Genomic DNA, 72,089 nt, shown 5'->3' with positions numbered 1-72,089 from the left:
CCCAAAATAGAAAAGACTCAGAGATTATGACTATGCTTCAGATTTACAAATGGATGCAGATATAACCAAGATGTCGGAAATGGAATTCAGGCTAGCAATTGTGAAGACAATGGCTAGAATGGAGAAATCAATTAATGGCAACATAGAGTCTCTAAGGGCAGAAATAAAAGGTGAATTGGCAGAACTTAAAAATGCTATCAATGAGATCCAATCCAATCTAGATAATCTAACAGCTAGGGTAACTGAGGCAGAAGAGAGAATAAGCGACCTGGAAGACAATATATTAGATAAAAAGGGAAAAGAGGAGGCCAGGGAAAAACAACTCAGAATCCAAGAAAATAGAATCAGAGAAATAAGTGACACCATGAAGCGTTCCAATGTCAGAATAATTGGAATCCCGGAGGCAGTGGAGAGAGAGAGAGGACTAGAAGATGTATTTGAGCAAATCGTAGCTGAGAACTTCCCTAATCTGGGAAATGAAACAACATTCGAGTCCTAGAGGCAGAGAGGACCCCTCCCAAGATCAAGGAAAACAGGCCAACACCCCGGCATATAATAGTAAAACTTGCAAATCTTAGAACCAAGGAAACCATCTTAAGGGCAGTTAGGGGGAAGAGATTCCTTACGTACAGAGGGAGGAACATCAGAATAACGTCAGACCTATCCACAGAGACCTGGCAAGCCAGAAAGGCCTGGCAAGACATATTCAGGGTACTAAATGAGAAGAACATGCAGCCAAGAATACTTTATCCGGCAAGGCGTCATTTAGAATGGATGGAGAGATGCAGAGCTTCCACAACTGGCAGAAGTTGAAAGAATATGTGACCACTAAGCTGGCCCTGCAAGAAATATTAAGGGGGGTTCTATAAAGGGAGAAAGATCCCAAGAGTGATATACAACAGAAATTTACAGGGACAATCTATAAAAACAACATCTTCACAGGCAACATGATGACAATTAATTCATATCTTTCAATAATCACTCTCAACGTGAATGGCCTAAACGCTCCCATAAAACAGCACAGGGTTGCAGATTGGATAAAAAGACAGGACCCATGCATATGCTGTCTAAACAGACTCATTTTGAACCTAAAGATACATCCAGACTGAAAGTGAAGGGATGGAGATCCATCTTCCATGCCAGCAGACCTCAAAAGAAAGCTGGGGTAGCAATTCTTAGACAAATTAGATTTTAAACTAAAGTCTGTAATAAGAGACACAGAAGGACACTATATCATTCTTAAAGGGTCTATCCAACAAGAAGATCTAACAATTGTAAATATCTATGCCCCCAACATGGGAGCAGCCATCTACATAAGCCAACTGTTAAACAAAATAAAGAGTCATATTGATAACAATACGTTAATTGTAGGAGACCTCAATACTCCACTCTCAGCAATGGACAGATCATCTAAGCAGAAAATCAACAAGGAAACAAGAGCTTTGAATGATACATTGGACCAGATGGACCTCATAGATATTTACAGAACATTCCACCCTAAAACAACAGAATACTCATTCTTCTCGAGTGCACATGGAACTTTCTCCAGAATAGACCATATACTGGGTCACAAATCAGGTCTCAACCGATACCAAAAGATTGAGATTATTCCCTGCATATTCTCAGACCACAATGCTCTAAAACTGGAACTCAATCACAAGAAAAAATTGGGCAGAAATTCAAACACTGGGAAGCTAAAGACCACTCTGCTCAAGAATGTTTGGGTCAACCAGGAAATCAAAGAAGAACTTAAACAATTCATGGAAATCAATGAGAATGAAAACACATCGGTCCAAAACCTATGGGATACTGCAAAGGCGGTCCTAAGGGGGAAACACATAGCCATCCAAGACTCACTCAAAAAAATAGAAAAATCCCAAATTCACCAACTAACTCTACACCTTAAAGAACTAGAGAAAAAGCAACAAACTACGAAGCCATGCACTAAAAGAGAAATAATTAAAATTAGAGCAGAAATCAATGAATTAGAAACCAGAAACACAGTAGATCAGATCAACAAAACTAGAAGCTGGTTCTTTGAAAGAATTAATTAGATTGATAAACCACTGGCAGACTTATCCAAAAAAAAGAGAAAGGACCCAAATTAATAAAATTATGAATGAAAGGGGAGAGATCACGACTAACACCAAGGAAATAGAAACAATTATTAGAAATTATTATCAACAACTATATGCCAATAAACTGAGCAATCTGGATGAAATGGAGGCCTTCCTGGAAACCTATAAGCTGCCAAGACTGAAACAGGAAGAAATTGGCAACCTGAATAGGCCAATAACCAGTAACGATATTGAAGCAGTGATCAAAACTTCCCAAAAAACAAGAGTCCAGGGCCTGATGGATTCCCTGGGGAATTCTACCAAACATTCTAAGAAGAAATAATACCTATTCTACTGAGGCTGTTTCAAAAAATAGAAACAGAAGGAAAACTTCCAAACTCATTCTATGAGGCCAGCATTACCTTAATCCCCAAACCAGGCAAAGACCCCATCTAAAAGGAGAATTTCAGACCGATATCCCTGATGAATATGGATTCCAAAATCCTCAACAAAATCCTAGCTAATAGGATCCAACAATACATTAAAAGGATCACCCACCACGACCATTGTGATTTATCCCCGGGATCCAAGGGTGGTTCAACATTCGCAAATCAGTCAGTGTGATAGAACACATTAATAGGAGGGAGAAGAACCATATGGTCCTCTCAATTGATGCAGAAAGAGCATTTGACAAAATACAACGTCCTTCCCTGATTAAAACTCTCCAGAGTATAGGGATAGAGGGAACATTCCTCAAGTTCATAAAATCCATCTATGAAAAACCCACAGCGAATATCATCCTCAATGGGGAAAAGCTGAGCGCCTTTCCCTTAAGATCAGGAACACGTCAAGGATGCCCACTCTCGCCACTATTGTTCAACATAGTACTAGAAGTCCTAGCAACAGCAATCAGACAACAAAAAGAAATAAAAGGTATTCAAATTGGCAAAGAAGAAGTCAAACTCTCTCTTTTCCCAGATGACATGATACTTTATGTGGAAAACCCAAAAGACTCCACCCCCAAATTACTAGAACTCATCCAGCAATTCAGTAATGTGGTAGGATACAAAATCAATGCACAGAAATCAGTTGCTTTCTTATACACTAACAACGCAACTGTAGAAAGAGAAATTAGAGAAACGATTCCATTTACAATAGCACCAAAAACCGTAAGATACCTCGGAATAAACCTAACCAAAGAGGTAAAGGATCTATACTCTAGGAACTACAAAACACTCATGAAAGAAATTGAAGAAGACACAAAAAGATGGAAAAATATTCCATGCTCATGGATCAGAAGAATAAACATTGTTAAAATGTCTATGCTACCCAGAGCAATCTATACCTTCAATGCCATCCCAATCAAAATTCCAATGACATTTTTCAAAGTGCTGGAACAAACAATCCTAAAATTTGTATAGAATCAGAAAAAACCCCGAATTGCCAAGGAAATGTTGAAAAAGAAAAACAAAGCTGGGGGCATCACGTTGCCCGATGTCAAGCTATATTGCAATGCTGTGATCACCAAGACAGCATGGTACTGGCACAAAAACAGACATATAGACCAATGGAACCGAATAGAGAACCCAGGTATGGACCCTCAACTCTATGGTCAAATAATCTTTGACAAAGCAGGAAAAAACATGCAATGGAAAAAAGACAGTCTCTTCAATAAATGCTGCTGGGAAAATTGGACAGCCACATGCAGAAGAATGAAACTCGACCATTCTCTAACACCATTCACAAAGATAAACTCAAAGTGGATGAAAGACCTCAATGTGAGACAGGAATCCATCCAAATCCTAGAGGAGAACATAGGCAGTAACCGCTTTGACATCGGCCACAGCAACTTCTTTCAAGATACATCTCCAAAAGCTAGTGAAACAAAAGCAAAAATGAACTTTTGGAACTTCATCAAGATAAAAAGCTTCTGCACAGCAAAGGAAACAGTCAACAAAACAAAGAGGCAACCCACAGAATGGGAGAAGATATTTGCAAATGACACTACAGATAAAGGGCTGGGATCCAAGATCTATAAAGAACTTCTCAAACTCAACACCCAAAAAACAAATAATCAAGTCAAAAAGTGGGCAGAAGATATGAAAAGACACTTCTCTGAAGAAGACATACAAATGGCTAACAGACACATGAAAAAATGTTCATCATTAGCCATCAGGGAAATCCAAATCAAAACCACATTGAGATACCACCTTACACCAGTTAGAATGGCAAAAATGGACAGGGAAAGAAACAACAAATGTTGGAGAGGTTGTGGAGAAAGGGGAACCCTCTTACACTGTTGGTGGGAATGCAAGTTGGTACAGCCACTTTGGAAAACACTGTGGAGGTGCCTCAAAAATTTAAAAATAGAGCTACCCTCTGATCCAGCAAATGCACTGCTGGGTATTTACCCCAAAGACACAGATGTAGTAAAAAGAAGGTCCATATGCACCCCAATGTTCATAGCAGCAATGTCTGCAATAGCCAAACTGTGGAAAGAGCAGAGATGCCCTTCAACAGATGAATGGATAAAGAAGATGTGGTCCATATACACAATGGAATATTACTCAGCCATCAGAAAAGATGAATACCCAACTTTTACATCAACATGGATGGGACTGGAGGAGATTATGCTAAGTGAAATAAGTCAAGCAGAGAAAGTCAATTATCATATGGTTTCACTTATTTGTGGAACATAAGGAATAACATGGAGGACATTAGGAGAAGGAAGGGAAAAATGGGGAGGGGGAATTGGAGGGAGAGATGAACCATGAGAGACTATGGACTCTGAGAAACAAACAGGGTTTTAGAGGGGAGGGGGGAGGGAGGATTGGTTAGCCCGGTGATGGGTATTAAGGAGGGCACGTACTGCATGGAGCACTGGGTGTTACACGAAAACAATGGATCGTGGATCACCACATCAAAAACCAATGATGTATTGTATGGCGACTAACATAACATAATAAAATTAAAAAAAAAAAAAAGAAAGAAAACAGCTTAAATCCAATACGTCTAATGTTTTATATTAGTGTATTACATATTAATTTTACTATTTTCACTTTTGTAGACACATTAACAGATAGTAAGTGCTTGCACTGTTGGTTGTAGAGTTCCACACCACCATGCAAGGCAAGGGCTGCCTATATCTCCCTCATGTATTCATTCTCTCTTTCTTCTCTGTCTCTGTTTCATATCAGTACATATACTGTAACAAAAATGGTACCATAACGAAAATGTTTGGAATCCTACTTTTTTGTGTCACATATATTATTTCCATGTCAACACATAGAAATATATACCATTTCGCATTTAGTGAATGCAAAATATTCCACTGCCTGGCTGTTTCACCATTCATACAATGATTCTCCTATTAAAAAACATATAAATTGTTGCTTTTGCTTTAGGATTATGAGGAGTCTACAATGTGCTTTCTGAAAGTAGAATTGCTAAATCAAAGTAAGGGTGGTGTTTGTATTTTTTAATTTGGTAACATTACTGAACTGAGTTTCTGAAAGTTACACCAATTTATCCTTCCTCTTAGAGTGACAGACAACCCATACTCAGACTCCACATCACAAGTGGGTATTTTTAATCTTTCTAATCTTTGCTAATCCAGTAAGTAAAATACTCTTTTGCTTTTTTTTTTTTTTTTTTTACTGAATTGTTGAACTAAATTAAATTTGTACTGGAGCAAAATAAGAGATCATGGCAAATTTCTATTTTACATTAGGAAGTATAAATTTTTATACTTAATTTATGCTAAATAACTTTTTAGGTCAGATAATTTAAAGATAGCCATATTCAAAGAGGCTTTTTTATAGTTCTTTAAAGACTTTAACTGTTGCATAACAATCAATGTTACCTCAGTCTTCAAAGACTAGAAAACAGATTGCAAGACAGAATACAAGTTTTAGAGTCTGTCTATTGCTCTTTTCACTGGTGTTTGGCTACAGGTGTTTAGATGTTTACAGTGGTCTTTGTATGGACATCTTTGCATGCTAGAGATGCTTCTAACATTGGAACCCCCAGAAAACAGAGCAGGGATTAACAAATATTGGTTAAAGGATGGGTTTTATATCAGGAATATAAACATAACACTGAGAGTGAACAGACATGAGAAAAAATCAGCATAAGTTAAAACGAAGCAAGAAATCAAACTTTTTTTTTTTTTAAGATTTTATTTTTAAGTAATCTCCACACCCAATGTGGGCCTTGAACCCACAACCCCAAGATCAAGAGTCACAGGCTCCACCAACTGAGCCAGTCAGGTGCCCCTCAAACTTATTTCCATATCAAAACATTAAATTATAAACTTTAATATAATAACAACTGCAAAGTTAAGCAGTAAGTTCATAGTTTATTCTGTTGTGAAAGGATGTCCTTGCTATCCATGAGGCTTGGTATGAGCATAGTAATTTTTAATAATTGACAAAACTTTAATACTGGAAGTATTCAAATTTCCGATTTTTTTCTGAATCCCCAGAAGGCCTGATAACATGAGACCTCTCATTCCCACACAGCAACTATAGAAAGGGCTGAAAAGTAGCTGGTTCCTTTACAAAGGGGCAAATTTCCTAAGTCTCTAGCTCACCTTCTTTATTCATTTATATTGCCTGCCTACCTTTTGATCAAGAAAGTAAATCAATCTTGAATTTCCTTATAAATTTACATTACTAGAGGAAAGAAATGAAAACTTATTATGGATTCTGATTAGCATATCCATTATACTTGAAAGGGACAGCAAATAACTTTATCACTCTTTTCAGACATTTTATTTCAGGGAATGATTTTTTTCTTTAATATTGTTCTGTTAAGTTCTTTTGGACTACCTGGCCATATAGATAACCTAATGCTGAAACACTGTGAGTTAATGCACCATTTAGGGGTTACACAGATTTCCACTGAATTTTCCACGGTCCTAATGGAAGCACTTATCAGACTTGGTGCTGGTGTGATCTGCTTTGTAGCTGAGAAACCCAGTCCTTTCATTTATCATCTCCACTAATTCCAGTCCACTCTTCTCTAAGAAAAGTGTATAATCTGTCTGAAGTCACTCTCAATATTTTGTGGGCAAATTTCAATGTCCTCTGAGAAGGGTTATATTCTTCTACTCTAACTATAAATGATTTGCTTCATAATTGACTTGGCTAACAATAAAATTCTCAAAATATGTGTTTTAGGTAAGTAAGTAAACTTACTTACATCTCCTTCAAAACAACCATCCCCTAGCAAAGATGGGCACTATGCTGGCTCAGCTGCTTCTGTCAAGATTCTAGAAGAACTGTACTTTTGAGTCTAATTCATTTTCAAACATTAGAAAGAGAGAATGAAAGGCATTTAGCTGGTTTTCCATTAAAGCAATAGAATCTATTATGGCAAAGAATAGAGACATGAACAATTCAAGCTTAGAATGATACTTACCAGCTCCCTAAAAGAAAAGCTGACTAATCAGGGTCATTCATCCCTATCTTGAGGGTATCATAGTACATTGACTGATCCTTGATAAAAGCTTTTTTTTTTTTTTATTCTGTGACTTACTACAGCTACTTGCTCACTAACTGTCAGAGGTCTGTATCTTCCTCATCTTTATAGATGTACCACAGTGACTAGTTCCTTCATCTGTCCAAAGTTAGTGCTCAGTAAATGTCAATCTACTGACTTACTCACACAGAGCCTGACTGAATACTCTTCATGCTCCTACTGTGGGTGGGTATATCCCTTTCATCCATCAAGTCAATCACAATATCCCATTAGCATTAGTGACCTTCTGTCATAACGATCCTTCTCTCTTTATCCTTCCCTCTATGGCCCAGGATCAGGAAATGGTCATCTCTCACTTGGACCCCGATAGTCCTCCCTGCCACTGTGGTCTTTCTAATATTAAATTCTGAACATACTACCCCCCTTTAAATTCTTCAGTGCCCTCCCCTCCCTACAAAATGATAATCCTTGGGATAATATAAAAGGCCCTTCAGGAATGCTCTAACACTTGCCTACCTGTCTAACTTCATTTCCCATTCCACCTATGATCCGATTGTAAATTCCAGTATTACTGGACAATGTCCAAACATGCTATCTCTTCAGACCCTTTTTTTACATAAGCTGTTTCTTTGGCCTGGAATGTGTACTTCTGCCTGTGGGCCTGAGTAACTCCCACTCATTCCTCTCAGCTCCAAAGAGCCTTCTCTGAAACCGACCCTCACTTCTCTAAAAGGACTTCACTTCGCCACGCATACCTCCAATAGAGTATTCCTCACATTGTAATAAAACTTGTTTGGAAGTGTTTCTCACTCCTAGACTGTGAATTCCTCCAAGGGAGGCAGCTGTCTCTATTCTTTGCATCCCTGGCACTTGTTACTGACAAGTTAAGGGAGGTGTGCACAGGGAAGGCACTCAATTCATTTTGACTGAATGGAAGAACAGACAAGGCTGACTAGTCATTTCCTTGAAAACTTCATTCGTTCATTCATATATTTATCCATTCATTGGGTGCTTCCTAAAAATGAGTAGACTATTGTAATGGAAGCCCCTGGGAGACTTAATAAAAATGAGGCCACTTCATATGTCAGGGCCAGAGGCACGGAAAGCCAAGTTAACCCACTTCAGAATTCTGCTTAGGGCCAACATATGCCAATTATTAGGGCCACTATGTAAATATAATAAAGAGAATAATGTACACAATAATTATGGCATCTCACACGTATACATCACTGAATAGTTTATGAAGCACTCAGGTGTTTGCAAACTATTTATCACATTTTAAATCATTAGAAATATTTAAGAGGAGGGTTGGGTTCTGGATTATGATCATCTCCAATTGACAACAGAACTGAGGCTTGGAAAGATTAAGTGACTTGTCTAAGTATACTTTGTGTGATAGACTGCAAACACAGCTCAGTTCCTCACTCTTTCCTGTACCCACGTGTTCAGCTACCAAACTTTGCAGTACCTTCCACATGGACTCTGGCTCTAGCCACGTGACTTGCTTTGGCCAATGGGATGTCAGCAAGCATAACTTGGGCTTGAAAAGTCCATGCACAATTGGGCTTTCTTGCTCTTGCTCTCTGCTCCATGGAAAGCACCTGCCCAGGCTAGCCTCTTGGTCCCAGAGGAAGGAGGAAAAACACTTGGAGCAGAGAACAGTCACTTCAGTCATCTAAAACATGGCTACATATTCAGCTAACAATTTAGGCACATGAGTGAACCCAGTCAAGGCTAAACTGCCCAGCTCAGCCCACACCAAATTACAACCCTCAGACTCATGAACTAACTATATGCTTATTGTTTTAAGCCACTGTATTTGGAAGTGGTTTTGTATAAAGCATTATTGTGATAATTCACCCAGTTAATAAAATAAAAACTAGCACTAGATAAGATAATAAACAAAATATTGTTATTGTAGTCACTCTTTACAGATATTGGCAACCCTATAAGATATTAGGGGCCTAGGTATTGAAGGTTGAACATATCCAACTTAAAGAGTCCAGAATTCTCTTCATTTCCTAGGTGTTATCCACCCTGAGTAATTCTGTGACTTATCGGTGAGAATTTAGAGATACTTCTTTATGTCATGAATGGCTCATGATTTTCTGACTTCCAAAGTATCCTTCTTAGGAGAAAAAATTATTTTTTAATGAGAAAAATATTTTTGTAAGATTTATTTATTTTAGAGAGGGAGAAAGAACACGAGTGGGAGGGGCAGAGGGAGAGGGAGAGAGAATCTCAAGCAGACTCTGCACTGAATGTGGAGCCCGATGTGGGGTTCAATCTCACAACCCTGACATCACGACCTGAGTTGAAACCAAGAGTAGGACACTTAACCAACCATGCCACCCAGGTGCCCTGAGAGAAAATATTTTTATAGCATATTATCTCAAGCTAAGCTAAACTATGAAGACCAGTTGTGACTGGTGAACTGTTACGTGAGGGCACCCACTCATGGGAGGCAGGGGTATGTTAGATAGAAATGGTATATGTAAGTTTCTGGGTCAGAAATGGGAGGGATGAAGGGATCACTAGAGGTCAGTGGGGGATGTTTTTTCCAAGCTCTCTCTGGCAATCAAGTATAATGACCCCAGACAGAGAGAGAGGAAGGTCATGAGACATGAGCAGGAATGTGGGATTTGGATGGGATTTGGCCAGTTGGATCAAGGCAAAGGGATGGAAGTAGAGGCAGAGACAATGCTTTGAAGCCCAGGTAACAAAGACTTTTATAGTGGAACACAGAATAGGACTCTCGTGTAGGGAAAACAGAATGCAACATACCATATGCTCTTCAGTTGCCCTGGATTTTGGTAGCATCTGAAGTACTGGGCAAAATCCATCTTGGTAGAGACACAGTACTTACTTAAAGGACATGGTACTGATTAAACCACCTGCCACACACCTCGTGGGCACCAAACACTAATGAATGGTCAGAGACAAAATCTAGAAGAAAGTCCCTCTGAGCTAAATGGACAATTGGAAATAATTACATGGCTCTGAAGAGGGTATTAAGGCCCCGCATTTATGTAGTTGGAGACAAGGGACAACAAAGCAAATTTCAGTGTTAAAACCAGTGTTTAACCTACAGGCTAGTGATACCAAGAGGTTTAGTTCCAACTATTAGTATCTCCATGATATGAACCAGCACCTAAAAGAATGACTATCATGAAAAAGACAGATAATGTGATGTTTTGGCAAGATTAAGAAATAACAAGAACTCTCAAATGATGCTGGTGGGAGTATAAATTTGTAGAACCACTGTTGCGTGATATGTCCTAGAGCTGAGTATATGCAAGTCCTCTGACCCAGCAATCCTATATGTAGGTGTAAGTTCAACAGAAATATGTACCTATGTTCATCAAAAGACATGCATAGGAAATTCATAGCACCACAACTTATAATAGGAGAAAACCAGAAATGACGAAATGACCATCAATGATCATATGAATGATTAAACTTTGAAATATTCACACACAGGATACGATACAATGATGAGGATGAACAACCTACAACCATACTTCATAATCTGGATGGAGCTCAAAAACTTGATATTGAGCAAAAAGAGACACAAAAGATACATACCATATGATTCTGTTTATATAAAGTTCAAAACAAATAAATGAATGCTATCAGAACAAAAGACAGTGTTATCCTGGGGGAAATGGGCAGTACTGTCCGTAAGATGTATGAAGTAAGCTTTTGGGATGAGGGTTTGAGTGATGGTTACATGGATATTTTTAAGTTGGGAAAATTCACTGAGTTTCATACTAATGATTTGTATGCTTTTTTACATGTATTAGTTTGATAAAAAATTTTAAATCTTGATATTAAACATCAAGTCAAAGTAATATGATGTGATAAAAATTTAGTGGTTTTGTTTTTTGTTTTGTTCTTTTTTTTTTTTACAAATAGTGGATACTCTGTCTCCATAGCTGAATCAGTAAATTACCATCTCTGAGTTTTAGCTTCCTCATTTTAAAAATGGGGAAAATGGTATCTGTTCTGTTCAGAAGGTTGATTTGAAAATCAAGTGAGTTAGCAGGCATGAAAAGAAACTTTGTAAACTGTGAAAATGTGTACACATGGAAGATATTCTTGTTGGAACAAGGCAAAAGGGGGTTTTAATTCTAATTTTTAAATGATTTTACACTGTTAAAGAATAACTCCCTTTGACAAATGATAGTAATTTTAAGTGTTTTGGATCAAGTTTTAAAAAGCAGGTTTGTCAATTATATAATGGTCTTTAATGTACCCAGATTGTTGCTTTTGTTTCAGAAAACAGAAAATTACATGATAGCTTGTAAATGGCACATTCAATTTCACACACTTGAGAATGTTTGAAAAGGGAAAGGTCCACATATAATGCAGGAACTCAAATTTAATGACATCAAATGATACATAATTTGATTCGTTCAACCACATTTCCAGAAATTAATCACTGAGTGTCAGTATCTTTCCGTCCTTCATGACTTGGTTTGTCAAAAGAAAACTGCCCTTTTTGCCATAGCACTACTAATCAGTAATAGTTGGTTCTCTGGATTTAGCATTTCAATCCTGCACTCAGCATCTGGAAACATTTTAAAAGGTCAGATTGCTACTCCCTTATTCAATTTAGTATAAGTTTCACAAAACAAAATGAGCTTCCTTTCTGTGCCTCCCAACATGCTTAGCAACACCTTTAGAAATCACTGGAAACTTTGTCAGAGTAAAACTTGGGAGTAAAGATTAGAAGAGGCAATTGGAAGGCATGATCTATAGCTTCTTTCTTACCCCCACTGAGGTTTCTCTAGATCAGAGTGTCTGTACAGGGTCACAGCTGAATTTTTAGGATGGCTAATTCTTTGTGGGGTGGAGGGTATTGTTCTGTGTGTTGTAAGATGTTCAGCAGCATCCCTGACCTCTAACACTTGATGCCAACACTTCCCTCCCTCCCCCACATTGGTGACAAAAATGTCTCCAGCCACTGCCAAATACCTCCAAGGAGGGAAGGGGGGGGGGTAAATTTTCCTCCAATGTGCTTCTGATGGATATCTGCTAACACTTTAGTTTTTAGGTCTTCTCCGAGATGCCTACATCTTTGTACGAGTTCTTCCAAACTTTCTAGAAACAATCCGGATGTAAAGTGGCCGCACCAGGGTGTGTAAGTAGCCTGGTGGTTTGGCAAGCCCAAATTGTCCTGTGGGCATAGTGGGTTACTGTCTGGTATGTAGATATTTTTTTTTTAAGATTTATTTATTTACTTAAGAGGAAGAGGGAGAGATTGTCCAGCAGACTCCCTGCTGAGTGCAGAGCCGGGTGGCTCACGACCTTGAGATCATGACCTGAGCCGAAACCAAGAGTCAGATGCTCAACCAACTGAGCCACCCAGGCGCCCCTAGTATGTGTATCTTTAGAGCATACCTTTATTGAGAGTGTTGAATTCTGAGAGCATCAGAGAGGACAATAGAAAACATGGGAAAAGAGGCATTAAAGGAAATAAAGATAATATCCAGGTCAGCCTGGGAAGGGACTGCAATGATGCCACTTTGTGTCCCTCTGTACCTGCTGCATACTGGTGCTACACTGCTCTTATTTCCTTACACCTACTGGTGCAAGATGCCTGGCTTACAATTGGCCAGCAATTGATATTCTTTGACTTTTTTTCTGGCCACAGAAACACCTTCAGTTTATGAGCAAGGGCTAAATCAAAGTGCAGGGAAGAGTTTCCCTTGGAGCAGCCCTTCATCTCTGATAGACTAGATGGGTGGGTAATGATTCCATCTCTCTTGTCCCTTGATGAATGGTAGTTAGTGGATAATGATCCCAGCTCCCTGGGCCCTTGACTGGAATATCCCTGAGGCATGTGCTCTGTACTGGCTCCCAGAGTTTTCCTTGCATGATTGAACTCCAGCCTGTAACTTGGCTGCTTCCCCTTTATTGTTTTACTTTCCCACTTTACCACCAGTGTTTCCTTGGAGCACCTCCAAATAAACTACTTGCACTTGAATCCTGTTTGGAGGTCTGGTTCTAAGGAAAAAGCAGAGCGGGGGGGGGGGGGGCGCTGGTGTCATATTAGGTTCCAGAATATTCCAAATCGACAAAGCTAACCTTGGGAGAATTAGAATCTATAGGGCTTCCCCTGGTCCAAGTTACTTTATCAGAAAGAATATGTTCTCCAGCTTTATGAGGAGTTACACAGTAATAACCGTTTTTAAAAGGGCAAACAGCATAACATAAGTATGGGGTGTTTTTTTGTCTATTTTATGTCATTTACTCATGTAGGCACAAAATGTTGCGTAGTAATTCAAAGCTCTGTGAACTGTAATTTACTCTTATAAGGTTATAATCTAGTAACAAACAATTTATAATGCCTGTTTACAGGGAAAAAGAAAAAAGGTTTCCATAGGACTTTGAATCTCCACCAAATAAGTAACCCCAGAGATGGAAATGTACTTGTTCTAGTTCTTAAAACATAGCTTAGTCATATACCCAACTAATGAAATACGATGGCTTTTATTTAATGTCTGGGCTTATGAATCTCTCCATATATAACCCTTCAGCATATTTTCCTCAAAATTCAACCAGAAATGGCTTTATATGATGAACTGGGGAATGGTTTTACATGATAAATCGAGCCATCCATTGTAAAGAAATGCAGTGAAAAATGCACGTGTGAACTACAAATGTTAAGTAGACATTGGACAAGCAGGAAGTATTTATCAATATTATATGCATATGAACATTTATTTACTTATTTAATCTTTCCAAAATCTGGTTTAGAATTTTGACAAAATATATAGCATTTAACACCTTTTTTGAATTCAAGATAATATATAAGGTCTTTTAAACACATTGTATCTGTTTACTATTTAGCTGATCAAAAATCATATTTATTTTCATTTATCCATACAATCAAATTTAAAAAGAGACTTTAAAAGTATAAAAATGAGGGGCGCCTGTGTGGGTCAGTCGGTTAAGCGACTGCCTTCGGCTCAGGTCATGATCCCAGAATCGAGCCCCGCATCAGGCTCCCTGCTCAGCAGAGAGCTTACTTCTCCCTTTCCCTCTGCCCGCTGCTCTGCCTACTTGTGCTATCTCTCTGTCAAATAAAGAAATTAAAAAAAAAAAGTGTAAAAATGACTAAACCACAAAGAAGTTCGAAAAGACAGATACTAATAAAACTTAGAGAAAGATTTCATTTACAACAGGTAGAAATATTCAACCCTGCGGCTAAGATAAATTAAAAAATCATTGCAGAGTAAGAACAACTGGAAATGAACAGAATAGAACATGATAGGACTAATCAAATAAAACACTAAACATGGCAGATTGAATGCCCGAATGTCCGTATCCACACCTTTGGGAGTGCCCTCCTGCCCGGACTCTGGGCTTGCCCACGTGGCTTGCTCTGGCCAGTAAAACAGTGTCAACTTGATACAATCAGGGGCTTGAAAATCTGTTCGTGTATTTTTACACCATCTCTGCAGGGCCACGGCTGCTCTGAGAACAAACCTGCACTAGCCTGCTAGCTAAGATAAGGGACCACACAAAGCAGAGCTGAGTTGTTCTAGTTGAGACCATCCTAGACCAACCAGCCTTCAGGCACCCCATCAGCTAAATGTGGATGCTTGAGAGAGCTCGGACAAGATAAGCCAAGCCTGGCCCAGACACAGAACAGCATAGCAGACCCGTAGACTTGATGAAAGAAACAAAGGTTGTTGTTTTAAAGCCACTAAGTCTTAGAGTGTTTTGCCACTGAGAAATATTAGCTATACCCAATACATAGGTACAGATGGTCAATAATTGCCAGAAAAGAAAACAAGATGGGAAATATTTGTCATGAATGTAGGTTAGCTCTTCTACTTGCAATAGGATATTGGACACAAGAGTTAAAACATATCAAATAAATGTAGGCATCATAGAAAGGTTTTATGATCCCATTGTCAGAGATGACTGCTCTATTAGGACATTTGCTAAATAAACACAAAGTAAAAAATCCAGAGAACATATACAGCAGTGCCACTGAGACCTAGGCTGTCCCACTAAAGTAGAAAATAAGGTATAGAAATAATTATTTTAATATTCACATGACTTTACAAAACCTTGCTTAATGTATGTGTTTCCATTCTACAAAACTGGATATAATGCTCTGTAGGAGGTTCATTTTTAAAGGAAAAAACCCTCTGTAACCCAATACTGGATTTGTTGTACTGTTTTTACCATTGCTTATACAAAACAATTTATATGCATTTAATTTTTACGATTATACTTAATTTAATATTTTAAATGTCATCCTGATGTAAAGTTTAATATTCAAAAATAAAGGTATAATTAAAATGTGCAAAAGTCAGCTAATTGGAAAGTTGTGTCAATCACATTTTGTCAGTGGAATAAAATATTAGAAGGAGGTAAAGCCTGCAAAGAATAACCAATATTGTGTCATGTTATTAAATTTTGATTTTTCATGATCAAATATACTTACAGGAAGAAACATTTATATTGCCATTCTCTCTACTGGGTGATCAACATTCTACTTTTGATACTGAGCAAATTGAATTCATTTGAATAGCATTACTAAAAAAAATCATGGAGAGTGCTACGTATGAATAGTGTAGAGCTAATTGTGTTTTAAGTCTAATTTTAAACCATTTAATGCTAGCACACTGGTTAAATTTTGAAGGCAACATTCCAGGGTTTGTAATTTAAAAAAAAAAATCTGGCCCAGGATGTATTTTAACTTATTTCACATCTCCTATTATCATCATTATTATTCATCAGATGATAATTAACATCCATGGCTGGAGGCCATTCCTTTTGATTTTTATTAAAACTCTTCCTTTTCTAGTATAGGGTTTTCTTTAATCCCAGATTAATTTATTTCCCATTCACCATGGCAAAGCTTCTGAAATGAATATATTCACAAATTCTCAAAATAAAATATCCTGAGTATTTAACAGTTACTAAAATGCTAGGTATTTTCCCCAAATCACTTGCTTCTGTAAATCCTGGAGTTGGTTCACTGTCATCTATGGTGGAATATTTTGTTCTCAGCCAAAACGAAAAAGGAGGTCACATTATGACAGCACTGGTTACAGGACAAACATAATGGTCATCTTTGTCCACCTGTGTAATGGTTTCCAACTCAATCATTCCTTGTCTTTTTATAAACGCAAACCCCCACCTTTTGTTATTTTCATTTTAGTTTTTATGTATTTTCCTCATAAATCTCCATTAGGTCAGGGAAAATTTATCTCGTTTTTTTTTTTTTTTTCTAACTCTAAAGTTACATTCACCTTTACACAAAACAACAGCCATGACAATAAAGAGAAAACAGGAGCTTTTACATCTGAATGAATAGTAAATGTCTCTCCTACCCTGCCATCTCTGACTTCATCCTATAAGCTGAGAAGTGAGTCAATGGAATGTTATTTTATTTAATATTTATCAACTTTGCTCAAAACAGTTTTAAAAGATGCTTGCGGCTCTACCCCTTTGGTTCACACCATACCAAACTGTGCAAAGCTGGGGGCCACAATGCAGACAGGTTTAGGAGAGTGAGCCCCCAGCATCAAGTTCCTGAACAAAATGTAATTGGCCCAATCATTCACATCCCTCCAAAGGAACTTGCCACACCCTACCTTAAATTATAGGTATGATTATTCATTTTTTTTCTAGGCTCTTTGATAAATTCCCTGAGGGTATGGATATTGCCTAGTACATAGTAAGTGGCAATATTTGTAGATTTAATGGAATATTTTATCCATTTTTGCATGCTCCCAATAGCTATGGGCCTGCCCCAGAAGGAATTCAATAAACACACTGAATTCTGTATCATGTACCTACTCTGAGGCTGGGAATTATTTCAAAAGTAACCTCTTCTTAAGTTTCTCCTTCCAAGTAGCAAGCAGAGAGAATTGAACTGATTCTTAAATTGGAATAAGATGTTCAGATGTGAATTCGTATCTCTGCTTTCCATGTTTGGTGTTTTAGAAGTACAGCTAAGGGGTACCTGGGTGGCTCAGTCAGTGAAGCATCTGACTCTTGATTTCGGCTCAGGTCATTATCTCAGGGTCCCGAGATTGAGCCTGGGTTGGGCTCTGAGCTGGGCATGGAGCCTGCTTAAGATTTTCTCTTTTCCGCTTCCCCTCCCCTTCCTACTTGCACATGTGTGTGTGCATGTGCATGCAGATGTGCGGGCGCTCTCCCTCTCTCAAATAAAGTAAAAGTACACCTAAAGTCTATCTTTACTCAATAGCTCATTTGGCATTTATTTGCAAATAATTAAAATGTTCATATGTATCACCTTTTAGCATGTCTGAGTTAGGAAGACCAGAATTTTCTGTTACCTCTTAAATTTGTTTATTAAATTTAATATTATTACCCAGTGAACTGAGAAAATGCTTTTCAGTGCCAATATCCACCTTTTCTCCTCTTTTGCTTTTGCCGCTGCTATTCATTCACAAGTAATAGTAGTTGCCACTTATTCAGACCCTAATACATGCTGCCTGTTTACGTACTTTCACTTAATTTTTCATAACCTCACAAGTTAAAGATTAGAATCTCCGTTTTTCAGATTCAGATGGTAATTAACTTATGTAATTTTCATAACCTTGCAAGGTATATTAGTCAGGGTCCTCCAGAAAAACAGAACCAATGTCTATCTACCTACCTACCTATCAAAAGAGAGAGAAAGTGAGAGACTTATTTAAGGAATTGACTCACATTATTGTGGACGCTGGCAAGTCCAAAATCTGGAGAGTAGGCCGGCTCGCTGGAGACCCAAAGGAAGAATTGCAGTCTGCTGGCAGAATTCCTTCTTACTCAGCAGATGTCAGTATTTTTCTATTAGGGCCTTCAACTGATTGTATGAGGCCTACCCACATTATGGAGGGCAATCTGCTTCAATCAAAGTCCACTGATTTATAAGTTAATCTTACCTTGAGAAAATACCTTCATGGAAATATCTAGGATATGTTTGATGAAATATCTTAGTGCTATAGCATAGCCAAATTGACACATTAAAATTAACCATCATGATTCCATTTTACAGATGAGCACAGTAAGACTCAGAGATATTAGTCATTTGCACAATATTGGACAGTTTGTGATGGAACACTTGGGCTTTATAAAAGGGTTTTTTTGTTTCCCAAAACCCATGTGTCTATACACACACACACACACACACACACAGTCTCTCAAATTTAAGTTTTTCAATTGAGTAGAAGTGACTTCTACCAGGGTCCGATTCTAGTTAGATGAAACATTTAGTGACTCTAGTTATATATTTTAGAGGTCTAATTTATCCACTAATAAATACTTCCTAAAGATGATGATCTAATCTAATTAAGTTGGTATCTGTCATTATAAACAACTCTGTGCACCCCAAAAGGCAGTGACAAAAGCTAAGGAATTCTCCTGTCCTTCACAATCTTTGAAAACTATTCCATGCTTTCGATTCCTGGTGCCAACACTGGAATTTAGGACCCTACCACTTCTTACCAGGATATATACGTTGTATGTCTCTAGTCTTTATATTCCTAAATTTTGCATTTAATCAGACCTTACCTCCCGTCTCCCCCCATCTTTAACATTTTTCAATTACCCACTGAAAAAAGGTAAAACTTTGAGGTTAAGCATTAAAAATAATTTCCAGATGAGCTTCAACTACCCTTTCAGCCACCGTTTTTGTCCTTCACTATGAACAATACACTCAGGTTAAACTTGCCCCAGTAGGGTTCGTGCGTGTGTGTGTGTGTGTGTGTACTTTTTTTTTTTTTTGGCAACTTATTCCTTTGTGTTCACCTTTCTCTCCAGGTGAACTTCTGACGCCAGTTCTTATTCTTCCAGGCTTCTCAATGAAGTTTCCGGCATCACCCTAATCCAGCAGCAACTCTCCTTCCCCAAACCGCTTAAGAGCGTAGTGCAATCCCCTTATCTGTTCAAAGAGAAGGACGCAATCAGTGCGGGAAAACGAATCTCAAGCCAATGGTTCCCATTATTGGAGAACTCCCTGTATCCTGAACAAAAGTTCTGCCAAAGTAGGTGCTCAATAAATGTTGAACACATAAGTTGAAGGAACCAGAGAAAAAAACCTGCAGTTTGTGGGACAAGGGTGAACTTGCCTCTCAGGGAGGAGGAATCCTAGCCCTCTTCCACTTTGCTCCCATTCACTGGTCCAGGGTCACCGCCCTCCCCGCAACCGGACCCTAGGAAGGGACAGGCAGTGCGCATGCCCCTTATCCAAGGCTGCCTCCGGGCGCGCGGCCTGCTTGGCCCCGCCCCCTCCCGGCGCCCGGGAGCGCGCGCCCTGTCCCGCGGAGCGTGCCCTGCGTGCGGGTGCCCGCCAAGCCCGCCGGGCGCCGGATCCCCGAGTGCCCGGGCCGGGGCCTGAGGAGTGGGCACCGGGCCGGGGCGTCCAGCGGCGAGCAACGCAGGCGGCGGCTACGCCGGAGGTGACGAAGAGCGCGGACGGTGAGTGAGGGCGCCGTGGGCGAGCTGGCGGGCGCCTCCGCGCGTGCGCAGCACCGGACCGCCCGGCCAGGGGCGCGCTCCCGACCCCGGGCCGAAGGTGCCGAGCGCTGTTGGGCCAGGAGGGGGCCGCGGGCAGGCGCCCGGGCCGGGGGATGCGGGGGCGCCCGGATCCCCCGCCTTGGCTGGAGAGACGCTTGGCTGCACCGGCGGGCTTCCCGAGGGGTTCCAGGCGGGACGGTGCCGGGCCAGCGCGCGGGGGTCCCGGCGCCGTGGCCCGAGGGGCAGGGCCAGCTGCAGCCAAGGGGTGCCGGGGAGGGGCGAAGCGAGCCCACCCGGGGTCTAGCCGGCCACACGGCTGCCCGCAGAGTGCGCGACTATAGGAGGTGGCGGAGGTCCAGGGAGGGGGCGCGGCCGGGGAGCGTTGGCGCCGAGCAGGTGGCGGGGGCCGCGCCCCTGGGCCAAGGAGGCGCATGGTTGGAAGCGGGAGCAAACTTCCCTGAGTAACTTTATTGAGGCGCTGCCCACGGGGCCCGCATTGGGGGCTCCAGGAACCTACACCCCGGGCTTTCCCAGTCCTGGTCGCTTCACAGCCCCGTCGAATGATGGTGGGTCTACCGGGGTTCTATTTCCCTCTGGTCTTGGAGCTCGTCCTTCTAAGTTCTGAGAGGCATTCGTGGCGCATTCGCTCTTAAAATAGGTGTATAAGTTTGGTGTTTGGGTAGGAAGGACGTTTGCTATCTTGGGAAGAAAAAGGTTATACTGCCTAGTCTTTTTATCTCAAAGAAAGTACTGTTACAGCATGCTGGGGATTCCTATTTGTCAAGAAACCTATTGTCCTGTGTGTGCTTGGAGAAAGCCAGCTAATTCTATTACTAGCCTTAAAAAGACAAAGGGAGATATTTGTGCCTTCTTTTCTTTTTCTTTTTTAAACACTTTACCACTTCGCCAAATCACGGACTACAGTAGTACCCAAATTGGCCGCAGAAGAGAACCACTGGAGAGTTTTAAAACTCTTAAGCTTAAACAACACCCCAGACCAATTAAAACAATGTATATTTTAAAGATCCCTAGGCGTTTCCAATTTGCAGCAAAGTTTGGGAACCGCTGATTTAATAAAAGAAAGTCAAGATTTCAATTTTACGAAATAACATTTCAGTTTGTAATTGGGATAAAAGTCTAGCTTTATTTTCCATAGACAGGAACTGACAAAGGGTAGTTTGTTTCCCACCCGGGAGGGAAGTGTCTAATGGTTCAAACTTCAACCTAACTATAATGTGACTCTAGCGTCCAGGTCATTGTTTTCACTGATGTTCTGAGTTTCCTTTGGGGTTACTCAGCCCTCCTTCTCTGACCCCTGCCACAGCCAAGGAGTTTCATTGTCTTTTAACCTCTCAACCCCCCCTTTCTTTACCCTCTCCGCCTTCCCTTCTTTTAACCATCCCCCAACCTCTGGAAGAATCTCCCTCCCCCAGACTGTGCTGGCTCTGAAGGGTTACTGCGGGTTCCTATAGCAACGAGTCCTCCAGGGGAAGTGGGCGGGTCCTCCTACCTTTGCGTTTCAGAATAGGACTCTTCCTTTTCCGAATAATTTGAATCACCCTTTTCAGTTCTTGGCCTCAGCTCAGGTAAGGGTGAGCTCATACAGTTCCAGGTTTTCTAAGTAATTACAGAATTATTAATGTTGTTGTATGAGGTGCTACTGCTCGCAGCTATGAGGAATATTCATTCTTCCCAGTCTTTGCACTGAGAACTTGTTTAATAAAGTTCCAAAATGTGGTGGAAACGATGTTTTTTTAAGTAGTTTTCCTTTGGGGACACAGAAGCCTAAGAATTGTATATATCATTTTTCTAAGGTCCTAATACCTCTTATATTTCAGAAATTTTAAAAGTGAAATATAATCCTACAACCATGCAAAAATCTTCTGGTAATTTGTGCCCCCCCCAAAAAGAAAAAATCATTATCAGCCTTTAACTTTTGTTCCTAGAAAGTGCTTTACCTTGATTCTTTACAAAAAGCCAAACCACTTGTAGTACTATACTTTAACAAAGGAAAGACATAGTTTCTCTACAAATTCGCCCACTCCTTCCCTTCCCCAACATACACACATCCAAAGATAATTTTTGAAAATTTTCACCCTGTTATGTTCAAAACAGGTATTCTATAGCCATCTAATGCCAGTTTGCCTTGCAAACTGAACAAAGTAGTAGAGAAATATGTCATTTACATGTCTTAGGCTTTTTGCTTTTTGAAACCTTTCAAACATTACTATGTAAATCAGATTCAATTCATCAATTCCAAAATGTTTTTAGTAGGCCAGTGATTCTGAGCATGCATTGGGAGTTGAAGCGGTTTTCTCTTGCAACTATCTCCTGTCTTATGTGCTAATTAAATATCCATTAACTGGACTGTCAAGCAAATTCTGAAAGGATGATTTTTTTCCCATTTTACTCAGAGAAAATGATGATGGAAATCCCTCTCATTTGACGTACCTTGTAGTTCAACAGTAATGCCTGTCGCTGATACAGTAACCTCTCACCTAATCCTTCCCTTTTTCATCACGTTTCAAAATAGAGGTCTTCAAAGCCCCTACATTTGAGCGGATCTGTTGTTTCTATGGCTTCTAAACATTTTAAAATAAAAAGAAATTGTCCCTGTTGTGGACATTTAGGGAATTACCCCCCCAAAATTAAAATTAAAACCACAATCACATCATCAGAAATAAACAACTGTTCATGAGATGGTATGCTTCCACTTGTCCCTTGTTATTTTGTCTGAATATTTTAAAATTGGCAATTTTAATTTCATCTGCAGTTTCACATACTGCCCTTTTACCTAATTTACCGTACACATTTTCCATGCCTTCAAATTTCTAACGTAAGATTTTTAATGATGGGTATGTCAAAGTTTATTTAAGTAGTTTTCTGTTGTCTGACATATTTCCATTTTTTAGTGGTTGAAAAATTAGTATTAAATGCTGGTTGCAAATCCTCCCTTGGCCACTTCAGATCTAAGTGGCCTTTATTAATTACCCAATTCTTTGATTGCATTTCTTTATCCGTGGAATCAGAGTAATAAGGGTGCCTGCAACATAGAGTTTTGGAGAGATGGAATGAACCAAATAGATGAAGGCCTTCAACAGAATCTGGCAAAGGAGGTAGTAGGCTCACAAAGTAAGAGCAGACTCACAGGCAGAGCTGGGATAAATACCTATGCCTAAAAGTCTTGGTATCTTAGACTTGCTTGGGCTAGATTTATAGCAGAATTCCTGGGGCAGAGGTGAACTCTTTATGACTCTTGAGGCCCATTGCCAAACTGCGTATGCCAAGACACATTGATTTCCTTATGCACCTAATGGTTTCCCCACTCTGTCAGCATTCGTGTTTAATCTTTCCTAATTTTCTATAAAAATGTAATCTTGTTAAAAGTTATATTCTTTGGTAACTAGTGAAATTAGTGATTTGCTTCTTGTTTTACCTTATGAAAGGTGTTTGTTCAGGTACTTTGCCCCCTTTTCTCTTAATTGATGATTTTTAAAAAATGATTTTAAATACCTCTTTCATATAAAGAGTATTATGCCTTTATCATATTTGCAGTGAATTTTTTCCCCCACAGCTCATTATTTGTCTTGTAACTTACGGTGTTTTCCAAAGAGCAAAATAGTTTTATGCAGTCAAGCTCTATCTTGTCCTTTATGATTTTTCCTTGTAAACATTTGTTTGAAAAGTGTAGAGGTAAATGTAACAGAAGTTTTGGAAATATATTAGATTTTTACATTAAATTCTGTATTAATTTATGGATATGAATTGTCTTATACCATCTCCTCACCAGCTAGTCAGTTCTACCAATACCATTTGTTAAATAGTCCATCCTTTCCTCATTGGTTGTGGTCTTTCCTTTATTACATGTTAAGATCTTGACTAGCTGTGGGTTTGCTTCTGTTTTAGGTCTTACTCATCTGTGTGTTGATCTCTAAACTTAATGCCAAGTCTTTTAAATTGTAGATTTAGAATATGTAGAAATACCTGGTAGAGCAAGTCACGATATTCCTTAGAAAATCAGAATTACATTCATCTGTCCTTTCAGGTAAAGATTATCTTACTATCTTTAAACTAATACACGCACATAGTTTAAGTCGTAGAGGACTAAAAGGGTTATTGTAAAATAAGTGGTCCCTTGCCCCTCTTTCCCCTACCACTCCCATTCCCCTGAGTCTCCCCTCCCCAGTGGCAGCCTTTTGGCTGTTTACAGTTTCTTCCGAGTTGTTCACTAGGGCCTTTTGTAGATAGAGTCTGTCCTCTTGGGCTGGTCAGAGAGTGTGGTCTTCCAGCATCCTGAGCTGTGGAAAGGATCTAGCTGCCAGTGTTCCCGGAGGCATCTGGCAGGAGTCTCAGCATCCTCTTTGTATAGAGTCACTTTGGGGAAGGTTCCTGTGCTCTCACAGCCCAGAGACTTAACTGTTTTATCTACTGTCTTATGAATCAGTCTCCAGTCTTGCTGAGCTCTGGGGCTGTAGGCCAGACCTTTGCAGCAAGTTGGAAGGGCATCCTGGGATGTAGGACTTCGTAAACAGCCTTTACTTACCTTATTTTAGCCTGCCATCCTTTCTCCAGTTTGTGAGTAAACTGGAGTATTTCTCAATCTTCCTCACTCAAGGTGTAGCATTTCACTCTTTTAGGTGGACTCAGTTGCTACTTGTCTGTCTGCTTTCCCCTTTCCTGATTTTGTTGCAGTTTTGCACTAGTTATGTGCATTTTTGTTCTTTGGCAAAGACTGTCATCTACATGTAGTCACTGTCTGTCTTAAAGAACATGAAAGGTTATCCAGACCTTTTGCTCTCCTAGAAGAGGTTTTGTTTGTTTTGTTTTGTTTCATTTACATTCTAATATGTCTTGTTAGAGTAGTTCTTCCTTCTTCTTCCTTCTTCCTCCTCCTTCCTTCTTCTTCTTTCTTTTCTTCTTTCTTTCCTTCTTCTTTCTTTTCTTCTTCTCTTTCTTCTTTCTTCTTCTTCTTCTTCATTTATGTTTTTGTTGCTGTTGTGATGGGTTCTTCAAATTGGCTACTGCTAGTATAAGACAGTCCTTGATTTTTGTATATTTATTTTATAGCTGGCTTTTACTCTGCTTTTACTGTAAGAGCAGTTTATTCTCTTGGGTTTCCTAGTTATATAATCAGTTGCCGGATAATGACACTTATTTCTACCTCTTTCTAATAATTACACCTTTTATTTTGGTTTTATGGCATGCTGCACTAATGTTAACATTCTAGAACATAATAAAATGATTCTGGAACATTATCATATAGTAAATGGTGGTAATGTGCAAACTTGTGTTCTTTATTTTACTAGGAAAAACAGTGCGATATTGGCTTTTGGTTTGTCATAATTCCTCATTAGGACAAAATCTATATTTTATTTCCGATTTACCTAGAGGTTGTTTTGTTTTGTTAAGGGATAGGAATTGAATATTAACAAATTACTGTTAGCATTTATAGTTTATCACTTTCTTAACGGTATTTCTTAACAGATCAACTGATTTGAGTCCCAAATACTAAATTGGAGTAAATCCTTCCTTTTGGATAATTCTTTAGAAAAACATTCAATTCATATGCAAATTGAATGATAACCTCCAATTCGATCCATAATTGTGTTCTGGGGTGAGGTGGGCTATAGTCACTAGGACTTTTTCTAAAGAAGATATTCCAAGTGCTAAATCCAAGTCATTTCTCATCTTTACCTATTGGCAGCATTGATATAATTGGTCATTCCCTTTTTTGACATATGTCACTTGATTTCTAGGACACCACATGCTGCTGCTTTTCCTCCTATGCTACTAGACCACTGGTTTCACTTTTTCAGTCATTTTTTAAAATTTGCACTGGTTTTTTCCTCACCAACCTATTAATTTGGAATGCTTCAGGGCTCAGTTCCTGTAGGACTCTTATCACAAACAGTTAAAAGATTTTAATAAAATACCATGTAGCTGCATAAGACTCCCAAATGTAGATTTCCAGCTGGGGTGGTGCACTGAAACTTCTGAAGCACATGTCAACTACTTTTTTGACTTCTGAACTTGAATACGTAAAAGATACCTTAATTTTAACAGGATTAAAACCAAATTTTTTATTTTTCTCTACAAACCTGCTCTCCCTGCAGCCTGCACATTTTGGTGGGTGGTAGGTCCATTTCTCAGGTTTTTCACGCTAAACCTTTGGAATCATCCTTACTCTTTTCTCTCCCCATCAAGGCTATCAGCACATCCTGCTCCCGTACCTTCAAAATGTATCCCAGAATCCTGTTACCCACATAAGTCCAGGAGCTCAGCCCCTTTCCCCACCTCTGTCTACTCCTCACACCTTTGTCCAAGTTTCCAGCACCTCTTGACTAGATTATTACAGTGGGGCCCCTCTTTTCTCCTTCCTTGGCTTCCTTTTAATATGTTATCAGCATAACAACCGGAGTGATCTTTTTAAAACAGAAGTCAGGTTACATTAAAACTGTCCCATGGCTTTCCATCTTACTTAGAATAAAAGTCCGATTCCTCATGGTGATTCACAAAGCCCAATACAAATCTGCCTACACTAACTGCCCTTTCCCCACTTCTCTCCCTCTCCTGCCCTCCATTCCAATCATCTTTATCTCCTTGTTGATCCAGAAATACATTAGGCACATTCCCACTTTCAGGTCTTTGTGTTGGGTTTTCCCTCTGCCTGTAATATTTTCTCCCTAGGTGTATTCATGGCCAGTTTCCTCACCTCCTTCCAGACTTCACTAAAATACCTACCTTGTCAGGGAGGTCTGCTCTATTTGTAACTGCAGGTTAAACTCTGTATCCCTCTTGCAGAGCTCTGCATTTTCTGTAGCATCTATTACCTTCTAAAGTGCTCCCTGACTGATTGGTTAATTGATTGATGGTGAATTGTCTCCTGCTAGGCTGTAAGTTCTGTGTGGGCAAATATTTTATGCCTGTTCATTAATGTGTCCCACGTGTCTGGCACGTAGAAGGTGTTCAGTAAATATTTTTTGAATGAATGAATGCAGTCTGCCTTCTCTCTATTGTTCTTTTTGTTCTTTTTCAATGAATTTCTTACAAAGTAGCATAGACCTTGGCATCAGTGGGTCCAACATTAATGATTTAACATCCCACCATCAAGGGAGAAGTTCCAGAACATGTATGATTTACAGTGGATATAATAATACACAGACTGGTTATGAGGATTAAGTCAGAGACTGTAAAGTGCTGAATTGTGCCGTTGTGTAGGGACAAGTTGCTTAACTGTCAGAAAAGCCTAAAAAAAAGAAAAAAAGAAAAGCCTAGCCAACTGCCTTGATTCACATTTGAATGATGTGAATTATGTTCTAGAACCTGCTCTCTGGATTTCAGCTTTTAACCAAGGGGGGACAGTGGCCTTACTTTGGGAACTTTTCAAAATACATGTCTGAGCTCCCTGGTAAATATCAGTGATACACTGTTACTATATTTGTTTTTTAACCACTCCCTTAAAGTGGAATATAACCATTTGTTTTCTCCTTTTGTGCTTTCTTGCTGTTAAGGATATCTCTCCATCTCTTATGTCCCCTTTAAACTTTTTTCCTCTGAGGTTGAAATAAGTTCTTTTATAAAGTGATTTAGAAACCACTCAGAGCCACAGAGAAGCACATAATTGAACATGGTACAAAATCCACAAAATCCAAGCATCTCAGTCCTTTACCTTCAGCTTCCCAGACTGCAGTCTGCTGCAGTCATTCCTACAGCAATCATTACAGCAGTCATTTTAGAGTTTTGCTTACAGTGTTTCTAGAGTCTCCTCTTGTGTCCTTCAAATCCAGAGTATCTCAAAAACATCAGACTCCCTTCCCTTCTCTTTTGGTAGAGTAAGAGCTATTTGTATGGTTTGTCCTGTTGTAGTTGCTGTGCAAGTAAGTGATGCCATGTGCAAGAAAAAGATGATTTGTTAGAGATCATACAAGCAACAGAATAGACAATAAACCAAAATGTATGTAATTCTAGAAATGCATAAACCCAATAGCTGTTACCCAAACACAAAATCTGTGAAATTTTTCTTCAGTTTCTACTTTCCTTTCCTCTAAGCATGTCTAGTTCCTTATTTTTTACCTCCTGAATTTTTCTGTAGTAGTATATGAGCAAGAGTGATCCCCATATAGTTAGAGGGTGTGAATATTTTAGATGTGATTACCGTACACATCAGAAGTAGAATTTCTGAAGCACCACTGTTCTGAATGCACCTGCCTGATAAAGTTGCTTTGCCTTTGAAACTCAGGTTAGCATTATATCTGGGTTTTGTTATTGTGAAGATTCATTCTTTTGCAAATACCACTGTTATAATTTATTTTATTTTGAACCCCACACAGTCTAATTGGCCAAGTCTGAATGGAAAGCATTGACCTGTCTTTCTGCTGCTAAATCACAAAATAAGGCTAGTTTAGGCTATTTATTAATTGATAGCCCAGTTGGAAAATATACCTTGTTTCTATAGTTCTATACTTGGTTTAGGGACATATGTAGTATTTTTCTTTGTAAAGATTTTTTTTTTTTTTTTATTGCCACCTCATTTTATATTCATCCAGTGTTTTTGGAAGTGGTGATCTTGCCTACCCAGCACCAGCAAACATACCTACACTATAGTGAGGCACTAATTTTGGCCTTCAGGCATTATTATACTTTAGGTCTCTGGACAGACAAGGGATTACCAAGGTCCCACCTATTTTCATATCTCTGTTCATGAAAAATGTAGTAAAAAGTCAAGTGTAGTAGTCAAACTACATTTAGATGTGTTACTAGGGGGCTTATTGGAGAATGATCTACATTCCTAGAAAGTTGAGAAAATGGCAAAATTTTTAATTAGTGTTACAGCAGGCTTCTCTTCCTAAAGTAATATCATTGTCGCCATTAAAAATGGTGGGAAGCTACCCAGAAGCATTTCCTGCTCAAGATGTAAGTTCAGGCTCCAAACAGCTGTTGCTAGCTGTTGCTTTCTCTTGTATAGCCTGTCCCTCAAGCCCCGTCCCCTCTCCCCCCATGTCGGACACCCATTCTGGCAAGGGTGCATCCCAGAGCGCCCCCTCCCTTCCCATGGTTTCTTGTCTCTCCCTTTTCTGGGGCCTTTGGAGATACAATAAGTAAGTGCTAGAAGCTGGCACCGTTTCTTGGAGAGTGGGTGGTCAGTGTAGGTAAGTGTGCGGTGCAGTCACTTCTGGTCCCTGCTGGTCATTCTCTCAGCAGACTCCCACCCCTCCCCGAGATGGTTTCAGCACACCTTTCAGTAAATGTTGTAGAATTTTCTTTTGTGAATTAGTGGATTTTCTAGTTAATTTAATACTACTCAACAGTATTTCTGTGGGACCTCCAGGGTCAGCCCATGCTTACCTGAAATTCTGCGTTACTTTATTATCTACTTTCTCTGTCAGTGTCATGAAAGTCTCCTTAAAATTGCCAAATTTGATCCTGAACTCTTGCTAGCATACAGCTGCTGACAAGTAATCAAAATCATCACGAGGCAGTGATATACTCTACGAAGTGGGTGTTGGTTGGGGATGTCAGTATATAATGGTGTCTGGCTGGAGTTATAGGAAAATCAGATGCTCAGGTTTGGGACAACCTGTATTTTGATTTTACTGTCTTTCTGTAATATATCATTATTGGGTATAAAGTAGTTATGAGGATTACAGTTCTACCAACATAACACGACTCCTAAAATCCTTTTATGAGTGAAGCTAAGAAAGTGTTTGAACACCAGGTCTTTAGTAAAAGGCTTTTTTTTTTTTTTTTTAAGATTTTATTTTTAAGTAATCTCCACACCCAACGTAAGGGCTCAAACTCACAACCCTGACATTAGGAGTTGCATGCTCCACCAACTGAGCCAGCCAGGTGCCCCAGTAAAGGCTCTTTTTAAATGAAAAATTACTGCTGGTAGATGAGTATTTCCTTTGGACTTCAGCAAAGTCCTAACCTGAACTTTATTTCCAACAAACTATTTCTTACTACTTAATGTGTTACAAAGATTTTGGTATTCTATAAAACCAAATACTGTACTATATATACATAATACATGGGTGTTAAATTAGTGTGAGAGAGGCAGGTTTTAACCAAATGTGTCTGTCTTTAAATGAAGGGAGAACGTGAACAGAGAAATTCTCTTCACGTTGGCAGCCATGCTTACCTTGCAGAGGACAGCAGAGGTTGCTACTTCTAATTCTCCTAAGGAAATGTGGTATAGGAGAAAGATGATCAGGGAGACACATCTGCATCTTTTTTACTGCTAAAATTTATGTGAAGCTTCTAAGGACAGTTGTCTACTCAAAATCCATTTAAATTTTTCTCTTATTTGAAGTCTTCCAGGGGCGCCTGGGTGGCTCAGTCGTTAAGCATCTGCCTTCGGCTCAGGTCATGATCCCAGGGTCCTGGGATCGAGCCCCATATCGGGCTCCCTGCTCCGCGGGAAGCCTGCTTCTCCCTCTCCCACTCCCCCTGCTTGTGTTCCCTCTCTCGCTGTGTCTCTCTCTGTCAAATAAATAAATAAAAATCTTAAAAATAAATAAATAAAGTCTTCCAAGAAGGTATCGATTGATAAATCTTTACCTCATGCTCTGTGAATTTTGTGAGGTTGGGGCAAAGCTAATAGGATGCCAAACAGGGTCATAGAACAAATAGAATATTAGTTTTTTGCTGTTAATTTTTGTGGCAGATACTGCTTTGTTTCTCTTGTGTTCTCTATTCTATCTACCTAATGTGCAAAAAAAAATTTTTGGAATGAGTAGTTGAGAATTATGCTCTGAGAATTATTGTTTTCTAGAAGAATAAAACCAAAAGGCTGCTATGTTAAAAGAACCTTTGTTAAAAACTTCTAAGGGCTGACCACCAATCATGCTTACAATAAAATCCAAACTCCTTATGATGCTAGGCGGGTGCCAGTGGTTCTCATACTCTTTGGTCTCAGGATTTTTATACTCTTATTTAGAGAAACCCAGAGAAATTTTGTTTATAGGGGTTATATCTCGTGTTATTTATTGGAGTAGAAATGGAAGCAAAGAAAAATGTTATGTATTTACTTACGTGTTTAAAAATAAATAAATGTGGGGCACCTGGGTGGCTCAGTCAATTAAGCATCTGCCTTCAGCTCAGGTCATGATCCTAGGGTCCTGGGATCGAGTCCCACATTGGGCTCTTTGCTCAGCGGGGAGCCTGTTTTTACCCTGGCTTGTGCTCTCTCTCTCTCTCTGACAAATAAATTAAATCTTTAAAAAATAAATAAATGAATGAGTATATGTATGTATGTATGTATGTTTTGGGTTGAATCATATGACAAAAATCTCTTCTCCCAGATAGGTAGCTGGGAAAGGAAGGAGATTTTAATAGCCTTTTCAGATTATTGTGAATATTCTTTGATACCTTGTCAAAATTTGAATGGTAGTTTTTTTAAAGGTTAATTGCCATGTGAAATCTAAAACCATCAGTGAACTTGTACTCCTGTTACACTGAACTCCATTGGTCTGTCTTGTACTTCAAATGGACTATTTTTTCCCCTGTGCGTGATTTTGTAATGTAATTGCATTGTTATTAGAAAACATTAGTTGAGTTACGCAAATCTTTCAAATGTTATGTTTCATTATACAGTATTTTAAAATTACATTCATTTAATATCATCACCAATCTCATCAGAAACAGTCTTTAAGTAAAGTGTTGGGAGCTATCAAACTCAAACTCATGGTGGTATAATCAAGATTTCTGAAATTTTAATTTTTGCTTGAACGTTTGAATTTTATCATTGGTAATACTTTTGTTTTTTGTTTTGTTTGAAGTGACACTCTCACTTCATTCATTTGGAGAAGATATGTCAGCTATTTAAGTGTTATAAAGCATATTTGGCAAATTTTGTCAAGTACAGTGGTATTCCGTGAAAAAAGTGGCTCGTTCAGCTCTAACACAATTGCATGAGGATTTTTTTTTCAAGGCAACCATTCTGTCTCTTTCACTAGAAATTCTTTAGGGGTACTTCCCATTTCATCACAGAATATTAAAAAGATATGTGGTCAAGGGTCAGGGTTTAATGAAATCAACAGTTTTTACTGCTGCATCTCCCAGAGATTCCCCCATGAAACAGTACATTGATTATGGCAAAGGAAGGCACAGTAGCTAATCTACATTCATGGAAGCTGTTTTACCACTGTTCCTAAATCCTCCCATTCCCCAGGTGTGGGCGGGGAGGAATGGGGAAAGAAAGGCGATTTGACTGGTCTTTCAGTGCGTGTTCCCTTCGGCTGTTGAGGGTCCAGTGGAGTGATCTTCACTTCAGGTGGCTTGGGAACCAGCAGCATCAATAGTGAAAAGAGTCACAGAGCCAGGCTATGGACCAGTTCTTTTGGAGCTTCTGGAGCGAACCCTCCCTTTTCTATTTGAGGAGATGGCTCCTCTCACGAGGGCTTTGGTTATGCATCACCACTACCAGATATTACTAGGAGGTTTCTGAAGGCTGCAGTTACTTCTACCTACTTCAGATACTTTTTAACTGGTGCATTTTAAAACTGCTTAAATGCTTCATACCTTAAAGTCATGCATTCCAAATAAAATACATTTTATTTGGAAATCCAAGTTATTATTTTTTTGCCAACACACAATTCAAACCATTGCTTTATAAGTTTGTTAACATTATCAACCCTACTAATGATTTTTAAAATCATTGCTGGTGGTAAAAGTTTCCTTTATTAACATGCAAGAGACTTTGCAAGCCATGGAGAAGATATTCAGCTATTGCACTATTGATATTACCATCTTCATTTATTCTTACTCCAATGTTGTAAGAGAATATATAGACAGAAGTTGAGAATTCTTTATTTTTGGGAAAAAATCAAACACGTTTTTGGTTCTTAGTAAGGGATAACATGGAAATGGACACATGTAAAAAGTGCACTTTTCCACTTGTGCTCATGCTCTGTAGTGACATTGCCCATCCCTGGCACTGTGGTTTGTTTGCCATGTAGGCGTGAGTTTCCAGACTGTTCATATACTGTGCCCTGTACACACAAGCCTGTTTTATTACTTTGTTTGAAGATTGGGTGTGTCTAATGTAGTGGAAATTTATCCTTTCAGTGTTAAGTACAGACAAAACGCATTTCAAAGCAAAAGTCTCTTTAATTATCTATTTTTTTAGATTATTCATATGACTGCTTTCTTACTTTCATGTGAATTGCTGAGAATTTATTATCCTTTCCAGTTCATTAAATCACTAAAATTCTCTGCTGGTGCTATAATAAATATGCCAGACCATGAATTGAGACTAGTTGATAAAGGCAGCTTTGTCCTAGTAACTGGGTCTTGCTTGTGGTTAACCCACACTTCGAATATGTGAATGTCTGTACTACAGTAAGTTTTAGACTTCTGGTGAAGCAAAGCCTTGCTTTAAACACATGTGGGGACTTGTTTTAAGTGGAGCTTTAGCATTGTCAGTTGGCCTAGCTGCAAGATGAATGCAATATTACAAAACCACATTTGTGCTTAGACATGTTCAGGAGAGCCTCGGGACACATTTAATAGATGTGTAGGTTCTTTACCACTGTACCTCACATAAACCTGCAGCTCAGGCAGCTAGAAACATCATAGACCTCAGTTTCAGACCATTTTAAACCCAGGAACAGTTGCACTCCATAAATGCACTCTAGGGTTCTAGATGGACTTGGACGTGTTGGACTCGATTCTTCCTGTTACACAAGGATTGAAAGCCAGGTGTGGGTGTGGTGCTGTTAGCTCTTACTGGGAGATGTGAAGATGCAGCCCTCAGAGAACTCAGTCTCATCAGACCACGTAAGGCAGGAGGAAATGTGAGAAGGTGCTGCATGGAGAGTCTTCTAAGCACAGGACATCTTCCCTTGTTGAGAGGTGTCTTTGGTCTGCATTATGAAGGATGGATAGGCTTCTGGTAGGTAGATTTGTAGGGAATAAAGAGCAGTGAGGATGGCAAGGGGCAACAGGCTCATTTGCAGTATGGGAAGAGTCTTGTTTGCTAGGTGAGCACATGAAGAGGCCAAGATAGAGAGCTCACAGCCAGGTCATGCCAATTCAAAATGCATTGCAAACCATGTGACTCCTCTCTCTGAGAAAGGTGAGACAGAATTTCTTCATTTCTCCCTGGATAGACCCTTGGTTTGCAGTCCTGAAATACTGGTGGAGCAGGAGAGACTGACCCATCCTTGTTTCATATGGTACCTCATTAGGAAGAGCAGCACAGAGTAGTTGGTTAAAACTTGGCCACACACCACCTAATAAATATTCCTTTTTGTTTCCTTATCGGTGCTTTATTTTAAATTTTATGAGAGAGTGTTACCTTAAATACTGACATCAAGTCTCCTTTACTGAACTCTTAGTGGATCATGGCATCCCTATAGCTGTCTAGTAAAATGCTTATGCAGAGATCTAACTCCTGTAAATTTTGATCACCATCTTCAGAGACTGTCTGCTTTTCCTTTGTCTGGTTCGTCATCATCATTACCATAGACCTTGTATGGGTCCATGTAGCTCTGAACTGTGGTGAAATGCTGTTCTGTTATTTAAAAAAAAAAAAAAAAAAAAGTAACAGTTGAATTGCCACACGTTGAGGATGTATTTGGATTTGAATGTTCATTAATCTTTAATCTGCTCTTTATAGTTAAGATACACATGTAAATACTGTCTGCATGTTGTTTTGTGATGCAGAGTAGGGAAACCCGAATTTAAAAACTTTATGAATACTTTTGACTTTATAAGTGAGACTCATTTGAGCATTATTTTATGAGCAATTAAATTATTTTATTCTATACCTCTGGGCAGTTCAAGTACTGACCTACTTATATAGTAGCTCTTAATTAAAAAGAGAAATGCTTGCTGAATATATATTAGAATTGAATTTTTGTTTGAAATACCTTATTTTCTTAGTTCTGGCACATGCAGTGAAACTAAGTAACAGAACCTTCTCAACTTTTATTCCAATGACAACAGCATGAGGGATGGAAACAACAAGGGAGTACTTCATCAGTGCCAAATAATTATTTTCAGCAGCAAATGGAAGCCGTCTTTGAATGTTACTTGGTGTTGATATAGTTAAGGTTTTGCCAACCTTTATAAGACAATGTGCCTTTATATTGTGTCCTTCACAACAGTCATGGGGAATTGTATACTTTAAAGTTAATTAAAAGTAGCATAAAACCTAATTTTTTAAATTTGGATTTAGAACAGATTTTACTTTGAGTTTTTGCCAGAAGTTGGTTTCTGTAATAATCCTCTGTCACACAGGCTTCTAATTCTACTTGCATTTTTTTGTTAGGAAACATTTTGTGACTTAGTTTAGAAATACAGGTGCCTTTTTCATTTTCATTTGGTGGTCTCTACTCCAGAAAAGATAGGTTAGAAATTGGGTGTGCAGATGCCTTGTATAATTTCACATGAATTTGTATTTTCCCGTAGCACAGTTTCTCTCAGTGGAGCAGATTTCTTATTTTTAGATCTTGTACTGTTTGCTTAATACAACTATTTTATTCTAGTCACATACATTGTAAAAGTGAAAGAAGGCATTTCATTATTTGAGCCCTTGTGGATGTGTTTATTATGATGACCAAATCGTACAATTGGTAACTGGTTTTTTTTCTATGTGATTTTGTTAAAATAAATAAAAGCCCCTCCCACCTTCCCCAGCCTTGCCTTTACCAAACCTATCCTGTTCACTTTACAGTGATAAAAATTTTAAATCTAAGATAATGCATATCATTACTTCAAGTGTTTCAGGAGGTAGTTGGTGCATTGATAGGAAAGCAGTATTCATTTCTAAGCACTCTATAGTGACGAAGGGCACAACACATATTTAGATGACTTGTATTTGGTTATCTTATTATTTTTTTAATCTTGTAGAGCTTTTTTGACTAAGAGTTGTGGATGTTGGGAAAATTGGTCTGTGACATTTATGTCGCTAATGACCAGTATTGATATACAGTATCTCGTGGTTTGAGCATTGTCCCATTCCATGTGCTTATTGGAAAAGTATGACTTTCCCAATAGAGCAAGGAATTCTTTAGTTAAGTTTAGTTAACCCTTAATGAAGAAGAGCTTTGGGTTTTTTCTTAATGATCTGATTGTGGAAATGTTTTTGGTTATTCCTAATATTGGGAAAAAATAGCACCCGCTAAAGTAAAAAAAAAAAAATCTGTGAAAAAATGTTTTTCTTTGACTAGCACACAGTTTTCTTCTGTCAGCTGAAGCCAACAACCAACCTGGAGAAGGCAACAGCAAAGTTAATTCCGTTCTGGCATTTCCAGTAGGATTAATGTCCCCTGTTGGATCAGTACAGTCTGCCTTCTGGCCTGCTCAGAAGAGACTTTCTGAAGCCTGATTTTACTTTTCTTTGGATAAATTGTTTTTAAGTACCTAGGTGAAAGTCATACATATAAATGGGATCATTGTATTATGGTAATGATATTTCTACCTTTTAAACTAACATTTTAATATAGATTCTATTTGTTTGAAAATAATTTCTAAGGAGTCCTTTAGCTCCAGGTTTAATCTGTATATAGTGTTGTTATTAGTTAATCTTTGATTGACTGATAAAATATCAGTATAAAATAGTACCCAGAGAATTAATAGGCTTCTGTTAGTTGTGCATCATGAGAAAATGTTAGAAATGCGTTGTATTAAAAAAAAAAAGAAGAAATGCATTGTATTAATGCTGGACACTTACCAATGGAGATTCTCATTTTGGAATTTCCATCTAGACTTTCTGCCATATCATCGGTTGTCGTAGTAGCAGTCTCAGTTGAGAATTGTGATTATATACTTTATCAAATGAGTATTTAATGAAAACTCAGTTATTCTGATGTAGTTGAGCCAGAATTCTGAGCTGCCATCTTGCCTGGTTAGGGGAATAATTAACCTAAAGAAGAGAGACCTTTCTGTTGAATTATATATCTTTTACCTTATTTCACTGACTGTAAGGTGCCATCAGTTGTAAGATATGCTATTATTTTATGTACCAAGAAGAAAGGGAAGAAAAAGTCCTAGTACTTGTACTCATGAGATGCCATCAATTATAAGATAAACCTAATTTCAGAGATGTTAAAATGGGGGAGAGGTTAGTAATAAATAAAATATGGCACATATGTATGTACATAGTTTTTGTTGGGTATTGGTTATAATCCTAATATTAAAATATAAAGAAAACCATATTAAATAAGTCAGTATTCCTGTCAAACATACAGATTTCTTAATCCTAGAAAACTATAGAATTGGAAAAAAATAAGAGATTATGTAATCACTTTTACACAAGAGGAAATTTACTAGGGAGATCATCTAGAGTATACAAAAATTAGCAATTGATTACCTTGTTTACCAAAGTATCTTAAACTTTACAAAAGAATTCGTAGTAGTCCTTTAAATAGCTATCTTTAGAGTATCTCATGGTAAATTTTATATACTGTTCCTTCTCAAGATCACCTCATTTAACATATGATAGAGAATGACTTGGGATTTAGATGAGGTGTTTAGTATCCCAAACAAGTGCCTCCAACACAGCTTATAAGCATCAAATATCATGTTAAATACCATACAGAATATTTAAAAGACTCCTTGCTCCTGCCTTCAAGGAATAGTCACATTCTACCTTTGGGCATATTTTCCCATTTTAAAGTACAATTTAAGGTTAACGGGAGCTCTGTGTGATGAAAAGGAAATGACTTAGTGAAACTGTCCATGAGCCTCATCCTTCCAGCCAGCAGTTAGGTATGCCAGGCCCAAATACTTGTCTTAGTTATCACCCTTGGTGCCACAGTTAAAACTAGGTCATTGTTGAGAGAAGCCAATTTGAGTTGCTAGTCTAGACATTACTATGTGCTCCACAGATGGACGGCTTGCAGCTTTGGGCTCTCCGAAAGTGGGTACAACAGAGCATCTGCCGGGAGGTGCTCTCACAGGTTCGAAGTCAAGCGGACAGCCAGCCTAGAGTAGGGGTTTCAGGTGCAGATTTGCACATCAGGTGGGGACCTGATCACAGTGTATAACACACATCTTAATGACTGAACCTCACCTGCAAAATACCAGCAAGATCCTCAGCAACCTAGGCCCTTCTTGGCCCGTGAGTGAGGCCAGAGCAAGCCTGCAGATGGGGTGAAATGTCAGTAGTTGTGAAGCCTGGAAGATTATAAAGGCAGGGAGTGCCAGATTAATCTTTGGGTTTTTGTTGTTTTGGAAGATTACATCACAAATGTTTCCTGCTTTGGGTACAATTGTTACTAATAGTGAAAGCTTATCTTTGCAAAGTGTTTTCAACTTTTATCAAAATGCTTTCACAAACATGTTATCTTGCCTTCACAGTGAACCTGAGAGGGTTGAATGGGTATAATTATCCCATTTGGCAGATGAAAAAAACAAGGCTCATGGATATTAAATAACCTTAAGGTCACTTTTTGTTGGCTCTTGCTTTTTTTCACTATACCGTGCTGTCAATGCTTGACTCCATGTTTATTTCTAAATTTAGAAAGCATATAGCCTGTTTTCCAGCAGCTCTTGCTATCTTAAGGACTGCCAACATTTTGTTGCTTATCTTTTTTACCTCCTAAATCACAAGTGTAACTTTTGTTCAATACTGAAAAGTAAGCAAAAACAAAACACTATTCCATCGTGACTTATCAGGTTAAATTAAAATGCTCTCCTCTGTGATGGTCTGTCAGTAATTTTTGGAAGTGATACTCATTTCCACAGTCTACCCTACCTTGTTTAAACCTCAGTTAACCTCGCTCTGCAACTGTTTAGGTATCTTGTGGTAAACCATATACAAGTCCAGACAAGAAGTTCAGAATTAGAGCAAGTTAAACAAGACTTGCCAGCATCGTTAGTTGTTGACATAGGATTTGTTGGTATAAATCATGAGTGCCTGGTTTTTCCAACTTTCATTTTACCTGGCAAGCCTCTTCTGTTTTTGAGCAGCTTCCTCATGGCTGCTAGGCATCTATGTTCCTTCCTGTTACAGTTCCTCTCCATGTCTCTCCAGAAAGTGTCCTAGAGTTCTTCCTGCAGGGTGAGGAGCATATATGTTCATGGTTTTCATATCTGTAAGTTTTGCATATATCTTTTTTTCTTTTAAAGTAGATCAGAAGTATGAAGATAAAGCATTGTGTAAAAATGTGGGGTAATTAACTGTGGATGGAAATTAGAATGAGTGGAACAGCCAAAATTAGGCAACCAGTCTGGAAATCTGCATTCTAGTCCAGACACTGCCCCACTGCTTAACCATTCACAAAGCCTTTCTGGACACCTAGTCACCTTATCTGTGGACAGAGTTGTATTAAATAATTTCTAGAGTCCCTTTCAGTTCCAAACCTCATTCAGGTCCCCACACTGAATGTACAGGATTCTGCTAAATAGGGATGTCTGGCAGACCTTCCAGTGGTGAAGAAGATGATTGAAGTGAGCTTAAATTCTGCTGATAATCTTGTTATTATTGGAAATTGAATGAAAAGAGATAAAGATGGTTGAAATTTCTGACAATTGTAAAAATCATCTGAAACCCACTGTGACTAGCTAACCTCTTAAGGTTGGTTCCTAATCTTGCTCACTATTGTATGCCAATCACCTAACACGCTGCAAGATCAGCATGTTGAATTTTAAGTACAGGTTTCCCCTACTATCCAAAAGTATAGTGTACCTGTGCAATCTTTTGTAAGCCAAAATGGCATAAAGAAGCAATTACCATTACTTTATTCAGAAAAAGTTTTGAGTGTTCCCAGACCCAAAAAATAACCTCTTTTTGGCTTTTCTGATATTCTGGGACACATCTTGCTAATGGATGCACAAAATAAATCAAGATAAAGCATAGATGCTGTGGCAAAGCTATGGCAGCCTGATGCTGAGTGTAGTTCCTGGGGAAGGAGCTCGGTGGCGCCACTTTTCTCGGGATGTGTGTGGCCTCTAACTACTCACTGCAAAATAGGCTGAATGCTGTTTTTGCTTTTCCTTTGAAAAAAGCAAAAATTCTTTGGATTTCCTTTAGCTGGTGAAAACAGTATTAATGTAGGTCTTTCATAAAAGCAAAGTGCATAACATGAACTTTCAAAAAGTGAGGGATACATACGTGCTTTCATAAAAGATTAATGGGCTTCTTGACCGATTTACTTTATTAGGGCAGATTAACATGTCTCATAACAGCTTTAAAGTTCAGGAGGTGTAAGAACAAATGATACAGTGCCAGTTGAAAAGAAGTTTTAGAGGGAAATGTGAAAATACATTTTGGGCTGGTATCCTTTATTTATCCACCCTTCAGCCTAGTGGGGAATGTTTTGGGGTTGCAGATTCAATAGATGGAGTTTCAACTCTTTATGTTTAATTTCAGGGGGGGAATGAAATAGACTATAGATAAGAAAGCAGAGGGGAAAAGTGATAGAAATATTTTGTATATTCAAATCAATCTTAAATTTTCATAATATTTATTGTGCTCTGGGTCATGGATTACCCTGAAAGACAGATGATAACTGTGGCCCCTCTTCCCAGGGAAGTAAATGCACACTCCGGTTGTGTAAGCCCTTTGTTGGTGCGGCCGTTGCCTTCCTGCCCTTAGTCCAAGTTCTTGATAGAAAACTACCCTGGACGTTAAACCGTGGAAGCTATTAGAAACCATCTAACCAGTATTACTTAAACTGTGCTTATGAAATCAGCGGAATTGATCAAGACCAACATTAAAAAGAAAAGAGAAAAATAAGATAGAAAATATCTGTACTGTCATAACATGCTAAGAGTTTTTGTTTTGTGAACCATCTTTGTATTTGTGGGTGCGTGTGTGCGTGAGTGCCAGTACTGAGTCCGAATACAAAATGCATTTCTTACTGAGGATTGAAGGTAAAGACTGAGAAACACTCCTCTATTCTAGAGAACCTCTTCATATTGTAGCTGAGGAACTTGATGCCCTTAAAGGCTAAATGATTTGTCAGACTCCCCTCCCCTTCAACACACACACACACACAATCAATTTTTTGTGGCTGAGCCAGGACTGAACCACATTACTTGATTGCTAGTTTTGCTGTGCCACAATAATTTTTTTTAAATAGAATTGTGAAGTAGATTATTTCAAAATATTAAGTGGTTCATCTGTTTCACACTTGGCATTCTTTAATCCTTTATTTTTCCCACTAAAATGATCTCTGTTGTTTTCCTATGAAGTAATCTGAGCTTGGGGTGCCTGGGTGGCTCAGTCATTAAGCCTCTGCCTTCTGCTCAGGTCATGATCCCAGGGTCCTGGGATCGAGCCCCGTGTCGGGCTCCCTGCTCTGGGGGAAGCCTGCTTCTCCCTCTCCCTCTGCTTCTCCCCCTGCTCATATTCTCTCTCTCTCTGTATCTCTGTGTCTCGAATGAATAAATAAAAAAATCTTTAAAAAAAAAAAAAAAATCTGAGCTTGAGCTTTTTCAAAAAATATTTTGAGGCCTCTTGGTTGGCTGTCCATACACCTGAATCCTAGAATTTTGACATTTAGGGCCTAATCAGAAGAATTTCAGAGTAACACATCAAGGTTAAGTTTTATGACCAAACCAAATTAATCATTTTGAATTATTTCTTCACTCACTTGATAACTGAATGCAAAACGTGGCTCCAGATGTTGATACTGGATAACTGGGAAACCGGGTAACCTTCTTTATTTTAATCTTACATGAGGCTTTCTCAAACTTGAATGTCATACAGATTGCCTAGAGGGTCTTGTTAAGATGCACTTCTGATCCAGACTCTGGGTGAATTTCTGGACTTCTAGCAGGCTCCCGGGCGGTGCCGCCGCTGCTGCTGCTGGGCCATGGGCCACACTCTCAGCTGCAGGGGCTTTATGTTACCTGTCTTTTAAACCATGGTAGGAAAACGAAGCTGGGAAGTTTTCCATGTCTTAGTTTTATTAACATTTTCATGCTTTTCAGATTGGCTACAAAAATTGAAATTCAAATGTCATTTAAATTTTTTTAATTGGATTACTTTTTGTATTTTAGAACGTATCTTTAAAACAGCCATACTCCTCAGTCCCCACATTTCCTGAGTGACAGTGCCCCTCTTTGCAGCGTTGTTCTAGGGGATTCAGAATGAGCAGTGCTTCGTGTAACTAGTATATTCAAGCTTTTCCACAGAACTTAATTTTCCAAATACCTAAAACCTTTAATTTCAGAAAGAACATGTTCTAAAACATTATATAATTTTCTTTCTTAAGCTGTTGCGTGCACTTGTTATTTTAGTGGTATAGGAGTAGTGTTTGTTCGAGGTTTTCTTGGTAAAAGGTGTTGAACTGCATGTGAAATGAATAAAAGCCACAAAGCCTTCTAAGTTCTTGTGTCTACTTTTGTGCTTTTAGTATTTTGTCTGTCCGGTTGACAATTATTAGTATGTCTGTCTCAAAGCAGTCATTTCCCTTTCCAGTGTAATTGATCGCTGTCTGACCTGAAATGTATGGGACTAATCCTGGTCAGAAGGACCTCCCTGTCATGGGGGTTTTCCTAGGAGGTTGGTGTCAGGAAGTTCAGTAGCACACATGTGTTCCTCCTTCATAGTTTTCACCACATACTCTTAAAAACTATTCTAGATCTCTCTCTCTCTCTCTCTAACGTGTGATTCGAAAGCGTGTGTGTGTGTGTGTGTGGTAGCCCTGTGATTGGGAACACACAATAATTGTAACCAATAAGCAGCACTTCAGGGTCCATCTAAAACGGGCATGAATAGCCTTGTGGTAAAGACCGTTGGTTCTCTTCTATGTATATAGCCTGTCTTGTACTGGCTTTGCAGTTTTAAGAGTAATAATGATGACAATAAAGAGGATATTCCTTGGCTGTCTTGTGATTTAGGGTCCCAGGGATTCAAAGTTTGATTTCAGTGTGTTCTCCTCAGCAGATTATTAGTTTACAATAACCAGCATAGTGCATTTGTTGAGTCCTCGCTCTGTCGGGCGCTCATTATTCAGATGAATGCTGTGCCACAAGCAGGCTGTGGCCGTGAAGGCTGCGTTAGGTCTGGGGGACGGGGGGGAGCAAATGGCTGCTGCACTTGGAACCAATGAGAGCAATCCAGATAGACAGATAGGGGTAAGATTAAATCTCATTAGTCCCTCTTTAGAAATAAGCAAGCATGTGTGGAGCCTGTAGCAGGTGTTTTGTGTTTTCTTGCTCAACAAAGCTAGAAATTGTTGGGAGATTCACATCCATGAAAACCACATACATAGTAGTGGATAGTCTTCTGATTCAAAGCAGAGAGAACCTGTTTGCATTTTAACTAAGCAGCATCAGAACGTTTATCATTTTGAATAGCCTTATTACTGGTTTTGTGTTAGAAGTTGTGGATTATATTCTTTAAAATTATGACAAGTTAAATGTAGCCATAACATTTAGGCTGGATTTTGAGATCCTGAGCAGGGCCCATCTGACATATTTTTAGTGAATTATAACTTTTAAATACAGATTTGTCTAATTTGAATCTTACTTTTTATATCTAAAATTTGCTTCAGTGCAGCTAAACCTACTGGTATAATCTTAGTCTGATTGAAAGTATTTTCTGATCTGGGACTCCTGTCAAAGATGATCATAGGAACTAGAAAATGTTGGGAGGTAAAATGAACACATGACCTCATCTCTTTTCTTTTGCACTAGACTATAACGTGCATTCAAAGAGACTGGAAAAAGAAAAACAGCATTCCTTTCCATTAAGCTGTAATAAGTGTGTTGTTTAGTATGGTTTTGCTATTAATAATCCCTTTTAGCGGGAAGAAAGGAGGATTTTGTTTGAAGTATTTGAAACTAAATGCTGCCGGGATAAAGATTTTACTAGAAATACAGAGTAGATATCAGTCCCTACCCTTTGTTAATTGATCCTGCTTGTTTAACTGGGGAAATAAAAATGTACATCTACTGAAGAGAAATTTGTGAGCACAAACTGTTCCTTTCCTGTTTGCAGATCTATTTCATAGGTTGTTTATCTTATTTTAATATGCAGTAATACAGGAGACAACAGAATGCCACTGCTGTTCCTTTAATATCAGAGCTCTGCATGTTACAATAGGTGTCACTGTTTTGCTTGGTCCAATCATGATTGGTGACTTCAGCTATTGGCTCCGAGCACTGGCTGTCTGACTCCATCTGCAGGGCTGTAATACCTACTCTCCTCCCATCCATTCACCACACAACTTCAGCCGGCTGAACAGACTCGCACGGCTCCAGCACATCTTGCTAACCTAATTCTGAAAACAAGTGCTACAGCTCGCTGCCTGTCATCTTCGCTCAGTGTAGCATTTTCAGGTGATCTAGGAAACTGGGTTATTTTTATGAGCAAATAAGAGAAATAGGAATCATGATGGAGATGTATTTAGCAGACCCAGTACTGGATAAAACTTAAAGCCAGTTTCTATTCAACATAGTGAAAAGGTCACCTTGTCCGGCCGAGAAAAGAAGCAAAATAGCAGCTTGTTGGTTTCTGTTAACATCTTGGCTCGTGCCAGCCTCTTTTCCTTGATGTTTGCACCAATTTGGGCTATCTAGCTATAAAGAGAGACATACTGTACTCATGGTAGATGACAAGGAAAAGAACATGAAATGTCTCACCTTCTTCTTGATGCTTCCAGAGACGGTAAAGAATAGGTCCAAGAAAAGCTCGAAGAAGACAAATACCAGCAGCAGCAGCGGCGGCAGCAAGTTGCCCCCAGTTTGTTATGAAATAATCACCTTGAAGACTAAAAAGAAGAAGAAGATGGCTGCTGATATATTCCCGCGTAAAAAACCAGCCAACTCCAGCAGCACCACTGTCCAGCAGTACCACCAGCAGAATCTCAGTAACAACAACCTTATTCCGGCCCCAAACTGGCAGGGTCTCTACCCCACCATTCGAGAAAGGTAAGTGCCTGGCCGGCATATTTACTTTAAAAGTTTTCCTGGGTTGAAGTTTCTGCTTTTGCACAACCTATAATGTATTTTAACATAAGTCTGTGTTTCCTCTTTTCCCAGAAGCTTTATCGGTAATGGAAAACTGCCTTGTATCTTTTCCAAAATAGTACAGCTGTTTTCCTCTTAGATAAAAATGTTTTTGCAAGCTGTGACATTTAAGTGGCAGGCTTGTGTCTACTGACCATGGAAGGTTTGGAGATAGAAACCTTCTATTTGTCCTTTAATCTAGTGAAAAGTTTGGATAATTTTTGGTTGGTTTTTTTTTTGACTTAGTTACTTCCCATGTGTTTGCAATGATCACAAACAGTTGTTTAGTTGGAATCTTGATTTGTAGTTTTACCCTGAAGTTACTAAACTGTTGCTTAGCTTGTGAATCTTTTGTGGGTTTTGTATGTTGGGGAGGGGGTGTTAAAACTGCTGGCTGCTGTGCATTAATGAATTGCCTCTGTTTATAGAAATGCAGTGATGTTCAATAATGATTTGATGGCAGATGTACATTTTGTGGTTGGGCCACCAGGTGGGACTCAGCGGTTGCCAGGACACAAAGTAAGCAACAGCTGCATTACCGGTTTAGTGCTGAGATTTACAAAGAGGGACCCTCTCCATAAGCCTGAAAGTTGGTTGGGGTGGGCAGCTTGCCGATGGCAGGCAGTGCGCATTTCACCCATCACAGAGAAGGCACAGCCTCTCCAAAGAGTCTTGGCCACGCTTATTTTTTTTTCCTTTGTTTCTTTCTATCCTGCTTTACATCCCACACAAAAACATGCCCTCCTAACTCTCCAGTCATGGGAAGTTGTTGTGACAGGTTAGGAAAGTCATGTTTACCCTTCCCCTAGAAATTGGTTAGATAAGCTTTTATTTTATTTATTTATTTTGTAATGAGAGAACTTAAGACATTAATCTCTTAAAGCTTTGAGGTAGTTAGCAGCATAAAGACTGGCTTGCATGAACATCTATCTTCTGCTTTCACGGCAAGATAAACACTGTCCCTTGACTTTGAAGAAAGCGCAGGTGTAGGTGCTCCCTGTCCACTAAACCCTGATTGCTTAGAGTTGTTTTTCTGGACTGATTTACTGAAAATGCTTTCAGTTTAGTGCATGAAATAAGATTTCCCTTTCTCCACAGTATGTTTTAGCTGTTGGGAGCTCTGTGTTCCATGCAATGTTTTACGGAGAACTTGCTGAGGACAAAGATGAAATCCGTATACCAGATGTCGAACCTGCTGCTTTTCTCGCTATGCTGAAGTAAGCATCGTTCGTTTGTTTAGAAAGAGTTTGTTTATGCTGTGTTTGTACTCTGCTGGTTTCTCAGTTAAATATAAGAAAGGGAGACTGATGAAGAAAGAGGGTGCTGCTTACCTTGTAAATGGTTTTTGGAGAAAACTACTGTGCATCTTTCGGGGGAAAGCATGTGGAATGGGGCAGGCATTTATCATACACCTTGGCATGGGATTTGGGAGCAAGTGGCATGGATAGTGATTTGATTTTTAACGACTCACAATCAAAGAAAAACAACTTTCTCGTGCAGGATTATTTAATAGCGCATGTTCTCTCTGACAGCATTGTGTATGAAGAAGTCTCTAAAGACATCAATTATATTTTTGTTTCACAATTCCAGAAATAATATACCTTGTTTAAGTACCACTAGTTAAGAGATTTCTCAGTTTTCTAGGAGTTACTGTTTCCTGTCAGCAAATATAAAACTTGCTGTGTTAAAATAATCTGATCTTTGCCCATAAGTACATGTGCATACTCTTACATAAAATCAGATACCATTTCTCAAAGATAAAGAAGCATTTGCATTTGATAGTAGAGGAGACATTTTTGAGAGAGATGAATAGTTTTCTATAGTTTTATATGTATTTTTATAGGAAAACTTTAATTGGCAGTATAAAAATGCAAAGCTGTAAGACATATACTTATTTAAAAAATAGTTTTTTGTCTCATAGGTCTTTTTCAGAATCCAGTATGTGTTGACCAGCTAAATAGAATCCGCTTCTCTGATGTGCACTGCTGCCGGACAGTGTCATAGTCTACCCTGTGATTAACATGCAGTGATTATTTCAAATAAAGTTTTATGGTTTTTGTTCAATCCTTCTTCTAGCACACCAAGTATATCCAGTGTCCAAGGTTATCTACTGCTGTAGGGATTTTGGTTCCCTAGAATAAATATGTTTGTTAAAAAAATTACTGTGTGTCAACAAGTTGGATGATAATCCCACAAATGGTTAAAAGGTTGCGAGATATTTATTGACTGCTCCTACTGAAAAATAAGTACTGCAGTTAATTGTAGAACTTAAAAGTATTCTTTATTTATGTTGTAGTTTTGAAATCTAATTGCATCTGACTGAAACTTTCACAGTGGGAAATAGGGAAATTAAAGATAAGTGAGCATGTGAAGTACCAAAAGGTAAACTAATTCACCACTTTGAAACAACCAACACTTAGTGACCTTTCTAATCTTTTAGAGATACATGTACAGAAACCAGTTTTACCTGGGAAGGTTTTTGTTTTGTTTTGTTTTCCAGTCAAGTGAGCTTTGTATGTTTGACATTGTCTTTCGCAGAGGAGAACGCTAACACTGGTTCAGCATTTTGACTGCACTGCAGTCCAGCATAGTGTTGTGTTGTTTCAGCCAGAGAGAGACATAATTAGGGAACACGAGTAAGAATTACAGAACTACATTTCACCCAAGTCATTCCATTTGCATCTTTTCTTACAAATGTATTACCTAGAATATATCTCAATACAGCTTTTTAAAATTATACATGCAGTCCACCAAAAGTGGTAAGAATCAGAAATGTAGTAAGGTGCTGTTTGCTGTTGGGCCATAGTTGATCAGGACTGCACTGTCGCCACAGATAGTGGAGGCCAGTTTTTCCAGACAACTTCGTTGTATGGCTGAGTAGCCAGTATTCCTAGAAAGGGAACCATCAAGAAAAAGGGAAGACTGCTCACTTGACAGTTCCAGGGTAAGAGCCACAAAGTGCTGACCTTGTTCCAGATTCTTCGCCATCGTCCTGGTTCTCAGGTCAGAGCATCACCGAGCTGCTGGTATTATGTGAGTCAGTCTTGGCCAGTGGTATATGGCTTAGCCTATCAGAAGAGAAAGCTTCCTGGGAGTAAAAATGGAGGTTCATTTGTGATTGTAGACATTTTTCTTATCATCATCACTGTGGGGTTTTTTCCTTTTTTGCAGAAGCCATTACTGATCTTTTCTTTTTTTTTTTTTTTTTTTTTTTAAAGATTTTATTTATTTATTTGACAGAGAGAGCGAGAGAGCACAAGCAGGGAGAACAGTAGAGGGAGAGGGAGAAGCAGGCTCCCCGCCAAGCAGGGAGCCCGATGTGGGGCTCGATCCCAGGACCCTGAGATCATGACCTGAGCCGAAGGCAGACGCTCAACCATCTGAGCCACCCAGGCGCCCCACTGATCTTTTCTTATATGTGTTTCACTGAGTTAAAATACAGTAACTAAAGGAAAACTTCACAGCAAGTAGCTAAACACCTTAGCTTTAACTGGAAAAAATTAAAAGTTAAGTGTTATCAGAATGTACTTTTCACCCATATGTAGTTCTCACTGACTCTTTCTTGTACTCATCCATGGCAATCTAAAAGAAGCAGATGATTTTTGCTTTTACATACTGTATTGGGAGACTGCCACCATCCCCCCAAATCACCAAGAAGTGTTTTATCTCCTGACATAGGGATACTTTATAGAATCATAAAAATGGTGCATATTTGGGCTTTCTTGCTTTTGTCTTTTAATTAAATACATCCAGAAATAATACATTCTTTAATTCTGAAGGTAGAAGAAATGTGGGGAGGAGAGAAGAACGAATTTAGAGTTTAAAAAGAAAAAAAAAGCCAGTTACAAAGCCTGTGTTGGATTCTATGTAAAGGCAACTGGAAGATAATTTTGAAATCCATAGATTATAATCTATTGAACTTAGAACTACTTGAAAAATGTCTTTCTTAATCTCAGGTTTTATTTTGTGTTTAGGGAAAATTCAAGTCATACTTAGTTAAAAGAATTAAGGTGTAATCATTGCCAACATAGTATTAAAGGCATTTGTTTCTATCTGAATGTACAGAAAATTTTAAAATAAAACTATGTATATATATATAGAGAGAGAGAGAGAGCACTTCTGAAACATAAGGAGATTATTCCTTTTTTTTAAGAATTTATTTATTTATTTGAATGAGAGAGAGAGCACACAAGGGATGTGGAGAGGGACAGGATCCCCACAGAGCAGGGAGCCCAACAGGACACGGGGCTCTCTGGACTCGATTCCAGAACCCCTGGATCATGACCTGAGCCAAAGGCAGATGTTAACCGACTGAGCCACGCAGGCACTCCAGAGATGATTATTTGATTAAATATAATATGGTGTATTTAACAGCAATTTTTCCCTTTTTTTTTTGTTAATACTATGATATACAGTTTTTTTTTCAAACAGTTCTAGTATCTTCTGTTTTTTTGAGAAGACATTGAATGCAGGTTATAAAATAGAGGCTAGAATGGTAACACAAAGTTAATGTCTTTAATTAATACAGACTTACTGCTGAGTTGAAATATTAATAATTTATGAACATATTTCAGATGTTTCTTTACTCCCTAATCATTTTTGTAATAACTGTCACATAAGATGATTTTCTTGGAACTAACTTGAAAGTAGTTGCATCTTTTCTTGCTGGACACACTCGTTTTGTGAAAATTCCATTTATATGCTGTGTGCTGTCTTTCAGATATATCTATTGTGATGAAATTGACTTGGCTGCTGACACAGTGCTGGCCACTCTTTATGCTGCCAAAAAGTACATCGTCCCTCACCTCGCCCGCGCCTGCGTTAATTTCCTGGAGACCAGCCTGAGCGCCAAGAATGCCTGTGTGCTTCTCTCCCAGAGCTGCCTGTTTGAGGAGCCGGACCTGACCCAGCGTTGCTGGGAGGTGATCGATGCCCAGGCTGAGTTAGCTCTCAAGTCTGAGGGATTCTGCGATATCGACTTCCAGACTCTAGAAAGTATCCTCCGCAGGGAAACTCTGAATGCCAAAGAAATTGTGGTTTTTGAGGCAGCTCTCAACTGGGCCGAAGTGGAATGCCAGCGGCAGGATCTAGCTTTGAGCATTGAAAATAAACGCAAGGTCCTCGGAAAGGCACTTTACCTGATTCGCATCCCCACGATGGCCCTGGATGATTTTGCAAACGGTGCTGCCCAGTCTGGAGTTTTAACTCTCAATGAGACCAATGACATTTTCCTCTGGTACACTGCAGCCAAGAAACCCGAGTTGCAGTTTGTGAGTAAAGCCCGCAAGGGCCTCGTCCCCCAGCGCTGTCACCGCTTCCAGTCATGTGCCTACCGGAGCAACCAGTGGCGCTACCGGGGCCGCTGTGACAGCATCCAGTTTGCGGTTGACAAGAGAGTGTTCATCGCTGGCTTTGGGCTGTACGGCTCCAGCTGTGGCTCTGCAGAGTACAGCGCCAAGATCGAACTCAAGCGGCAGGGCGTTGTCCTAGGGCAGAACTTGAGCAAGTACTTCTCAGACGGCTCCAGCAATACCTTCCCCGTGTGGTTTGAGTACCCGGTGCAGATTGAGCCAGACACCTTCTACACAGCCAGCGTGGTACTGGATGGCAATGAACTCAGCTACTTCGGACAGGAAGGCATGACGGAAGTTCAGTGTGGCAAGGTGACTGTGCAGTTCCAGTGCTCCTCGGATAGCACCAATGGCACTGGGGTGCAGGGTGGGCAGATCCCGGAACTCATATTCTATGCTTGAAAACCCCTCCCAAAGCGGTGTGAGCTCTGAGGTGCACATGTGGTTCCCACTCGCTTGATGCTTAGCTCATCTGCAGATACATGATCAGCGCAGGTAATTTGTAATGAACGAAGCTGTAGGCAGTTTCTGATTTCTTTCAACCTTTTAATTATGTACAGGCAAAAATGCAGCATTCAGCTTTTAACTATATGCTTAAAAGAGCCAAGTTCTTATTAAGGCTTTGTGGTTTTTAGAGTTGCGTCTATACACCTGGGGAGAATTTGTGCTCTTTTCCAACTGCCCCACTGACCTCCCAGTTTTGTCCCTCTTAAAATTTTCAGGATCACCCTGAATTTCCTTTAGGGCTTTATTTTGACAAATAGAAATAAATACTCTAAAATAATAATGATAAGAGTTATTTTTAAAGAGAACCCCACCCCAAATTACAGGTAAACCTCAGTGTACAATTTTGAAAGAAGTTTTGCTTCATAAGTAATAATTTAGAAAGTAGGCAGTAGTTATGTTTAGCTCCTATTTCATTTTAAATATTTTACTCTGGGCATTCTTTTTTCTTAAATCCTAAATTCATAAGATTGTTAAATGTTAAACACTGCAAAGTGTCCCTGTAAAATAGGAAAACAGGAAATGGGATGTTTGCTTAGGCCATGACCTACTACAAGCAGGTTTTTATTCTTTTAGTTTAGAAGACAAACTATTGCAGTACAGATGCTTCTTTTAGAACTAACTAAATTACACATTTTTATTGTCAATAGGGAAAAATCACAGGCCTATTAATTTAAACTAAAACAGCTTATAAAGGAGACCTTAAAAAGTCCCATTCTACAAATAGTTTATTTCATGGCATAATAGAATATACCATTTGAAAAAGCCAGTCTTCTCCCCACTTGCTTCTGATCCCCACTGTTTGCTTGTGTTTGTAAGTTATACTGTATAGAATTCTTACTCCCTTTTTCCCATGAAAAGAGGACCAAACAGTTCTTCAGATATATGGAGTAACAATTAGTTTTGTAGCACTACATGTTAATGTAATAAGATACTTTTATTCATTGATTTTTCTTTTTTTTTAATCCAAAATACACTTTACCTGATCTACTTTGACCACATACTATCTTCTTTGTTAATTATAATTATGTCCTGTTCCTAGACTGCTAGAATTTGGCCTTTGGCCATCCTTAAAGTGCCAATAAATGCCTGCAGGGTTTTAAAAAAAAAAAAAGGTCTGGAGCGATACACTTGATTGTACCTAATATTCACTGCATCAGCATCACATCCAGCCCTCTTATTTGTACATGGTTAATGTAAACAAAGGAGGGAAAAGCTCATCCCAAAATTCTCCTTCAGTGATGGCTTGTGATGGTTTTGTGCCTGTGACCCTGGTAGTGTCCAGTGTGTTCACTTCCATTTGAAGTATCCATGTGTTTCTGGGCAGCTTTTCTGCTCAGCGTGATCCTGAGATGGCTTCCCCCACCACCCAGAGTGTGGTCCCTGGCCGCCTCCTTCTCCTGCTCTGCGAGTCCCAAGCTGGCTTGTTTGGAGCCAGGGGTTAGTCCTGGGGTGGGCGGGTGCGTGCGCGTTGTGGGCGTCCGTGCACGTCCATGTGCATGCAAGTGTGTTTGCCGACTCAGGAATCGTCTCCTCCCTGCCTGGCCAGTAAGAGGTGGGACAGAAATGGTCCCCCTGCTGGCCCCAGCAAGGCCCCAGGAAGTGACTACCCTTACCTTATTCACTGTGCTTCTGGGCCACCTTTTCCCCCCGTAGATGTGGGCTTGTTGCTTTTGGCCGGCTTCCCTGGTGGAGGAGAACACTGGATTATGGGAAATGTTTTAATCATGTTTGCCATTACCTATGTCTGTTAGCATAGATAATCAAAAGCTGTTACTGGTGATTATAGATGAGTACTCCCAGGACAACTTTCCAAAATTATCTAACAATTATTTCTTATTAGGAAGATGACAGTAGTTTTGGCAAAGTATCTATGAAATAAAGGTATGTTTTCAACTTAAAAAATAGTTCTATAAAGGATTTTGCTTTTAAATTATGATGAAACATTTCGGTAACTCATAGCTACCATGCAAATTGGTAGGCTGTATACCTGATTAGAAGGCACTCAGTTTTAAGCCAGAGGAGAAGAAACTCGATTTAGCACTAATGTCATCATCTCAGATTGTTGAGGTGGGTGTGATAACCTTAGAGTGAAGATTGTTCATTCAGTAACGCTCACTGTCAGTGCTCCTGTTAGCAAGATGCCCTCCACATGGGTAGGGAACTGCTGGGGGAAAGCCGAGGGAGATCCTGTACACTGGGGGTATGAGAGCTTGGTTTTATGCCAATCACCGTTAGCTAAAAAAGAGAAGACACGTCCACCACCCGATTGGCTGGTGTCGAGAGCCGTGGGTTAAATTTGAAAATTGTATTTAGAATAAGAAATTTTGTATTTTAAATCCTATTCTCCCTTTTGCATTTTCAACAACATGGAATGAAAGCTAACGTGCTTGCTTTATTTTCTTTGGTAATCTCGAATTTTGTAGCTTTTAAAACTAGAAACCATTGTTCTCAAGGCAGGCAACTCTAGTGTATAAACACAACTTTATTAAACAATACTCTGTAGATGCTTTTCCCAATATATCTGGCAGTCTTTGTCGTTGTTCATACTGGGGATAAAGGGGAACTAGGCTAGCGGTTCTAATGTAACATTCTTTAAGCATATCTTAATATAGTATTTAAGTAAATGGTCTAATTTCTACATAATTATTGCACTGAACTGTCTTTTTGTTTTTTAAGGTGTTTAAATAAGCTCAGCTAATTCAAGACACTAGCACTTGTGCATCAGAGTGCTTGAATTTAGTAGCTTACAGCATTATTTATGAAGGAAAAATATATAAATATGAAGTACCTCATGTTGAATGTTATTGTACTGTATTTTTAATGTAACAGTGCAGATCTTGTTAGACACATGAATGTGTATAATCATGTTAAATGCAAATAAAAGTAAAATTGGTTCATAGATTTGTTTTCCTTAGCATTTTTGTAGGTCCCTTGAAACAATAAAAAATCCATTCTGGCACTTTTGGTGCCACTGCATTTTACAGAGATGGTTTTGCAGGAGCATTTGTTTGCTTAAGTTATTCAGATATCTTTGATCCCTAAAGATGTAAAAATTTGAGGCAAAAGCATCGAGAACAATGAATATGTTAATCAATCGCATTGTTCAAAGCCTGACTGTGAAGTTAATGAGAGGAAGTGAATGGGTGCATTTATATTCCCTATATGGAACTCATGCTTTGCTGTTATTCTGATGCTATAGTCGCTCACATATCTGTGGATCTGGCTGTACTAAGGGGGTGTGGATACTGAATCACATCTAGCTTTAGATGTAACCAGTGCTGCTTGTTCCTGCTTTGTTATAATAGCTTAAGTCTCTGAATGAAAAAAATAAATGTCATATGAGAATTTTGAATATAATTTTTATGTGCTCAGCTAGTTTTCCATTATATTTGCCCATATCAAGTAATACATATACACACACGCACACACATTCATACATAATTACATATACACGGGCATGTATTTGTTTAATCACTTCATCTGCTTAGCCTCTGTAGCGTACCTGCTCAGAGGAATTTTGGAATTATTCCAGAGAATAAAGAAACTGGAAATATTCATTCTAATCAGCTTAATTACAGATACAACCTAAATTGCAAAGGTCTTTAATTCAGGAAAGTCAGCTGTTTTCTCAGTTGCTATTTAAACTTAGTCCACATATGGTTGTTTTCAATATCCCAAAACAATTGGAAATATTCCTTCTTTGTTGGCACCCAGGATCAACATGTCACGGAGATTATCTCTTCTCCCTGTGGACCCGATGGCTTGCCTACAAAAGCCATGAACTTAAACTTGGGAGAAAATAGAAAGGAGGAAAGTACTCTTGAGGAACTAAATCATATGAAACGTAGAGGCCGAAACAAGCAAGTGGCCCTGAAAACCTGTGGTTACCCTAAGTGTTCATTAGAGTGGGACTCTGGGTGCCTTTGAGATGTGTCGATGGAAGTTGACTACACTTTCGATTTCAAATTAGTACATTTCAACATTTCTGAGCCATTTACATTTATTGACCAACTACTGCCTTTGCTCAACATTTCATGTTATCCTCCACTTTTTAAAATATATCATCTAGCAAAACAAAAAACTGGGGAAATTTTTCAAAAATAGAATTCCCTCAGTTATTTCATAATATAACCACCCTAAGCACTGGTGAAAAGACCTCAATCAAGATACTGCCCTGTGGGTGAGATGGAAGTATTGGTGAGGCGGAGCTGAAGACGTGGTTGACCCGGTCCCACACCGAGCAGCATAGGCCACTAGCAGCATAGATCAGTTGCTGAAGAACCTTTGGATGCGTTTCTCACTTGGGCATCTCCCCTCTCTGCTGCCTCTTTTAAGCCTTTTTAGAGGGAGCGTAGCAGGGGAGGTGTAATTCCCATCAATGCCAACCCTAACTATCTTTACGACCCTTGTTTTCTATTTGCCCGTTCATATTGATGTCCATTGGACAGCAGTTTTACTAGCAGATGCAATTTTATACTCTGCCATCTATAAAGTCCTTAACCTCAAGATAAATAACCAAAACACCTGCTCTTTACTTTGTCTAACGTGTACTTTAATTCTGTGTACTGGACGTGATTCAAGTGATCTATTCAACTATCAGCACTTTGGTGTTAGTTTGCCCCAACTGATTTCTCTTTAAGCTGGTTTTGGTAGTAACCAGTCTAACTGCTACGAAGGCAGGAGGGGCTTTGTGTCAGACCTCAAGAATGGTGTCCTTTTTCCCTTTGTGGAACAACAGTACCAAAAATTATTTCAAAATTCAGGCACTTTATTTGTTGTTGTTGTTGTTTACAACGTTGGTGAGCAGTTTATATTTAACAGACTATGTCTTTATCAGTTTGTTTGAGAGGAGTGAAATTATACCTGAAAAAAGTTGAAAAACAAGTCCTACTAGTAGCTTTCTTAATTTTAGCGTAAAGTGCTGCAAGAAAGCTTTCCAAGCAGCAGATAGCATAAAGATTGTTGTGAGAAACCAGAGAATCTGAGATATTTTGATATGGAGCAGTCTTTACTGTGGCTGTACAATTTGCATTTTCCTTCCTAAACTATATTCAAAAAATAGTCAAAAGAAAGAGGACAATTTAAGGAAAGCTGCAAATAATCTTTCAGAACTTGAAGCAGAGGGTACCACCTTCTGTACAGTAGAATACATAAAAACGTACTTTTGAGAGACAACTCTGTGCATTTTTGTGCTTTTCTTGATCAGCCCTAAACTTTAAATTATTTCAGTGCCCCTAAGAATAGTGCCAAAACACCCTAGCCAATTCAAAATTAAAGACAAATTCCAATTCTAAGAATGTTTGGAGGCATTGATGGAATACTCCATGTTTCCTAGGTAAAAGACATAAGGTTTAATGAATCAAAGGATTAACCCAATGTTCGTTCACCCATTGACCATTTATTGATCCTTTGCTTTATCCCAGTCAGTAAGAGAGATCCTGGGGAGTCAGAGACCCAATAAGATGTGGTATGTGCTCTCAAAAGGTCCAGGGCAGGGCTGCTTCGCCCTCAGCATGCAGAAGAATCATGAATTGCCAGGTTCTATCCCCAGAAATTCTGATTGGGTAGGTCTAAGTTGAGGCCTGAGAAACCACATCAGCGAGGTTCCATATGCTGCCGCCGCCGTCTGTCATTCACATTTTGAGGGACCCCTACAGGGTAGGAGAGAAGTACCTTGGCTCCTCCTGGAGCACTGCAAAGGGCATCCAGATCAGTGGGAGAAGAGAGAATGCTTGAGCTGGGTTTTGAAGGATGCATTAGAATTATCTAGTGAAGGCTGGTGATGCCAGTTGGAGGGGGCAGGGAGGAGTTAAGGGAATTCTAGGAGAGAGCAGAAAGGCAACAGCTCGGCGTGGCTTAAGCAAAGGGACATGTGGAGGAACGAGGCCACCTACTGTGTGCCAGGTGTGGAGCCAGCTAACGAACTGGACCTGAACACGAAGCACATCATCTGCTAGGCTAAATTACCTGGCATTTATCACAGAATGAAACAGTGGCATTGAAGACATTAGAGATAGACCAGAAAACAGCTTTGCGTTTTAGAAACATCTTTCTGAACTTTGGGAATAATAAACTGGGTCAGACCAAAGACAGAAGTACTTAGAGCTGGGCTGGGAGTAATGCAAGTGAAGACCGAAGGGCGCCAGGGAATGGAGAGAATGATGAAGATTCTAGAAACATGGAAGGGTGATCCCCAGCGTGCAGTGGTTGTAGCATCCAGTTAAAAGAGGGCTTGGTGAAGAAGGAATGCCTTGCCTTACATTTATCCTAAAGGAGAAAAGTTGGCTTTGTTTTGCTCTACCATCCTCTGTAGAGAATTGGTCTATAGATACCCACCCTTGATTCTAAGATTCTTTTAGGAAGAAGGGAAAAACAGTCAACATAGTGAACTGGTTAATAACACTCCAGAGCTAGGCTACAGGGCTCTGGCTGCACGTGACTCCAGGCAAGTCACTTAACCTCTCTGAACCTCAGTTTGCTCAAGAAAGATGGCAATAATAATAGGGCCTTCCTCAGAGGGTTATTACGATGATGAGAGAAATTAAAATTTCGAAAGCACTTACAACAGTACCTGGCAAACAGGAAGTGCCATATAAGTGTTAAGTAAAACAAAATGTGAAAGGCCACAAATTAAACGTATGCATCTTCCTCATATATGCCCTTATGAGAACCAGTTTACTTAGAGTTTACACACACTTAACAAGTTGTCAGTGCAGACAATTCAAAAGCCAAAAGCATCATTTTGTTGCTGTTCTTTTAAGGCACGGGTCAATAGCTAAGGAGTATATTGAGAGTTGTATTGTTCTCTACTGTTGAGGAATTCTCTCCTAGTTTAACCAAATTTCTTATAAGTATTTCAATTTGGTCATGTTAATGAGAGATAAATGATGTGGGCCTTAGATATAATTCTTCAGAAAACTACTTAGATATAGTTAGATATAATTCTTAGAAATTATATATAGCACCTTAGATATAATTCTTCAGAAAACTACTCTGTAAAAGCTGACTATGAGTACATAACAAGTGTATGAGAGACCCTTTGAAGACATTTTCCAAGAGGAGTCTATTTGCAGGAAAAAAAAAAAAAAAATCCTGTACAGGTTCTGTTAGAATCAAAAATAAGCTCTTTATTCTTGGCTTACAATCTTAGACAATTTTGGATATCACCCCTTCTCCAGATATTTGGGGATTAAAATCCGTTTTAGTATTGAAATCATTTGTTGTATGTTGAAAGCAGGTTTGACCTTTATTTTGAGTAATGTGAACATCACAGGGGGCAATTGAATGGCTAATTGTCTATTCAAGTAAACAAAGGTGTGCCCCAAGTACTGGCAACTCTGAGTTTGCCTGCTCTTGCGGGCTCTTCGTCTCCCTTCTACTGCCTTCCCCGCGGACGTCCCCCCATCTGCAGACTCACCTCCTGAGCCAGTGCTAGGGCTTTATGTGACAAGGGCCCTGACGTCAGCTAATTTCTGGTCCCTTGTTCAGGCCTGGATTCTCTGTTTTGCACAATAAGCCTTTAGGAGCCTCACTCCCCAGAGATTCTCATTCTGGGGCCAGTCACTTTTATCTGAAGCTCAGGGCAGGTGTGTAGGGATCCTGATGCACATGAAAGGTTGGGAACCCCTGGTATAGACAAGCCTCCTGGAACCTTTCCTCACATCCGCATGGACATCTAGCTTTAGCACCTTGCTCCTTGCCGGCGATCCTGGCAACATACACTCTCAGAAATCAGTCTTGTGCTTATGCCCTGAACCCATGAAGCTTGGAACTGGCCCCAAGCAAAACCACAGTCAGCATTAGTGGATGAAATAAACCAAGGGAATCAGAAGACCTAGCTTCTGACTTTAACTTCTTGACCCTGACCTCTGCTTGTTATTCTTGCTCTGGCCAGTCTTCCTGTACCCCCCAGTCCTCCATCTGAACCTCAAAAGCCCAGAGATCCAGTTTGTTCAGTGGTGCCCTGGTCCCAGCTCTAATCTAGTTGACCATGTCACCTGCCGAAGTTCTGATCACCATTATTAACTGGTCTTGGTGCCTGCCCATGTTTGGGACCCCGGTTCTGAGCCCCATCTCGGTAACTATTCCACTTCCTTCAGACATGTGCTGGCCTATGCATTCAACCTGCAGGGTCTCCTCTCCCAGGCAGATACTCCTGGCCACTGGTCCTGACAGAGCCCCCTGCCCAGCCTCTCCGATTGCCCCCACTCTCCGTTCTTTTCTTAACATTTGTGGTAGCTTCCCATTGCTCAGGTAATGCCTAACAAACACAAAAACTCAGGAGCACACAGCAATACATTTATGCTGTGGTGCCTAAGAACAGCTGTGGGTTGTCTTGGCAGTTCTACATACTTGATTGGGCTCACTCACGTGTGGGTGTTGGCCTTTGACTATGGCAACTTGGCTCTGATGGTCTCTCATCCTCCAGCAAGCTAGTCTGGGCATGGTTTTGTGGCAGTGGCCAGGGCACAGGAAAATCACCCACAATGGGAAGAACCATGCCTGGCCTCTTGAGGCTTGGGTTCAGAACCTGTGCACCATCACTTCTGCATTCTGTTGGCCAGAAGCAGTCCCAAGGCCACCCAGAAGCAAGGGGTGGTGAATTAGATTCTACCTCTTTACTGAGAAGAACTACAAAGTCATGTAGGAAGGGCTGTGGATAAAAAGAAAAATATCGTATTGGGCCATTTATGCCATCAGTGTTGAAGGTGCCTACGTGTAGACCCCGTGCTCCTTTCTAACCTGGACCCCAGAGTCAATGCCACTCGAAGTTGCCCACAGAGAATCTACAAGCCCCAAAAGCATTAGTTAACATGAAGGTTTTATAGGGGAGAGGAGGAGGAATCTTTCTCTTACTCACACATAAACTTCCCAAATATCCATTTGGCAAATGTCCTCACCACGTAGTTGGTTCTGCTAACGAGTTGCTTCTTCGTCCCAATCCCCCAGGCACAACTATATCTTCTCATCAGATCACATCTCACCCCCTAGCTTTAGCTCCTCAAACTGGAGCCTTCACTTGGAGTAGTAGACACCTCGTTAGATGTGATATTGTCACTTAAATCACTTCCATTCTCATACACTTCCCCATTAGCATTGCTGTACAACTTAACTCAGAAAACCAGGCCCCTAGTAAAGCAAGAAAAGGTGGTGGAGGTGGATAGGAAGGAGCATTTCCCTTGTGTGTTTCTTCATTATTAACAGCAACACCCCTAGGAAATTTTACCTGGTCCATGGGCTTCTTCCAAGTACAGGAAGATGGGGAGAGACTGTCGGCCCTCGGAGGGTCAGGAAGGAAAGAGGAAGTTGTAGGTTGATAGAACAGCTCAGCCATCCCTTGGGGCCAGGAGGGACTGGAGAAAGAAGGTTGGCTGGAACAGGGAGAAAGGATGAGGTCCCAGGTAAGCAAGAAGTCTCACACAGCTTTTCTACCTCGAGCCTCTCTCCCATTTCTCATTACTTTGGGAATTCCTGACCTGGGACCTACCCACAGTGTTTGATCTGGGGAAGTTCAGCAGGTAGGACAGTTTAGGGCGAGTCCACCAGCCAGAAGGTTGGGCATATCACTTATATTCCTCTAAGGTCTGTTTGCCAAGGGCTTGCTTAATCTGCTGTGCACATTGTGACCGTATCACCAAGACCTCATCAATGGAACAGGTTGCTTATATGACCTTTCCAGCAATGCTTTGTCACCTCACATGCACATTTGTAAGTCAGCTGTTTGTTGCTACTGGCCTTGGAATATGACCAATGCCCTGATCCTGCTTCTGTTCCTTTCTTCTCTGAAGAACCCCTCCCTCACTAGTGCTCCTGGAGGAAAGCCTTGGACACTTTGTCTCTGTTTCTGTTCCACAGTACAAAAAGTTTTAACTACTGGAGTGTCCCAGATCCTTCCATACTGAGGCAGCGTAGTTGGTTACTAGTAACCAGTCAGAATCTTGATTGCTGAAAGATTAGCTAAATCTGCCCACTCCTTCCCCAAATTTCAGATTTACTTGCCAAATAGGTTTATCAGAATTCCAAACAAATTCCATTTGTTTAGGCTTCCAACATTTACTTACCTTAAATAAAGAATTGCTGAAATAGAACAATTGTGATAGACTTTAAATATTTTCATATTCACCCATAAAGGGTGTTGTTACCCCTAATAAAAATTCCATGACTGTAGGCATAATTTGGGCTAGAGGTAACATTCAGTATGAATGGGAGTCATGTCACATGGTGGCTTCCCAGAGATTAACTCTGTCATCCACCCCAATCACAGAACTGTGGCTGAATTTGACCACCTCTTGGGACAAACCTCTTCATGTTAAAACTTCTCAACTCCCTTTCCTCCCTCCTCGACTACATTCAGGAGGAATGTACCTCCCAAGAGAGTACAATCCAGCAGAGTGAACGACATCCATTTCTAGTAAGATTCCAGTGTTCAGACTGAATTGATGTGCAAGAACACTCTGTTTAGGGGTGTTTTGTGGATGTTCGTGGTGGGTATTATTGCAGTTCTTTAATGTTTCATTTATTCAGAGTTCAGAAGACAAGTGGGAAATGAGCTAAGCTCTTCCCTGTAACTGCAAAGAAATACCTACCTACCTTTTCAGGTAAACAGCTATTGGATTGATAACACCAAATCCTCTGTATATTAAGTCACCTTGGCCTCCAAGAAAGCTTCAGAAATGAGCATGGATGTGACTAGAAACAGGATAGTGCAGGGGCTGGAGTAGGGGGTGAGGGTAAGAGAAAGGAGCCTGGTGCCTCCCCATTTCCTCTGAGATGCAAAGTCTTTAGATGAAGTAGGAAAGGAGTCCTTTGGGTGGAGTGAGTGAGTGATGTCCAGTAGTGACAGGTGGCCAGGGGAAGAGGACATAGCTCTGTTAGACCTCCCTGGTCTGCTACCCACACTCTGTAAGGAGCCTTTGTAGGTTTGCCAAGCTTTCTGTGGGAGACCCATGAATGACTTTCTTAGGGGCTTTTTAGCTTCTAGGCCTCCAAATAGAGCCTAGAGTGCAGGCCAGACCCACCAGCCATTCAGAGTTGAGGAGTAAGGCCAGAAACCAGGCCATCCCTAACTCCTCTCCATCAAGTACTACCCTTGGGCCGTGCCACAGCTGCAAAGATGTACAAACTTTTTCCTTCACCAGGAAGAACCAAGTTTGGCTCATGGCAGCTTCAGACGTATCTGGAGTCCAGAGGATTGCATTGAAATTTCCTTACTGCTCTGCTATGCCCACCCCACAGGTTGGGTGAAGTCAGCCCCATGTGGGGAGGCAGAGGTTCTCTTGGCTTGCATGCATTCCTCCTTCCTTTTCTACCCTTCTTGCCTCAATGGCCTCATTCCTCTGCTGCTCACTGGATTCTAGCTATAGCTTTTGAACGTGAACAATCCATCCCATTTCCTGCCCACCATCCCCACATTCATTGGTGAAGATGTTAAAAGGTAGGGGAGCTTTTCTCTTCCAGAACTGTGTTCACCTTTCACAGCTAAAAGACCACTTCACAAGAGGTGGGAGAATAAGTAGGGACAAAGCAGGTGGAAGAGCCCAGAGGCGCCATGTTGTCAGTAATGATGATGGGTGGGAACAAAGAAGTGAACGTCACCAGACACCTGACCCCCGACGCATGGACAAGACAAGTGGCTTCTTACAGCCTAAATAAAATGTGCCAGTTGTCGGGCTTTGCCATGTGACTGCCATTTACACAAGGGCTGTGCAGTCTTCCCAAACTCCCACTAAGACGTCCTGGTTAGAAAAACAAATTACTGCATGCGTCCAGAATGCAGTCTTTCATAGGTCATTATCAGAGTGGGTCTCTTGTCAATACCATGCCTGATTGGGAGCAGCTCTCAGAATCATTTAGTTTCTCTTGTCAGGGGAAGCTTTTTAACTGCTTCCTGCTGTCCTGTCATTTTGTGCTAACCCCAAAAGGCAGTGTTAAATTGATGTCATCTTTCCAATTTCTTCCCAGAAGCATTTTCCTTTCTGGTTAACAATGGAAACATTTGCGCAATAATCAAGGGAGAAAAGTGGCCAAACACGAATGCTGTGAAAACTCCTAAATGGGATGAATGCATTTATTTATCTGCGCATCCCATCGTTCTGGATGACAGAAAGAAGGATGACTCTCATTCAGGTAGTAAGATAAGTAAAGAAAAATAAAGAAGTAAAATAAAAGCAAGTCCAAACCCAGAAGAAACCCATTGCCTTCACTCAAGAAAAGGATTCGATTTGAGGCTCTTGTAGAATTACCACCAAACAAAAAATTGAAGAGAATGTTGATAATCATTGAGCTGGGTGAGGAATACATGGCTTTCATTGTACAATCTATGTTTGTGTATGTTTGAAAATTCCCACAATAAAAAATTATTTTAATTGTGGTAGGAATTGGATAAATGAGCTCATACATGTCAGGCAGGTCCTAGGCAGAGGCCATTTCCGCCCTATCTTTACATTTGCAAAGCTAGTGGGGCCCATTCCAATAACTTATAGCTGAAAGCATGTTTGAAAGTAGACTTTGTATTAGACATACACGTGGACAAAGGTTCTCTGTGATCGACCCACCTCTGGATTTGTATGAACACAGAAAACTAAGAACATATGAACATAGAAAACTAAGGTTTTCACACATGCTGGACGTCTGAATTTTAGAGCTTAAATTATGCGTCTTCTTAAATGCAGGGATTGACAGGTATGCTTAGTTGCTTAAACGAAGACTCCTACTTCATAAGATTCCTAATTAAATGGGAAAGGCATTCTAAATTTTTGATCTTTGTTAATCATATCTGGGAGAACTTGGAAGTTTAGATCATGATTTAATTAGGGCATTCTTATAGTTCCCCTGGTGGCAACATAATCTAATTTTAGCAAATTTTAATTGCAAGTGCAAAAAGGGTTTATGTGGATTGGAGCTGAGTCTGAGATATTCTAGCTTCTGGAAGTAGCAACACCATCCCCTCCACCTCAGACCCTCCATTTAGCCATGCCTCACCCTAACAGTTTAGGGCCCAGGGCAATGGTACAAATGGTGACCTATATATTATATGCCTAAATTTTAGAAGTTATGTATCAAGCTAACAAATGCTAAATAAAATGTGTTCTAGCATTCTTTTTTTTTTTAAGAGAGAGAGAGTGGGGGTGGTGGGGTAGAGGGAGAAGGAGAGAGAGAATCTTAAGTAGGCTCAACGCCCAGCATGAAGCCTGACATAGGGTCAGTCTCAGAACCCTAAGATTGTGACCTGAGCTGAAATCAAGAGTCAGACATTTAAACAACTGAGCCACCCAGGCGCCCCTCTAGCATTGTATCTTGACAAATATGACTCCATAGAGACCTGGAAGGCCAGATTCAGGTTTCAAACTCTTGGCTCCTCAGAATTCTGTACTGGGGAATGTTGGTGATTGAGAGGACTCTAGCTTGTGGGCCCCTACCTATAGTTCATACCCTTTCCTTGACTTAATGTCTCCTCAGCCCATACATTCAACTTTGTTCATCCCAGTCCAACAGCAAAGAGCTACACCTTGGCCACCCTTGGGGCCTACAGGTACACACACTGGTGGTATGTCTGCCATGAGGACAGAGAATTCCAGGATCCCAGATACTGCATGATGCAGAGATTGAGGCATTGGTTCTAGATAAGCATGTCCCTTTGCCTGATTTGCAAAGGTTAATGAAATCCATGGGAAAGAACTTTGTTTCTCCTCCATCAGGCCCTAAATGTTGGCTCGGTAATGTTTCCTCTTACACCCAGGGCTCAGTAATCTTTCCTCTCATACTTTCTTCCTGAGTGATCTCATTGGTTCCATGGCTTTATATCCCTCATTCATTCATCCAAGAAATATGCATATTTCTAGGTACTAGTGATACAGTAGTATACAAAACAGAAGACAAAAAATCTGTGTCACAGAGCCCTTCCTTCCATAAGGAAAATAGGGCAGTTTTAATCGTGATCCTAAATTCCTTGGTATTCCAGCTAATGCAAGGTGGAGTCAAAGTCTACTCTCTTGAACTTGGGTGGTCCATAGAGCCTGGTGAAAGTGATGCTGTGTGACTTCTAAGGCTAGGTCATCAAAGGCCATGACCTTGGTCCCTGGAAATGCTCACTTCTGGAGCTCTGCATGGTCACATAAGGAAAAACACCCTGAGACCACCATGCTGGAGAGGACACATGTTGGTATTCTGGTTGACATTCCCAGCTGAGTCAGTCCTTCAGCCCAGGCATGAGATGGGAGTGGGAAGCACTTGGAAGTGAATCCTCCTGGCCCAGCTGTTCCAGTCTCAGCCATTTACGTCACTCCCAACTGAGGCCCCAGACGTTACAGAACAGGAAGGTTCTGTCCTCACTGTGCATTTTCCAATACTGATCCACGATATCTGTGAACAGAATAAAGTGGTTATTGTTCACTCCACTAAGCTTTGGGTCAAGATGCACAGTGACTTCTAAATGTATGTCTCCAGCCCAGACCTGAGTTCCAGGTTTGTATGTTCAGCTGCCTTCTCACAACTCCACTTGGGTTTCTAAGTGGGCGTCTGAAAAATGTCCACTTCCAAAATGAAAGTCTTGATTACCACCACCGCCTCCCAACAGCAAACAAACAAAAACAACTCATTCATCTTCCCAATCTTAGTAAAAGTCACGACCTCCAATCCAAATGCTTAAGATACAGTCATCCTGGATTCTTTTCCCATCATTTCCCAATTCTAATCCGTTAGCAAATCCTGCTGCTTTGACATTGAAAATAGATCTCTCATCTGTCTATTTCCCCTCAACTCCTGCCTATACGCTAGCCATAATCACCATTGTCTCTCACCGGAAACAGCCTCCTACCACATTCCCAGCGTCCAAACCTAGCCACTCTAGTCTGTTTTCCAAACAGCGGCCAGGGGGATCTTTCAAAAACATAAATCAGGATTTCCAGGCCAGGATGGTGCAGTGAGTGAAGACTTCAGGGCTTCCTAACCACCGCCCCTCATCCCCACCACCCAATTCTCTAAACAGATAATAATGACGTTATATATTACAAGTGAAAAATGGAAACAACAAAACTGGGATTAAACACAGAATAAACAAGTCCAGGAAAAGGAAATGGAATGACACACACACTCACCCACATGCACACGTGCACACACACACACATTGAATGGGATGGCAGCTCCAGCCTTGTAGTCTTCAGGTCTCAAAGCAAGCAGGAGGTCCTGGAAAGACACATGTGCTCCATGAGATATTTCTTCTGAGGAGACCCCTGCTTGAAGTATAGGCTGGGCGTGGTCTTCCAAAGTCCTAAAATGAGGTGGAAAAAGACCACCCCACTACTGCCTCTGATTATAGCTCCTGGCAAGTAAAGCATGGGGAAGTGGATGACACAGACACATCCCTGAGATCAAGAGCTGAGCTAAGCTACCACTGGCTCTGCACCACCATCTGCAATCTAGTTCTGACCCGTGGGAGTGGAGGTCCAGATGGAGGCAACTGTAACAGTATTAGACAGTGAGAGATACACACAAAAGGATAGAGGTGTGTATTGAGGGAGGGTCTCCCATTTGAAATAAGCCTGTAAACTAAAAGTCCCATATACATGAAATAATCCAGCGCTAAGAAGGACAATAAAATAAGACATCGGAATATAAATTCTCTCTTAGGAGATCTGTGTGTCAGTTTAGTTATTGCTATGTAAAAAAATCACCCCAAAACTCAGTTGCTTTAAACAATTTTATAAAATATTCCAACAAAAACTTTCAGTATCAAGATCTATCTATCAAATAGACAGATCTACTTGCACTAGAAAGAGAATAAGAGTTTATGAACCACAATCAAGTTTCAAACATATAGAGATACATTTGATAGGCCTGAAGGATGGACCACTTGAAGTCAGATTGCAGGAAGTGGCATTGGGGTCAAGAGGGAAAACAAAATCACCGTAAGTAAGGAAGGTTGCTGTTCATGCTCAGTAATGGGAATAGGTTGGGACAGGGGACCAGAAGTGTTAGGTTAGTAGGAAAGCTCCAACTGGTGAGGGCTCCTCTACACCATGGTAGGGAGGGAGATGTAGCCTAAAATGGGAAAATACATTTCACTGAGGGACTGAACATCTTCCACACGCAAGCACAGACTCACACATGCATGCGTGCACACGTGTGAACAGAAGGAGAGTTACTTCCAATCAGCCGGAGAGGTGAACACCCAAGTTCATGGAGTGCCTGGTGCCTCTGTGAATATGACCCTCTGGAAGGCTCTTCAACACCAGGGCATCTGGGGGAAGAGTTTCAGATGCGGTGACAGCAACAGCAGTAGTATGAGAGAGAAAAGTGCCCAGGAGAGGTTCCTGCAGAAATAGCTTTGTGGACTAGCGAAGTAGGAGAGGCAAAATTATAGGTAATGGAAGTGGATGTTACAACGAGTTAAACATGAGACAAATAAAACCAGCCTCTGCCAACTCTGGTGACTGCTAGAGAGATACAAGGAAGGGGGTGGGCTGAGATCCTGCCATTTGGCTGTGGTAGTCAATGAAGCTATGGACATTAGGAGAAATAATTGAAGTAGCATTCCCTGGGAATGGCAAGCTGGGGGGCAAGAGGAAATTCAGTTAATAAGAGAAGGATCTGGAAAAAAATATACAGTTCTCTGAGCATTAACTTGTAGATCTAAATCTGCAAAATTATTTGTGGCAGTCAGCCTCCAAGATGGATTGATGGATTGGATTGATCCCCATGTCCTGGTATTCGTACAACTGTGGGGTTCTGCACACATTGACTAGGCTGCCTGTGAAACCAATAGACTGTCACACAAATAATGGTGTGTGATCTTAACTGCTGGGTCATAAAATACATCATAGCTTCTGGGATCCTTTTTTGGATCATTCACGCTATGCGCAGCCAGTGGTCATGCGGTAGGGACACTCAAGCCATCCTGTGGAGAGTTCCAAGTGGTGTGGAATTGACGTGTCTTGACAATAGCCTTGTGAGTGTGCCATCTTGGAAGCAGATCCTCCAGCCTCAATCAAACTTTTAGCTGACCGCAGCCTCAGTCCACATCTTGACTTCAACCAATTTAGAGACCCCAAACCAGAGCTACCCTGTTAAGCTGCACTGAGATTTCTGACTCACAAAAACTGCACAGGATAATAAATGCTTATTGTTCCTTAAGCCTTTACATTTTAGGGTAATTTTTTATGCCCCAAGAGATAGCTAATACAGATTTGGCACCAGAAATGAAGTCAGACAACAGATCCCTTAAAGATTTTAAGAATGTGTCTTCTTATAGTTTCTATGGATATAGTATTCTCATGCGTTCAAACCCCTCTAGACTGCATTGACTCAGCCAACTTCACATGGCTGTAGCAGGCTGGCCTGGGCTTGTAAACAGGAGGGTGACAGGAATCCAAGAGAGAAAGAGAAAACACACAAGCATTTTTCAAGCCTGGACTTGAGTCAAATTTGCTACGGTCCTGTTGGCCAAAGAGAATCACATGTCTAAGCACAGAGTCACCTGGGAGGCTGATACTCAAGGGCATGGATGAGGCAGTTGTGATTAACTGGGGCTATTAATACAGTTAATGTACCACAACAATCCGCTAACGTTGCTTTAAATATGTCAAGCTATAGGAATACTTTCAAGATGACAACCCCCTTATTCACATGTCCCTGTTTTCCACAGCTCTTTAATCTAACCCAATTTTCCTTAAGTTTTAACGAATGGTTTCTTAAATGTGCCCAAAATTTTCAGTGTTAAAGCCTCCCCAGTGTATCCGGCCAGTTTTCACACCAAAATCTCTTGGAGTTACCTTTTTTCATGGGTTGCCAGAGGCTTCCCCTAAGCTTTGATATGCTATCTAGTAATAAAAACCTGACTGCTTATAGATACTATTTTTTAAGTGTCGTTAAAATTGGAGTTTTTAAGAACTGTAGATCACTTCGCCTGGCACATACATTCCTTGGCTCTTTTTCTTACAAAAGCAGAAGGGAGATTAAAAAAAAAAAAATGCAGGGACACCTGGGTGGCTCAGTTGGTTAAGTGTCTGCCTTCAGCTCTGGTCATGACCCCAGGGTCCTGGGATCGAGCCCCAAGTCGGGCTCCCTGCTCGGCGGGGAGTCTGCTTCTCCCTCTCCCTTCCCCCACCCCCGCTTGTGCTCTCTCTTTCTCTCTCTCAAATAAATAATAATTAAAAAAAAGGCAGAGCATGGGGGGCACCTGGATGGCTTAGTGGGTTAAGTGTCTGCCTTCAGCGCTCAGGTCATGATCCCAGGACCCTGGGATTGAGCTCCCCATCTGGCTCTCTGCTCAACGAGAGCCTGCTTCTCCCTCTCCCTCTGCTCCACACCCCCCTGCTCGTGTTCTCTCAAATAAATAAATAAAATCTTAAAAAAAAGAAAGAAAATGCAGAGCGTGGGATGTTTGTTAGCAGAAACCCATGATTATCTTTACCTGATTGAAAGGAAACACTACTCCCTTTCCCTTAGTAGTAGCTCTTTGCTCTTTGAAGTCTAACTGCCATTACTGATTTTATATTTGATGGTTCTTTTGCAATATTTCTACCTGTTGGTTAGTATGCTTCTATTGCATATGGTTTTTCTTATTCCTTTTTTTTTTAAAGGATGGTTTTCATCCCTTTCCAGCTGCATTTCAAAAAGACTTTAGAACATGAAATTTTAAAAACATTTTTAAGCAAAACTTGGTGTACTAACTTACCTCCAAACAGAGTTACAAAGTGATTTCATTACACTATATGTATTGCAGGAGGAATCCCTTGTGGCAGAACGCACCTGGAGAAAAAGCTGGATGAGTTATAGGCCTACAGTGGAGACTCGTGGGAATATGTGCCCTACTTAGTGCTGTCAGCAATCTTCTTTGAAGGCTTTCTGAGCTTAAAAGCATGGGATTTGATCTATTAATATATTTTATATGGAGTGCAAGAGACCATTAGTACTTAAAACATTGACTTTTGTGGATTTGACATTGTGGTTTTAAGAATTTTAAGGAAATTTCAAGGAAGTTAGTAATTTGTAATTTTGCTGAGGCAGGACATTTAATCTGCCTGTGAAGGGTAAGAGGCTCAACCTAGTGGGGCCACCTCATCATGCTCATCTTATTCCATCATCACCCACCTGGGAATTCTTTTGTACTGATGGTAGCAGATACGTTGTTTGCTCATAATGCATTCATCCCCACCTTTCTCCTCTCTACTTCCTAATAATTCGTATGTTCTTTCAAGTTTCCCCTTCTCCTTCTCCATTACAGCTCAGTGTGGGCCTGGATTGGATTATCCAACCATTGTCATTGGTTTAGGAGTGACCATGTGGCTTAAAATATGTAATCAAGGCAACCTTAGAAAATCTGGGTACCATTTAGCCATTGCTATGTAACACCCGCCCCCCCACCAAACTCAGAGATGCTTTAAACAATAAGCATTTGCCATAGCTCTACAAGTCAGCTGTGTGGTTTTTCTGATCTCAGTTGGGCTTATCTATGTGTCTGTAGTCAGCTTCCGGTCAGCACGTGCCTCGGCTGCTCCAGGTTGGGCTCTCTCATGTATATGGAGTTAGTTCGGCTGGAGATTAGTCTAGGTTGGGCTCAACCAAGATAGCTTGTTTCTGCCTCATTTGGTCTTTCATTGCCCATCAGGGTATCCAAAGTTTGTTTTTAGAGTGGAGGCAGGATTCCAAGTGAGAGTGAAAATGTGCTATTCTTTTGAGGCCCAGGCCCTGAACTGGCACCTTGTTACTTCCACCTTATTCTATTGGCAAAAGAGCCATGAGGCCAGCCCACATTCAGGGGGTGGAGACATAGATTCCACTTCATGATGAGGGGAACTTACAAGCTCACAGTTGCCAAAGGCATGGTTTCTGGGAGGAGGTGGAGGTGGAGAACTGGGGCCATTTTTACCATCCATCTACCAGGGTCAGAGTGAAATGTCAAGACCAAGACTCTCTTTGTCCACTTCTGGATATGAACAAGGAAGTGGATGGAAGCCCCTAGAGCTGCTTGCAGCCTTCTTGCTCTCATGAGGGAAGCCACCACAAGGACAAAGACAGCATACAAGGGAAGACAGAACCAAAAGAATTGCAGAAGAGATGTGTCACAGGTCTCATGATCCTGTGGACACCTGGATCAAGCCACCACCCCTGGACTTCAGAGAGGCATAAGCCAGTAAATGCTGATGTCATTCCAGCCTGTGTGATTGGAATTTTCTCTTTGGGGAAATTCAACTGCAATTCAACAGGACAATACTTTGCTTCTCCTTTAAAATTGTACCTCCTCCCCAAAATTCAGCTGCTAGTGCTTCTATGAAAAGAATGCATAGATATGTAGGAGACAGTTCTTAGTCAGAAAGTCAAAGTTAACTATAAATTAAAGAGTAAAATATCTTACTCAACAGAAGTTCACATCTGTAACTTTAATCCTATATTTATGGAATATTCAGGAGTCTGAATGGGTCACTTAAAATTTTCAGTTATAATTTACTGTCTCTTATGGAAAAAATTACATGTTTTAGTAGACAGTTACTTGGGCTGTTTTTTTCTTTTTTTAAAATTATGTCTTTTGAAATGCTCTCTCAGTTTATTTTCAATTTCTGCCACAGTTTTATTGACCTTTGTGTTCTATGGCTTATGTTAAAAATACTATTGGTATGTTGAATATGCTTTTCTTAAACTAAACACAATCCTTCATGATTCCAACAAAAATTTTTAAAGGGCATTGAACTCACATCCTCCTTAGCCAGTTTGAGAATTATAGCTTTAATAGCATTTGAAGATTGGTAGATTCATGAAGGGCCTTGGGACATAGCTTGCCCAAATGTTGAATGTCTACTCTATTTACCATTCATTTAAACAGTAAGTGTATGTATAAAGCTTAGTGTAGTCACCACTGGCTAGATGATGTATTAATAATTTTAAGTTTCAGGGGAAAGAACCCTGAGAAGAAGCCCAGGGATAGAGCTTCTAGACCCAGTTGTGTTCCTGAATGTCCGTAAAGCCTTAGGCAAGTCACATAAGGACTTCCTAGGACAGATCCCTTGTTGATTAAATCAGAAGAACTCCTCACCTTCATCTACAGGTCATATACAGACTTCAGCAAGTTCAAGTGAAGAATAAGAAGGAGCATATTTGATTGACTTGAACTCAAGATGCAAGAAGTTTAGAGTATGGCATTAATATCCACAGAAGGGTGGAATCCTGTGATCCAACTTGGAAGGTGCAGGGTGTCATTTCATTCCACTGTGATGGGAAATCAAACATGGATGGAAATACTCTCAAAGAGCATGGTAAATCATACAGAGACTCAGATTGGCCCTAATTCTCAGGAGGAAAA

General features: G+C 40.1%; 1 protein-coding gene across 3 annotated transcripts; it reads left to right on the top strand.

Moving 5' to 3' along the window:
• Positions 1-19,819: 19,819 nt before the first annotated feature.
• BTBD3 (BTB domain containing 3) lies at positions 19,820-53,693 on the top strand. 3 transcript variants are annotated; one of them, XM_036115194.2, is made up of 5 exons: positions 19,820-19,991; positions 44,591-44,858; positions 45,365-45,455; positions 46,035-46,153; positions 49,657-53,693. In XM_036115194.2, exons 2-5 carry the CDS (start codon positions 44,716-44,718, stop codon positions 50,687-50,689), a joined length of 1,386 nt encoding a protein of 461 aa, XP_035971087.1. In that variant the 5' UTR covers positions 19,820-19,991; positions 44,591-44,715; the 3' UTR covers positions 50,690-53,693. The 3 variants fall into 3 exon arrangements, with proteins under 3 accessions (XP_035971087.1, XP_035971088.1, XP_035971085.1); XM_036115192.2 differs by lacking the exon at positions 19,820-19,991 and having other exon boundaries at positions 44,103-44,858; XM_036115195.2 differs by lacking the exons at positions 19,820-19,991; positions 45,365-45,455; positions 46,035-46,153 and having other exon boundaries at positions 44,100-44,858.
• The last annotated feature ends 18,396 nt before the right edge of the window (positions 53,694-72,089 follow it).

The sequence above is a fragment of the Halichoerus grypus genome, chromosome 10, assembly GCF_964656455.1.
Source record: "Halichoerus grypus chromosome 10, mHalGry1.hap1.1, whole genome shotgun sequence".
Taxonomy (NCBI): Eukaryota; Metazoa; Chordata; class Mammalia; order Carnivora; family Phocidae; genus Halichoerus; species Halichoerus grypus.
The sequence above is the reverse complement of the archived record's forward strand: the minus strand, read 5'-3'. Positions and strand labels throughout refer to the sequence as shown.

Coding starts and splice junctions, on each gene's coding strand:
- BTBD3 (XM_036115192.2), top strand. CDS start 44,533: ATGGTAGATGACAAGGAAAAGAACATGAAATGTCTCACCTTCTTCTTG. Junction 44,859..45,364: donor TACCCCACCATTCGAGAAAG/GTAAGTGCCTGG, acceptor CTCTGTTTATAG/AAATGCAGTGATGTTCAATA. Junction 46,154..49,656: donor GCTTTTCTCGCTATGCTGAA/GTAAGCATCGTT, acceptor GCTGTCTTTCAG/ATATATCTATTGTGATGAAA.